Raw genomic sequence first — 72,089 nt, 5'->3', positions numbered from 1 at the left:
TAATATGGTGCAGGTAGGAAGGAGTGTAATATAATAATAGTAAGGGGAGCTATCTGAAAAAGAGAATCATAGAAAAATGTGAGTCTGAGGTAGTGTAGGTACAGATATGGTACAATTTACAAACCATCATCAGCAAAACGCCAAATTTAACTCATAATAACAACTGTAAAGTATCCACCCCCCAAATTAAATGGCATTGTTCGTATTTTCATGTTCGGCTAAGCCCATTCTACTACTACTATTATTCTGAAAAAACTGTTTTGACCAGTTAAATTTTAAGAATATCTTGTTTACTTTGGTGATATCCTTTGGTAAGGAGTTATTTTTAGGGTAAAGTTAAAAGTTTGAGCGATATTATAGGTTTTAACTAGTCAAATTTCTAATAGTCGTGTTTGGTGAATAGAAATTTGAAAAAACTTATTGGATCTAAAAAACTAATTTTGAAAAAAACGGGTTTTAGAAGTTTTTTTAATTAGCTTATTGTTCCATCACTTTTAAATGATATAGTAAGAAAAGTATTAGGTTACAGAAAAACACTTATTGGAAATTGAGCTGTGTCGTGGCAGGAGCCACTGCCTCGAAAGCGATTTCGACAGACGGAAGTGCAACCTCAAATCCATTCGCTCCCCAAAGTTAACGCAAAACTTTCAAACTTGTGTATTCAAAGTTGAAAGTAGTGGAACAACCAAAATATTTTAATTGCCCAGAAATATTATGAACAGAAGAGATGAAAAACTGTATCTTCACAAAGCTCAAAAAAAAAAACGAATATATAATTGTTGTGAAAAGGTGAACGTTAGAAATAGTCCAGTCGGGACGGACGGACGTTGCGCGCGTGTTGTATATTTGTCAAAACTCATTAAACACAATTTAAAGGCTTATAAAACCCAAACATTTATATATCATTGGAAACTTTGGTAAGTTTCTCACGCGGGATAGAAAAAAAGCTCATAAGAGCAAAGTGTCACTTTACAAATATACCTACATCAAGTCTTAGTCTTAAAGCCATTTCTCACATATATTTTTACCCTTTAACCTCAAATAAAGGTTTTACCATATCCTTATTTGTCATTTTATACAAACAGCTGTTAGCAATCACCTAAGTTTTACTAAAAAAATTACACAATCAGCTAACCAAAAAAGTAATCAACAAGTATTTTCCAAATTGGGCTGATATGTAACAAATTAAGATGTGATTTCAAGAGTTGAAACAAGTATGGTTCTTGTAAGAGTTTGTGTAATTGTTATTGATGTGTGAAACCAATATATACAGAATACAATTCACATTATAGTGAAAGTACAATCCTATAAGTTAGGCTAAGAATAGGGAATTGAGTATTTTGAATATACAGATAAGATATGCTATATGTAAATAATATAATCTCTAATACACCCCCGTAGTTGAAAGGTTCGGAGGGCGAACATTGAGACTATTTCTGAAGTCATCGAATAGCGGTGAGGGAAGTCCTTTGGTGAACATGTCAGCCAATTGGTACAGAGATGGGACATGTAGTACTCGGACTTCGCCTTTTGCAACCCTCTCCCGAACAAAGTGAATATCCATCTCTACATGTTTTGTGCAGTGATGTTGAACTGGATTTCCTGTAAGATAGACGGCACTGATATTGTCACAATACACGACAGTGGATTTTTCAATTGGGCATCGAAGTTCAAGTAAGAGATTGCGGATCCAACATGTTTCTGACACAACATTTGCCACTCCACGGTACTCTGCTTTAACACTGGAGCGAGACAGGGTAGCTGTCGTTTTGCCGACTAGGAAAGAAGATTATCTCCAAGAAAAACGCAGTAGACGGACGTCAATCGATGGGTGTCAGGACAGCCAGACCAGTCGGCGTCAGTGTAAAAAACCAATTGACCGAGAGACGATGCATTTATATGAAGACCGAAATCAAGGGTGCCTTGAATGTACCTGAGGACTCGTTTTAGAGCAGTCGTGTAGGAGGTTTTGGGATCGTGCATAAACAAGCATACCTGTTGAACTGCATAGGATATGTCAGGCCTGGTAAGAGTCAAATATTAAAGAGCACCAGCCAGTCGTATGTATTCTATCGGATCATGATAAGAAGAACCAGAAGATATGCTAAGTTCTGCTTTGTATCGACAGGCGTTGCTGCGGCACTACATGAGCTAAGGCCAACCTTTTCTATAATTTCAGAAGCATATTTTTGTTGAGACAGAAACAGTGAGCTTGGTGACTGAGTGACAAAGATCTCCAAGAAGTAATGTAACGGACCCAAATCCTTCATTGCGAATTCGGAGCCCAATTTGGAAAGTATATAAGCTTGAAGTGTTTCAGATGATGTAACAAGAACTATATCATCAACATAGAGCAGAAGATAAGCTGTGTCTGTTCCTTTTTTATAGACAAACAGAGAGTGGTCACAGACACTGTTAGTGAATCCCACTGTGGTGACAAATGTTGCAAATCGCTGGTACCAGGCCCGCGGGGCTTGCTTGAGCCCATAAAGGGATTTCTTAAGCAGACATACATGATCTGGATGCTTTGGATCACGGAAGCCAAATGGTTGATGTATATAGACAGTTTCATCCAAATCTCCATGTAGAAAAGTATTTTTAACATCCAACTAGCGAAGATTCCAATTTTCAAATAATGCAATACTAAGAACATCCCTGATGGTAGCAGGTTTAACCATAGGACTGAACGTGTCCCCACAATCAACACCAGCCAATTGTCATGAACCATTGCCAACGAACTGAGCTTTGTATCGTTCAAATGGCCCATCCGACTTTGTTTTGTGCCTGAAAATCCACCAACTACGAATAACATTAACATTTTTTGGGACGGGGTACAAGGACCCACGTCTTATTTTGAATAAGAGCCTCAAATTCATCAGTCATGGCCTGTGTCCAATTTGGATCATATAATGCAAGAATTGGTGTTTTAGGGATAGGAGAAGGGTCTGGTTGTGTTAAGGTGGACAGATTTAACATACGACGAGGTTTGTATATACCGTGTTGTGCTCGAGTGACCATTGGATGAGCATTGGAAGTTGAAAGTTGATATGTCGTGTCTAGGGAAGACGCGACAACAGGGGTTGGGCGAGACGTGTTGGGGTTTAGTGTCCTATAGACAATTGTTCTAGGATATAAACCAGATGTAAATGAATTGTTCTTTATGTCATTTGTTTTAATAAGATATGGTTTCATAACTATATAAAGGCAGCCTCCTTTAAAGAACTAAATAAGTCTAATAAAAGGAAATCCCTAAGTTTATTTAAAGTGATTATAAAGTGTTCATACAAGCATGAAGTGAGACGAAACATTATAATAAACTAATAAACTTAAAACCACCCCAAGTCAAGTGATACGTTTTGAACAGGGATTGACATAACACTGTTGAGACTTGCATGTAACAATGTTTTCTGTCGAGACAGAGAGCTGATCTCACAAGCTTCAGATATGCAGATATCTAGACAGTTACATGGATCCAATGAAAGGAGTTCATTAGGATTGGGGACCCGACTTGAGATAACAGGATGGGTAGATTTATCCTTGTCACTTGTTCGTCTCATTGGTATTAATAGATATAAGTAATCCTAAGACTCAAAGGAATGTTAATTAGTGATTCTGGATTATGGAATGTGATGCTTTGATCCTGTTGTAACAATGTCCATAACAGGGATGACTCTGGGGTGTGTACGGCAGACGTTGGGTATCACATGAAGTAATTGCAAGATAGTTATACATTGGATTGAGCATTTGTCACTCCTGATAAATGGGAGATACGTCCAATGATCGCTTGTGGAAGACTTAACTCTAAATCCTTGCAAGGTGATAACTTAAGACTTGAAATGCAGATTTCACTTAACCTATCTAATTGGAGTTAACTCGGCCTGTATAAGTAAAACGAACGTCTCGCTATATATGACTTGACATTGCCCATAGTCATAAGATTCAGTTCAAGGATGTAGTTGACAAAAGATCGAATTATACTGTAACTAATACGGAAAGGTCAACGACAGAATCAACCTATCTTCTTATAGCTTTGAGGGAATGTTTCGGATCTGCCAATCACAGTTCGCGTACTCATTCCGTTATACAAAGATTAAATATAATTCTGAAAAAATTAATTTAATAGTTGTATACGGCTAGAAGCAATAAGAACCTAATGGGTCACACATAAGACTTGAAACCCAAAAGAGAAAGAGATGTTAATTAATTGACGGAAATCCAACTGAGTCCACTAAGGCCCAGTAGTATAGGGGGCGAATTTAATGTATTAAATACAGAAAAGAATTGATTTAATTCAAACAATTATAATTAGATTATGATTATGAATTAAATTAATTATAGGATAAATAAGTTCGGAGGTTTAATGAGATTAAATTGCTTCTATTATTATCCTATCAATAAGTTATTATTATCTTTATATTTAATATAATTATAGATAATAACAATAAGAATTTTATTCCGAATTAAATTCTTATTCAGTAACCTAATTCTATCTAACTAGGGTTTAGATGGAAGAGGCTATATATACCCCCTTAACTGTGAATTTCGGCTAACCCAAGTCTCTCCTGCAGACTGAGAATTTTGACATCTACAGTAGAGGACGGAATTCCACCGATTGCTTCCGAATCAATTGATTTCATCTCTTTCTTTTTCTCCTTGATCTTGTGTTGATTAATTAGAGGCAATCTATCTTGGTTGCTATTACTTAGTTGAGTTCTAATCGTTTACTTATATGTTTTTGTTATGTTCATGAATGTAGAAAAGACATACAAAAGGAGAAATTCGTTTTGCTTCTCCTACATTAGGTCAGTTCACGATTTCGTGGATTCCCGGAGATTGAACCGTCGGATCGTCGCGATTTTTGGACAGGAGCTTCTAAACATATTCTTCCACGTTTCCACCGTTGGGATTGTCGTTCGGAAGTCTTGAAGGTCTGTTCGAGTAGGGGCAGATTGGTAGACAGTTTCCATCTCTTTTGAAGTTGTGGGCACTTCGTTTGCAGCGGTAGATTGATCGTCATAAAGGTATTTATGTTCAATCCCTCCTTATATGAAATAACGATTAACGGGTCTTAGGAAAAGGAAATAGGTAAAAATTTTATATTTCCGCTGCCAAACGTTTACCTATTTCCCTTCAAGACGCTGAGGATGAAGTGGAATTACGAGGAGAAGACGAACAGGGGGATGACATACGGGTTGACGGAGAAACGGTTTGGGATGGCAGAGAGGGACGCGACGCTGGTGAATTGACGTGAGGGGCAGACGCGACTTGGGATGGCGGAGAAGAACATAGGGACGACATATAGATTGAAGGAGACGAACAAGTGGGATTCACACGAGGGGCAGACGCGGGTGTACTCGAGGGGATGGAAGGAACGATTACAGTAGGGGACGGTGTCGGCAGAAGGCCGTCGGCGTGATCAGAAACAGTGGAGATAGACTGACGTTTGGACAGTGTCGAGGAGAAAGGAAAAGTTGATTCATAAAAAACGACGTGACGACAGACAATTATTCTTTGTTTAGACAGATCATAACATTTGTATCCTCAATGATTCGATGGATATCCCAAAAACACACAAGGATGTGAGCGAGCCTCTAGTTTATGATGAGACGGAGATGGAACTAGAGGAAAGCAAAGACAACCGAAGACACGTAAATGACTGTAGGTGGGTTCACGTTAATATAGTATTTTAGTGGGAGAATGATAACCTAAGATTTTGTGAGGATAAATGTTGAGCAGATAAGTGGCAAGTTCTAATGCATGGTGCCAAAAACTGAATGGAATAGAAGCATGATTCATGACAGTGCGAATGACATTATTTATTGTTCGAATAGTGCGTTCAGATTTGCCATTTTGGGGAGATGTGTATGGACATGAAAACCCCAATTGCATTCCATTGTTATGACAGAACTGACGGAATGATGCATTATTGAATTCGCCCCCACTGTCACATTGAAAGGTTTTAATGTCATGTTCAAATTGTGTGCGAATAAAGGAACGAAAAGTGAGAAACACAGAATAGACTTGTGATTTATGAGCTAACAAAAAAGTCCATAAAAAATTCGTGTAATTGTCAAGAAAAAGCACATAATAATGATGACCAGTGTAGGTGAGGTCCAGATATCATTGTGTATTAAATCAAAAGGCATGCAAGCAAAATTATAAGAGGAGTGAAACGATTTAACTTGTTTTCCATTAACACATGAAGAGCAAACATAATTATTCTTAATCCTATTATAAGAAATCAAATTTTTATTCAGAAGATTGTTCAAAATGGGAGGCCCTGGATGACCCAAACGATCATGCCAAATATCAAACGACAGTGCAGTAAGAGCAGAAGGAGACAAAAAAGAGGTGGAGGAACGAGACACGACTGGATAGAGATCCCCCGTACTATTACATCTCATGATAGGTGTCCCCGTTTGTAAATCCTTCACAGAGAAACCCAACGGATCAAATTCCACAGAAACTCTATTATCAACAGTAAATTGACGAACATAAATAAGGTTTTTAATGAGCCTAGGGGCATGCAAAATGTTATTCAATTTTAACAAATGGTGTTTAGTGGCTAAAGATGCATTACCAGAACTGCAAATAGGTATACACTGACCATTACCGACAATAATATTTCCATTGAGGCTCGTATTAAAATAAGAAGTGAGTATACCTTTATGAGCTGTCATGTGGGAGGTTGCTCCTGTGTCCATATGCCATTGTTCAGAAGGTGGTGTGATTTACATGGTGTGCATAGCCTCTGCAATGTCAGTATGCGCATAGGCTGGATTTGCTACTGTGAGATTTGCTTATTGCACGGCGGGACGGGGTCCAAGTATTCCGGAATGAGAAGGTTATCGACCGGACTGATTCTGATTTGGCCATTGGTTCGTGGGAAACGGACATGGTGGGGTGGTCCATGGCTGCTGCGGTGCCCAAGGATATGGAAAAGCCCAAAGCGGGAAGGTGGATTGTCGAAAATGGGATCCCGTCGATGATCGTGGACTGTAGCGACCCCCTCTCCCACGGCTGTAGCATCCGCTGTGTTTGCCACCACGGTGAAATTGAGTTGCATGATGAAGGTGATTGGCGGCGACGGGAAATGGGATGATACTGAGTCGGTGGATGCAACGATGAGAGAAAGTGAGTATGCTTTCGGGCACAAGCTGTCTCTTCAAGAATTAGCATAGACCTGGCCTTTTAAAAGGTAGGGAGGGGATCCCCATGTCGAATCTGAGTGCCAACAGTGTCATATGCATCGGTGAGGCCGAATATAAGTTGCAGGACCATCTGATCATTGGTGATAGGACAGTCGACATTTGCTAACTGATCGAAGAGGGATTTGAGATGTTGACAGTAAGAGGAGATGTCAGAAAAATCAGCCAGCTTGATTTTTGAGAACTCTTGTTGAAGAAATAGAGCACGAGAGTGCTTGTTATTTGAAAATATATCTTGTAAGCGGCTCCAGGCTGTAGTTGCGGTAGAATCAGCTTCAATAATGGTGTGAAGTAAATCCAGGGAAATAATGCTATATATCCATTGAAGGACAACAACATCAATACGAGACCATAGGTCAGGATTCTTTTGTTGCATAGAGTTGGCGGAATTGTCAGTGGTGGGATTTGGAATGATGTGGTCAAGGACCTGAAAAGCTTCGCATGAAGTTTGAATAGGGCAGCCCAGGTTGGGTAGTGTCCTTTTTCCATGTCTAGGGTTATTTTGATGAATGTAGAGATGTTGGAGACAGTGAGGGACGGGTGAGTGGGAGAAGGTGTTTCGGTGTTGGCTGTTACGGTGGCAGCGATTTCGGTATTAGTGGGGCCAGTATTGGAGGTGGCGGACGTTGTCATTGCGGCGACGATGGGAGGGAAGGAGGTCGGCGGCGCAAATAGATGAGGAAGAAAATGGAAGAATACGGTGGAGAGAGTGGAAAGGGATTAGAGTTTGGTCTCTGATACCATGTAAGAGTTTGTGTAATTGCGTAATTGTTATTGATGTGTGAAACCAATATATACAGAATACAATTCACATTACAGTGAAAGTCTAATCCTATAAGTTAGGCTAAGAATAGGGAACAGGATATTTTGAATATACAGATAAGTTATGCTATATGTAAATAATATAATCTCTAATAGTTCTAAGTTCGTTCTTGATGACATACTTTTAAATAAGTTGAAATATGCTTAAAATTTACAAGTATTTTCAGGACAGATTTGTTTCGTGTAAAAGTAACAGAACTGAATCCAAAAAGATGCATAAGGATAAAGGAATGAATGATCCTGGTTTTTTTGTTGTTGTATTTGTTTTAGTTGCAGAAAAAGAATAATACACTATTAATGTTTTTAGTGGTTGTTTGGTTGAAATTAAATAATAAAAAAACATTGTGAAATATTTTTAACAATAACTTTTATATAATGTGTTGTATTAATAAATTAATTACATGTGATATCTTACGGTCACCGGAATCATCCATATTATAGATGGTTTTCGATCCCCCGACCGTTAGAACTACCTCTATTATCGATGGTTTTGGTCCCATATTTCCGACAAATTAAGGTTTGAAGTGGCTAATTAACTAATTGAGTTTGTATTTAATCACAAACTCCAACTTGATTAATATACGCGAGACGATAAATTTCTCTAAATTTGTTCAAAACGACTAAATCTTACTTTTTATTGTCCAAATCTAGCTTAATTTTGAAAAGTTTTATACTGGTACCAAAAAATTAGTTATGAACAACTTAGATCAAGTTAGATTTAGAAAAAAAAAATTATGCACGCACGTGTAAATTTAGCTTTCGAGGTCGGGAATGCCTAACTGGCCCCAACAAATCAATAAGAGATATATAACACTTTAACGGGGGATGATTAACATTGAAGATAAATATATATATAAGTGGTAGCAATGAATTGGTGAGTGGAATCGGGACCGTCTTAAATATTTTTGGGGTCATGTACAAAATGAAAAAAAATTAGACCCTATTCATTAAGAAAATTAATATTCATATAATAATAATTCTATAAAATGAAACACGAAAATGCTTTTAACTTGATTTTTAACATAATAAATATAATAAATTAAATTAAATTAGCCCTTCAAAAAAAATTAATTTAGATATTGTATAATAATAAAAAAGAATTGGGCCCCTATGATTCTTATAGCGTTAATTTTCTGGATAAGTTGATATTCACTTAATTTTTTACATAATAATTAATAACAATAATTTATTTGGATTTGTATAATAAAAAAATTGGACCATCTTAAATTTGAATCTTGTGTGGGAGAGCTCCTTGTACACCCTTATCCTATCGCCTGGGTTGAATCAGTAGCATTGTAGAATTTGTACTGACATTATAAATATATCTTGTCCGTCAGTTTAAACTGAATCACATCTCTCTTCTTCTAGGCTCCAGATTTATGAGTCTGCAGGCTATCCTCTTTTCTTCTGAACCCTAAAAAAAAGGTCACCATTTATTCTGTTATTTTATTTTAATGATTTTGTTAGTTATTTGGTAATTGCCCATATTTCAGAGGAGTCATGTCATATTGGCTGTCAAATGCTTAATAATTATTGTTCATGTGCCCAAATATAATTCAATTTTAGGGTTATTTTGTTGTTTATATTTACCCTTGTCTGCTATTTGTTCAACTCCTAGGCCTCTGGTTTGGGACAGAACTCTCTCGCTGCTGTGCTATTCCAGCAGCCCCTGCTGCTTGCTTGGTTGTCAACTCACAAAACTTTGGGTGGAACATATTACATACAAGCATCGTTATGTATCCAACATTTATACTGTGAAAAAGAAAGTTTATAATTGTAAGAGCATCTCCAACAGCCTTTTAAATTGGCTCTTAAGTTAAAATTTAAGGAGAGAGAATGAAAAATCAGCTCCAACAGCTTCTTAATGGCTCCTCAAATTACCTCTCTATTAATAGAGAGCCTCTCTCCACCTCTTAGTGCCTCTTAATTCATTTTTTATTTATTAATAATTTAGTATTGGGGACTCTCTCTCCTCACACTATTGGTAAATATAACAATAATTAATAATTTTAATGATAAAATAATAAATAAGGAGTGAATATAAGGAGTATTGTTGGAGATAATATGTCTTAGTCACACTTAAATCACTAAGAGTTAATTATTTATATTATTTTTAAAGAGTATACTAAAAGTCTCTTGGAGATGCTCTCAGAGAATAGATTGTTTTCTCAGAAATTATCACAAAATGTTTTTTTTTTTTAAATTGAACCCATGATGGTGACTTCCCCCACGCCTCCTTGGCTCAGTTATTGTTGGATGATAACTTGGGTGTTTCTTTTCCTCAATGATTCCGGGTTGAGTCTTTTCTTGGTTCCTATTTTTATTTTTATTTTAAAAAAATATATAAAAATATCTCTAACGTTTATAGTTATTAACAATTTTATTCCGAACGTTTAAAATTGTGCAATTTTACTCTAACGTTGACGGTTAAGAGCAATTTACCCCTGTCAAGTTTGATCAATTTCAGACATTATTATAAAACATAGATATTTTATTTCTTATTCTGCACGAATTACATATCAGTTTGTTTTAAAAAAAAATCATATTTTCTATAATTTAATAATAGAATTGGAGATTAATATTTATAAATTCAGTAAAATACTTTGAAATTTATTTGTTCACTCGTAGAAAATTCAATATATTTTTTATTTTTTTTTATTTTTTTTTTCAACGTCTAATCATATGTTTATGACTTGTTACTAATGAGTGATAAAAATGACTCACATGTGAAGTGTAGATGATTTTGGATTCTCCTCCATTGATCCACGTAGCTTGACGGTTTGCACATTTTTACTCAACTTGATTTAGAGGTTTTTTCGTAACACGTGTTTCCACCTTTTTTAATGGAAACATGTATCTAACTCTTTATGTTTGTTCGTGATTAATATAAAAATTATCATTAAATTTTAATTATCGGCTTAAATTTTTAGTTGAATTGATTTTAGGCAAAAAACATTATTAGGCTCCCGATCTTTCATTTTTTGGTTCATTAAGCTGTTAGAGATAATGTTCCTATTATCTCTGTAAATAGATTCTTATCTAGTTAGAGTTTCAATTTGTCTATAACCCTAGCTAGGTAGAGTTCTAATACCATTATACTTGTGTATTGTATTCCTATACAAACTACTATTGGCTCACTATAAATACAAGGCCTCTGAGCCATAATCACTAAGGTGATTAAAACCATTATTGTGTTATCAACTATCTCTCTCTATCTCCATAATATTCCCGTATATCAAACTATACATTCAACATGGTATCAGTAGTATCAACTTCCGCATCCTCCGAATCCTCTGATCATCCTCAATCACCCACCTATTCACAATTCAAAGCCGCTGTCGCCGCAACAGCCGCCGCCGTCGACGGTGTCGCCGCCGTACACATCGCATCCACCGGCGCCTCTAACTCCGCGGCTGCCCAAAACACGAACGACGCCTTCGGTGGATCGTTCGCATCGTCGGGATGGAGGTTCACCTCGTCGTTTATCACCGGCGAATCTGAATTCCTTATCGCACCAATAGCCGCGGCAGCCGCACCTCCATAGTGCACAGTGGGCGATACCTTCCCGCCGGAGGTTCGCGCGGCTCTCGAAGCCTACCAGGCGGCCAGCGTAAGGGCGGCCAATGCCCAGGCGCATCCTGCGCCAACTTCCTCCGCGTTGGTTGCCCCGGCGCAATTTGCATCTGCAGCACATGTGCCCCCCGCACCTTCTGCCGCGGCTGCCACTGCCCAGGCGCCTCCTATGTCTGCCGTCCTTACGCAACCCGCACCCATTCCATCCGCGACAGCAGCGCATGATCAGCGGTTTGTGCAAACCGCGATACCGACAATGTCCGCCGCCGACGTTGAGGTACTAGCCGCCATTGCGGCATATCAGGCGGCTGTTCCGCCTCCTCGGAATCAACAACTTTCGGTTCAGCAGCCATCTATTCAATTGTAACAATCCGCGACACCTCCAACTCTATTTTCTCCATCAGTTCTTGCTGCCCTAGCAGCGTATCAGGCAGCTGAAGCCAGTAACAAACATCAGGTTATTTCTGAATCTAATACTTCACCTTTTTGTTAAAATACTCAATTAACTCGTGATCCCTCACCATCTTTCTTCTCAAATTCGTTTCACAATACTGTTGATGCACCGTCTAATAATGTTAGACACAATTTTATTTCCTCCTCCATCCCTCCTACTACAAACAATCCTGTCCATCCAGAACCTGTTTCCACTCATGTTGAACAACCAAGACAACCACCCACAAATATCAACATTAACATCAAATTAACCCCTCACAACTACAAAGCGTGAAGAATGTCCATGGAATCTACCCTTCAAACCTATCATCTTCTTTCTCACATTCTTAGTTCAACACCTCCTCCACCCAAATTTATTTGTAGAACAGGTTTTGTGACATCTGCTGCGGATTTAATCATAAATCCATCTTTTTCTCAATGGGATGATGTAGAAAATGTGGTTAGGACTTTGCTCCTAAATTCAATCACCGAAGAGGTGTTTCTTGATATTGCTTATCTCAAATACTCACATGACATTTGGCTAGCATTGGAAGAAGCCTACAGGCTCATTACAAGAAGCAAGCAGTTTCAGATGGGAGTCGAACTGCATGAACTTGAGCAAGGGGGGATGTCGGTTACTGCGTACATGCAAAAAGTGAAGTCCATTCTTGATGATCTGGCTGCCTCGGGGAACCCTTACCCTCGGCACTTACTACCGTCAGTTCTTTACAAGGGTTTGGGAGAAGAGTATCGCTCCACTGTCCAGAATATTGTCACTCAGCGCGGTACTAACATCAATTATCAGGAGATCTTGCACAGCCTGAAAACAGTTGAAGGCATGATCCAATCAACCAGAAAGACTACTCTGCTTCAATCCGACGGTATATCAGCGCACCGGGAGGCTAATGTATCCACCATGGAAACAAATCAATCAAAGAAGCAAAATCCAAAGAAGAGAAGAAGTGGCAAGTGCTACAACTGTGGTGATCCAAGTCACTAGGCTGATAAGTGCAAAAGACCAAAGAACAATTCAAGATCAAACTACAATCCTGGACCACAAGCACACATGGCATGGCAACAACCACCAAATCCATTCATGGGTCCTAATCAGCTGTGGTATCCTGACACAGGAGCAACTAATCACATGACGACAAATCCGACTCAACTTCATCAAATGCAGCCATATCCAGGATATGATACGGTTCAGTTTGGCAATGGTCAAGGTTTGCAAATTTCTCACTTTGGAAACTCAAATATCAATAATTTGAAAATTAATGATGCCCTACTTGTTCCTAAGCTTACCAAATCTTTACTATCTATTCAAAAATTTACCCGTGACAACTCATGTTTCTTTGAATTTTGGCCTAACCATTTTCTTGTGAAGGACCAAACAATTGGGGAAATCCTGTTACGGGGTCCGAGTAAAGATGGGCTTTATGTGCTTACACCCACCCTGAAGGAGGCGCTAGTCGGAGAGAAGGTGTCTTTTGAAAGGTGGCATGCACGGCTTGGACATTGTCAGAATCAAACAGTCAGCACAGTTCTCAAAGGAAACAATCTATCCTCTTCAAAATCAGTTAGCAATTGTTCTTTTTGTCCATTAGGCAAACTTGCTAGAAGCCTTTTACCCTCTATTAGTCGCTCTAGCACATTTATTTTTGAGAACTTACATCTGGATGTTTGGGGACCAGCTCCAGTTGTTTCTTGTCTTGGTCACCGTTATTTTTTAATAATCATTGATGAATTCACTAGATTTGGATGGGTTTTCTGTTTAAAGAATAAGAGTGATGTTTTCTCAACCTTTTGTGATTTTTATGCCATGATCTCTAATCAGTATAGTGCAAGGGTTAAGAATATTTACTCAGATCTTGGGGGAGAGTTCCAAAAACTACAACCTTTTTTCAAACGACATGGCATTATACACAAAATTGCATGCCCTCACACTCATGCACAAAATGGTATAGCTGAGAGAAAAATTAGACATGTCATTGACACATGCCTTACTTTGTTAGCCAATGCATCTTTACCTCTAAAATTCTAGAACTATGCCATGATACACAGCATTAGGCTAATCAACTACTTACCCACCAAAATACTGAACAACAATTCACCCTATTTCTTGTTCTACAAGAAACAACCTGTCTATAAAGCATTACGCATCTTTGGCAGTGGTATCTATCCTCTTCTTCGTCCATACAACCAGCACAAATTTGATTTTCGCTCCAAGCTATGTGTCTACCTTGGTCCATCAGAAAATCATTCTGGGGATATTTGTCTTGAGTATGCCACTGGACGCATATACATCTGCAAATTTGTGCAGCACAATGAAAAAGTATTTCCTGCATCAGCAGTCACTGCATCATCACCTTCATCTAGCAACTCAGGGGTAAGCACATCGTGTCAACTACCATCTTTACTCGGCCCGTATCCAGGTAATTTCTCTAATCCCGATCCTATATTATCTACTTCTAACTCAATTCCATGCTCCCAACCCATCACACCTGTCCACTCTGGACCTCATCCTGGTACTCCAATTACTCCCCCTGACTCTGAAGCCACAAACACTGCTCCATTAGCTCCACGTCAATGTTTGTCACCAGTGGTCACTACTGCATCAACACCTGTTCCTCAGAATGATCCTAGCACACCAGTTGATGCTGTGAACATCACCACACCGGAAATACAAAATGCAGTACCTCATGAAGAGAACATCATGCCACAAACAGAGTCTCCTCCTCCTGAAACTGCACCACCTGCTCCTATTCCAACTGAAAGGCCCAGACCTTGCAATGCACTGCTGATTGGTCCAAGACAACATTATATGCAACTTCGACAGTCGTCTCTTCACTCAAGAGGACGGTTTGAGGGATTTTTAGCTACACATCCAAATGGCACAGTGGATCCTACATGCTTCAGTAAAGCCAACAAACAACCTGAATGGCGTACAACAATGTCTGAAGAGATTCAAGCTCTTCTGAACAATGGCACATGGCAACTTGTACCGAGACCACATGATCAGCATGTCATCACCTCCAGGTGGCTCTTTCATACAAAGAAGAAGTCTGATGGAACCATTGATCGTCACAAAGCCCGTTTGGTAGCACGGGGATTCACTCAAAAAGCTGGAATTGACTACAAAGAAACATTCAGTCCAGTAATCAAAGCTACAACCATTAGGTCTGTCTTTGCCATTGCAGCAGCAAACAACTGGTTCATCAATCAGCTGGATGTCTCTAATGCATTTCTTCATGGAAACTTGTCAGAGACAATATATATGGAACAACCGCAGGGTTTTTGGGATAGTGACCGACCATATCATGTCTGTCTTCTCAAAAAGAGTCTTTATAGATTAAAGCAAGCACCACGAGAATGGTTCACACGCCTTCGAACATTCCTCCTCTCCCTTGGGTACAAAATGTCACAGGCTGACAACTCTTTGTTCATCAGACGCACCGACACTGAAAAGACCTACATTCTGTGCTATGTTGATGATATACTCATAACAGGTAACCACCCTGCACACATCACCAACACTATTGCATCCATCGAACATGAGTTTCCCATTCTCAATCTTGGCAAGGCAGAATACTTTCTCGGAATTGAGATCAGGTATGAGAAGGATGGCATTCACATGTGTCAGGCCAAGTATGTGGCTGACATCCTAGACAGAGTGAAGATAAACTCCAAGCCCACACTAACGCCCATGGCCACCACGCCAACACTTTCAAAGGAGCTAGGCACCAGCTTAACATCTGGAGATGAATATCGAAGCATTCTGGGAGCACTTCAATACTTAACATTCACTCGTCCTGACATTGCATTTACAGTTAACAAATTATGTCAGTTTCTGCACTGTCCGACTGATGAGCACTGGAAAGGAGTTAAGAGGGTCTTACGCTATATTCAGGGCACATCAGACTTTGGCATAGTCATGTCCATCAAACCAATACAGCACATCCATTGTTACTCAGATAGTGATTGGGGAGGGTGTCCTGATGATCGACGATCCACGGGTGCCTTCTGTGTTTACCTTGGATCCAGCATTGTATCGTGGCAGACCCGCAAGCAACCCACAATAGCCAGATCCTCAACAGAAAGTGAATACAAGGCAGTGGCAAATGCCACAACAGAACTCCTATGGTTCAAATCTCTTATCTCGGATCTTGGATTTCCCTTACCCACCCCGGTTCAGCTATGGTGTGACAATGTTGGAGCAATTTATCTCACCTCAAATCCAGTTTTCCATGCTCGTACGAAGCACATTGAGCTAGATTATCATTTTGTTCGTGAACAAGTTCACAGAGGTTTTCTCAGTGTCAGATTTATTCCCACCGATGATCAGGTTGCAGACATACTCACCAAGCCGCTAGCTCCGGCTCGCTTCACGATGCTACGCTCTCGCCTCTTTGTTCGTGCCCGCCATCGGCTTGAGGGGGGTGTTAGAGATAATGTTCCTATTATCTCTGTAAATAGATTCTTATCTACTTAGAGTTTCAATTTGTCTATAACCCTAGCTAGGTAGAGTTCTAATACGATTATACTTGTGTATTGTATTCCTATACAAACTACTATTGACTCACTATAAATACAAGGCCTCTGAGCCATAATCACTAAGGTGATTAAAACCATTATTGTGTTATCAACTATCTCTCTCTATCTCCATAATATTCCCGTATATCAAACTATACATTCAACATAAGCTCTTAATCTTTTATTTCGGTACATTAAGCCCTTGATCATTTATTTTTTGTCTCATTAAACCCTTGATGACCAAATCAGTAAGCTGTGAACATCTAATTCTGTTAAAAATACATTATTAACTTCATTTGTATTTGAAATTATTAAAAAAATATTTTTTACAGTTTGAATTAAGGTTTATACAGCTTTTTCTATAGACACATTACACATCCAAAACTGTTTTCAAACAGTTAAAAAAATACAAATTTCGAATGCAAGTACAATAAATAACAGTCTGTTAACCGAATTTTATGTTCAAAATTACTTCTTTTTTTTTGTTATAAATGGGTTAATGAGACCAAAAATAAATAATTAGAGCTTAATTCCTACCAAAAAATAATAATTAGAGCTTGATGTATCCAAATAAAATATTAAAGGCTTAATGAACCCAAGAATGAAAGATCAGGGACCTTATAATTGTTTTTGCCTTGATTTTATTACACGAAGAAAAATGTCATTATCTTGAGTTTTGCTAGGACGAGAATATCATGACGTTATCTCCTTATCTTATAAACTTTGTTTTAGAGAGAAGTACTGATTGGGTACTTTAGTTTCTTCTTTTCAAAATTACTGCAAAATGTCAAATTCAATATCTCCTACCTTAATTTCATAAATTTGTTTTAATAAAGTAATATTTTTTACTTTAAAAAATAAATAAAAAAATAATATTTTTGACTTATTATGAGCTCAATAAAATTTTAATTCTTGGACTCTGAATTTTGATTTTATGAAATTCAACCCATTAATTTGATTTTTAAAAAATATATAATGTCATGGATGAAATCATCTTATTTGGCGTTTATGAAAATATACACTTTTTTTATAGAAAAATTATACACTTTTTAATTGATAAAATTTTGATTTATTATCATTATTATTATTATTTTGTGATTAGTTGTTTTTAACAAGTACGTAAAAAAAACAGTAAGGAATACAACCCACAAATATATAGTAAAACTGTTTACTATATACAAGATTCATGGAGAGATAAAAACGATTATAATAAAAATTAAATTTCATGGTATTAAAAATAAAGGATAGAAAATCAAAATTAAGTGGAAACAAATTCCAAAAGTCAGAGTTTTGGTTTGCAATTCCTAAAAGCTTAAAATTGAGTGAAAGGGCACAATACTTTTTTTAATGACCTTTTGGATTGTAATGGAATCCATATGATATCACTTTCTAATGGTAGGTCCTATTGTATTTGGCCTTTTTAACAAATTGAACCTAAACATTCAAGGAATAAAATTGGTTAGTTAAAAGATTTGTGGTGATTTATTTAAAAAAAAATTGGTTGGGTAAAAAATTATAGGGTGAGAGAGGCTCGAACTCTCGACCTCAGGATTACTCAGAAAGCTATGAGACCTACGCGCTAGCCAACTGCGCCACCACCCCTTATTGATTTGTTTTGTGCATCATATTATAAGAGATATATGAGTTCGTCGGTAATGTCAAACAAGAAACAACACAAGTGTCGACCGTGTAGTACTCACGGAAAACATAAGAAATAGAAAAAGAAAGGTCAATGCTTAATAAGTGTAATGGAGTTTTTTTCATTTTTACATATATGAAAATAAGGTTTGTCTTGTCCTCTGACAGTTTTTTTTTGTTTAATTCTTGTATCAAAAGTTCTTTTTTTTATTAATATATGGCATCATCAAGTAATCTTGAATCGTTGTACGCCAATCTCTCGTTGGAAGATGAGGAGAATGGTGGATTAATTGCGCCATATGAAGATCTTAGTGTTAATCGTCTTGATCTCCATTGGTCCTTTATTGGAATGATTTCCGAAACTGGACGGAAACATATTAATAACATCAAAGAGAGAAAATGAAACTAAATCTTGAATTCATCTTATTGAATGATAGACACAAACCTACTTTATATAGAGAATATAATGAGGTGATGTGGAATGTTCTAGACCACTAGATAATAACAAACAATAACGAACTTTTCCCTCCAAATACACCTACTCTCCTTTATTCTGTTTTTATTCCTTTTTTATTTTGTTTTAATTCCTTTTTTGACAGTTAATAGTTTTAATTTTCTTTAACAGACACCTCTAGAGCTTAACCACTTCTTCTACTTTTCAATATCCTCCCCTCAAGATGAAGCACACTGAACAATCTTCATCTTGTTTAAGAATCCCACCATCTGTGGTCCTGTTAGAGCTTTAGTAAGCATATCTACAACTTGATTTGCAGAAGTCACATAAGGAGTCTTGATAAACCCATGTTCCAGGTGTTCTCTCATTATGTGGTAGTCAATGTCCACATGTTTCATCTTTTCATGAAACACAGGATTAGCTGCAATGCGAATTGCTGCCTGATTGTCACATTTTAATGAAATAGGAAGTTCTGGCTCTATGTTGAATTCCTTCAATAGAAAATATAGTCATTTGAGCTCACAAGATGATGTTGCCATTGCTTGATATTCAGCTTCTACTGAGCTTCTACTAACAATCCCTTGCTTCTTCGACTTCCAAAAGACTAAGCAATTTCCTATAAAAACATAGTATCATGTGACAGACTTCCTTGCAATCTTGCATCTCCCCCAATCAGAATCACAAAAACCTTCCATGACACTTAAGTTTGATTGGGATTCATAATAGATCCCCACTAAACTAGTGCCTTTTAAGTATCTTACTACATGTAGAGCAGCCTCCATCTGCAACACTATTGGCTTACTCATATACTGACTCAATTGTTGAGTCACAAAAGCAATATCAGACCTGGTGAAGCCAAGATAGAGTAATTTGCCAACAAGTTTCATGTATCTTTCTGGTTTACCATAATTTGTCCCTGCTACATCCAGTTTGAGTCCAGCAGGGAAGGGACTTGTAGTGATTGTAGCTTGATCTAAACCTGCCTAATTCACTAAATCTTTGATGTACTTGGACCGTGTTATCATTAAACCCCTACTTGATCTGGCCAGTTCTATTCCCAAGAAGTATTTAGCTTCTCCCAAGTTCTTGATTGTGAAACTTTTGTCAAGTGTGACTTAACTTCCTCAATCATAGCCATAAAGGTGCATGTGATGAGTACATCATCAACATAAACTATTAGCGCCAAAAACTCACCTCCTGCTTTCTTAGTGAAAAGGTAATAATCATGTATAGACTTAGTAAAGCCTAGTTGCAGCAGCTGTTCGGTGAAGGCCTTGTTCCACTTTCTTTCTGCTTATTTTAGTCCATATAAGGACTTCTTCAATCTGCAAACCATCCCTTATTGATCCTTTGAATATCCTGCAGGTGGGTCCATATAGAGTTCTTCTTCAATGGTGCCATGCAAATAAGCATTGTTGATGTCTATTTGCTGGATTAGCCATTGATTAGTGATAGCAACTGCTAAAAAACTCTAACAGTAGTAACCTTAGTTACATGTGAGAAACTATCATGATAATCTACCCCATACTCTTGGTCATATCCTCTTGCTACCAAGCGTGCCTTATACTTAGTTGCAGTGCCATCTGCGGCTCTTTTAATTTTAAACAACCACTTTAAAGTGATTGACTTCTTGCCAACAGGTAGAGGTGCCAAATCCCAGGTTTGGTTTGTCTCCAAAGCTGTAATCTCGTGCTGCATAGCTTCTTCCTATTCTGGGACCCCTTTAGCTTCATTGTAACTTCTAGGTTCCTTTTACTTAACTAACTCATCTAGAAATGTTGTGCGAGCTAGTGCATATTAAAAAACTGCCTCATTTGTTGGGGTTTAGTGTCATATAGACAATTGTTCCAGGATATAAACCTAATGTAAATGAATTGTTCTTTATGTCATTTAATTTAATGAGATATGGTTTCATAACTGTATAAAGGCAACCTCTTTTAAAGAACTAAATAAGTCTGATAAAAGGAAATCCCTAAGTTTATTTAAAGTGATTATAAAGTGTTCATACAAGCATGAAGTGAGACGAAACATTATAATAAACTAATAAACTTAAAACCACCCCAAGTCAAGTGATATATTTTGAATAGGGATTGACATAACACTATTGAGACTTGCATGTAACAATGTTTTCTGTCGAGACAGAGAGCTGGTCTCACAAGCTTCAGATATGCAGATATCTGGACAGTTACATGGATCCAATGAAAGGGGTTCATTAGGATTGGGGACCCGACTTGAGATAACATGATGGGTAGATTTATCCTTGTCACCTGTTCATCTCATTGGTATTTATAGGTATAAGTAATCCTAAGACTCTAAGGAATGTTAATTAGTGATTCTGGATTCTGGAATGTGATGCTTTGATCCTGTTGTAACACGATCCGTAACAGGGATGACCCTGGGGTGTGTACGGCAGACGTTGGGTATCACAGGAAGTAATTGTAGGATAATTATACATTGGATTGAGCATTTGTCAATCTTGATAAATGGGAGATACGTCCAAGGATCGCTTGTGGAAGACTTAACTCTAAATACTTGCAAGGTGATAACTTAAGACTTGAAATGCAGATTTCACTTAACCTATCTAATTGGAGTTAACTCGGTCTGTACAAGTAAAACGAACGTCTCGCTATATATGACTTGACATTATCCATAGTCGTAAGATTCTGTTCAAGGATGTAGTTGATGAAGGATCAAATTATACTGTAACTAATACGGAAAGGTCAACGACAGAATCAACCTGTCTTCTTATAGCTCTGGGGGAATGTTTCGGATCTGCCAATCACAGTTCACGTACTCATTCCGTTATACAAAGATTAAATATAATTTTGAGAAAATTAATTTAATAGTTGTATACGGCTAGAAGCAATAAGAACCTAATGGGTCACACATAAGACTTGGAACCCAAAAGAGAAACAGATGTTAATTAATTGACGGAAGCCCAACTGAGTCCACTAAGGCCCAGTAGCATAGGGAGGCGATTTATATATTATATATACATAAAGGAATTAATTTATTTTTGAAACAATTATAATCAGATTATGATTGTGAATTAAATTAATTATAGGATAAATAAGTTAGGAGGTTTAATGAGATTAAATTGCTTCTATTATTATCCTATCAATAAGTTATTATTATCTTTATATTTAAATATAATTATAGATAATAACAATAAGAGTTTTATTCTGAATTAAATTCTTATCCAGTAACCTTATTCTATCTGACTAGGGTTTAGATGGAATAGGCTATATATATCCCCCCTTATTGTAAATTTCGGCAAGCCCCAGCTATCCCGGAGAGAGTGAATTTCGACCCCCTACTGTAGTGGATCATCGTTCACCGCTTGCTTTCGATCAATTGATTTTCATCTCTTTCCTTTACTCCTTGATCTTGTGTTGATTAATTAGAGGCAATCTACTTTGATTGCTATAATACGGTTGAGTTCTAACTTCGTTTGAATTGTGTTTTTGTTTTGTGCTCGTGAACTCGGAGTAAGAGTTGAGGGCACTTCGCTTGCAACAGTAGATAGATCATCGAAAGGTATTTCCTTCTATCCCTCCTTATATGAAATAATGATTAGCGGATCTTGGTTAAAGGAAATAGGTTAAAAATTTTATATTTCCGCTGCCAAACGTTTGCCTATTTTCCTTCATCATTTACTGAGGCTTGGTTGGCTGTAAAATCCTCCATCCAACCAGGCTTCTTAACAGGCCTAGTATGTCTACTATCACCCCTAGTCACAGTGATATCCAAGTGTTATGAATCAACTGGGACATGTGTTATTGAAATTTCAGAAGTTCTTGGTTCAGGTGAGTGAGACACAGGTTCTTGAGTTTCAATATCGGCAATTGATGGTGCAGACGTTGATAGTGGAGTTTGCAGTGTAGTATGAGATGGAGATGTATCTAGGAGAGATAAATCTTCAATTTGATCAGGTAGCTCCTCACTTGATAGTGGTATTACACCTTTTTTAGAATTTCATGCATCACAAGAACTAGTTAGAGTATTATGAACATAAGGAAAAATGTGCTCTTGGAATTGTACATCTCTTGATACACATAGTTTATGTGTATCTAGTCTATACACCTTCCATCCTTTTTTACTTGTTGAGCTTCCTAGATAAATGGTTCTTATTACTCTATGTGCAAATTTGCTCTTTTGTGGATCAATGTTCATCACATAACTTTGGCAACCAAAGGTTCTAAGATCTCCGTATGCAGGTTGTCTGTTAAACAGTTTTTAATAAGTCAATTTCCATTTCAAGACCTTAGTGGGATAGATATTAAGCAACATAGTTGCATGTAGCATGGCTTCTCCCTAAAATTTAGTAGGAAGGTTTCTTTGTTTTAGAAAAGCTCTAGCAACATTAACCAAACTCCTATGTCTTCTTTCCATAACCTCATTCTGTTGAGGGGTATAAACACATAATCTTTCATGCAATATGCCAAAAGTTTTGAGCACTTGCTGTGTACTGTGACTTAGCAATTCGGTACCATGATCTGTTCTTATAGATTTTATGGTAGCTTGAAATTGTGTATGTACTAGTCTAATAAAATCCTATAGTAGCTGTGTCACTTAATGCTTATCTTTAAATAGTACAATCCATATTACTAGAGTGAAATCATCTACAATTGTGAGCATATATATATCCCCCTATCATAGAGCGCTGTCTATATGGCCCCCAACAGTCCATGTGAACTAATTCAAAGGTTTGCTTTGTTTTAATTTCACTATGTTGAAATGGTTTCCTGTTGTATTTAGCTTGATACAAACATCACATTCATTGAAAATCTCAGAGTACACATTTGGTAATTGAAACAAATGTTTAAACTTTTCCTTGGCCTAGTCTCTTGTGCCATAATTCTATACTCTTACTGTCTTTCTCAGTTACAACACACACTACATCATTAGAATTAAACTCTCCTATTACATTTTTATCAAAAGAACCTTGACTGAGATAGTATAGTCCTTCATGCATCCTGCCCACAACTAAAGCCTTAGAACATGCCTGGTCCTGCAAAATGCAGTACTTAGACCAAAATTTCACTTACATTTATTGATCTTGAAGCAATTTGCTCACAGATAATAAATGGTACTTGAAATTAGGGATATAAAATACATTCATCAAATTAAGACGCTCTTTAAATGACATAGTGCCTTGATATGCTACCAATTGTGCTTCTCCAATTGGCAAGAATACTCTTTTTGGAATCTGCAACTTTGTTACATTCTTTAGTAATCTCAAATTATATGTCATATGTGTAGTGGCCCCAGAGTCAATTATCCATGCATTGTTAACATTAAGATCATCATGAGTATGGGATAGACTCATACCTGAACATGCATCAGCAAATGCAGAAAATTCTTGATGCGGATTATCTTGTGGAGCTTTGCCTTGCATGATCCTTTGAAATTCTTACTGTATCATCACTTCACTGCATCGGGCTTGTACCCTTCAATTTTCGAGTTTGAGTCCTTTTCAATTGGATTTTGCTACTCATTCATCATATGTGGTTGGTGTTTGGTTGGTCCTTCATAAATAATTATTATCATGTATCTGAAATTTATAGTAATCATATATAAAATACAAAAATTTCCCTACTAAAATGGAATCGAAATTCTACAATAATAACACACATTATGATGAGGGCATCCCTCATAAAGCAACGACCCCACAGCCAAGAGATGAGGATCGTGGAGAGCCACCCAATGAGGAAGAGGACCGCAACAACCAGCAGAACACGCGGAGCGTGTCTTCCAGCACGCGAGGTATGAAGGGGTCGAAATCTGGAGGAAAGTCTAGGAGGTCACCTACATGGGGCGTGCTGTCTTGTGCGCGTGGACGCTCGAAACAAACGAGTTCTAGGAGGTCAAGGACGCGGGGCGTGCCATACAGAACGCGGGGCGTGAAGATCTCCAACCAGCGTCTTCAAGATCAGAAGCTCACCCACGCGGGGCGTGAGAAAGGCCACGCAGAGCGTGCCTAGGCCGAGGAATACTTCCTCCCCTAGTTCTTTGCTGCTAGGAACAACTTCTGGCACCCCTTATTTACTGTTTTGCCACCTACCCTGATTTACTGAACTGCCACTCATTTGTTATCCCCTATTTTACCGCTACTAGTTAAGTCATGTTGGAAACCCTAGTTAGGGGCTTTTAGTCTTTTTCCTTTCAATTAGAAGCAGTATATAAGCTCCTTATTTTGTAATGTTTGCTAACTTTTGATAAATTAAAACTATAGCCTCCATTGGAGCTTGGATTCTATCCTTGGGTTTACTCAACCTTCTAGTTTAGCTAGAGAAGATTTGTATTCTTTGTAAGTTTAAGATTAAAACTCTCAACCCGACTTCAATCTACATCACATTGTCTTATTTTTTTTAATCACCGCCTCTCAACAATAATAGCACAATATGTGGGTTGGGTTCTAAAATTTATTTCATAACTTCTCTCTTAACAATATTAATAAGGATATTTTACAAATTTAAGCATATTGTTATTAAGCAATAATGAATTTAGCCTGAACGTATAAAATAATACAATTTTAAGCCTAATATTGATGAAATTCCAAACTTCATTAACAGAAGATAACCTCATTAAGAGAAGATGAGTTTTTTCATTGATAGAAGATGTCCAATTTCAAGCTTTATTTGGTGGTCAGAACGTTAGAAGTTGGAGGGCAACTAGTGTCAAAGATAATTTATATTATCTTTTTATTTATTGTATTTACCTTTCTCTAAGAGATAATACTCTCTATTTTTTTAGGCTTTATAAACTCTAAACCAACTAGGATTCTACTCTCCTTCACCATCTATATCTACGAGTCTCCTCTTTCTCACCCCCTCTATATTCCAGGGGTTTAAAGTTGTTTATATTATTTTGAGACGAGGTCAACCTTGACCATTACCTAAATGGAAACCTGGCGGCAACATTGAACGAGACAAAGCCAGATTAGTTGCCCATAATTTTTCTCAACAATCCAAAATTGACTACAAAGTAAGATTTAGCCTAGTGGTTAAGGCAACCACGACCCGTCTAATTTTTGCTCTTGCTGCTGCTCACAAATGGTTCATTGAATGTCTCTAATACTTTTCTTCATGGAAATCTCACTAAAACTATTTATATGGAGCAACGACAAGGTTTTTGTAATAAAAACAATTATGATCATGTCTATTTTCTAAACAGATTGCTCTATGGTCTAAAAGAGGGTAAATTTCATGAATGGTGTACAACCTTTACCTCATTTCACATTTTGGTGTATAACTTTCAATTTGTCTCACTAATATGTACGAACTTATAGGTGACCTCCCACTATAGTGTATGGCCGGTAAAACTGACGGGTCAACCCAAGGTCAACGCGCCAACTCATCAATTTTTACTTTATTCATTTATAAGATAAGACCCACGTATAATGCAATTACAAAAATACCCTTTTCCTAAATAAAAAACTCTATGTCTCCATCTTTTCATTTCTTTCTCAATCTTTCATATTTTTTCTGCAAATGCTTCTTCCTTCTCCATTTCCTTCTCTTTCTAACTTCTCTCTCTACCTTATTTCTTCATTTAATTTTGCTAAATCCCAAATCTAAAAGAGCTACAATCAAACTTCAAGAAATAAGGAAGAAGCACGAGTTTTCACAGAAAACAAAAACACAAAAAGCAGAGAAAGGGAGAGAAGTCGAGGAATGATAGACAGATCTCCAAAACGATTTCGTTTTCCTTTACCGAACCGGCGCCACAAATAAAGATCGTTAGTTAATCGTGGAATCTTCACTTTTTTTTATTAAAATTGAAGATTTTTTTGTTGACCATAAGATCTTTGTGGACTGGAGAAGATGTCGTCGCACGGGGATCTTGACCGTCAGATCGCCCATCTCATGGACTGCAAGACTTTACCGGAAGCCGAGGTCAGGACGATTTGTGATCAGGCTACCGCAATTCTCGTCCAGGAATGGAACGTTCAGCCCGTCAAGTGTCCGGTCACCGTATGCGGCGATATTCATGGCCAGTTCTACGATCTTCTCGAACTCTTTAGGATAGGAGGGAAATCCCAAATCTAACAAAGTGTTTTAAATTGTGATTTGATTGTAGCTCTTTTAGATTTGGGATTTAGCAAAATTAAATGAAGAAATAAGGTAGAGAGAGAAGTTAGAGAGAGAAGGAAATGGAGAAGGAAGAAGCATTTGCAGAAAAAATATGAAAGATTGAGAAAGAAATGAAAAGATGGAGACATAGTGTTTTTTATTTAGGAAAAGGGTGTTTTTGTAATTGTATTATATGTGGGTTTTATCTTATAAATGAATAAAGTAAAAATTGATGAGTTGGCGCATTGACTTTGGGTTGACCGGTCATTTTTACCGGCTATACACCATAGTGGGAGGTCACCTATAAGTTCGTACATATTAGTGAGACAAATTGAAGGTTATACACCAAAGTGTGAAATGAGGTAAAGGTTGTACACCATTCATGAAATTTACCCGTCTAAAAGAGGCCCCATGGAGTGGTTTACTCATTTAAAAGTGTTTTTAGGCAAACTTGAGTTTGACATGTCTAGAGCTGATAATTATATTTCCATTCAAATTGAAGGTGCAGTGAAAACCTCCATTCTATGTTATGTGGATGGAATTCTTATCACTGGTGTGAGTATGAAAATTTTTTGGCCCACTCGCTCACAACTGGAACCAACCCTTAGCTAATCCAGCCTACCATTTTAGCCATTGAACTAGAATTTCCAATTCTCAATCTCGTCCGGGCTTCCTACTTTTTAGGGTTTGAAATTCATTACACTTTGGATGGCATTCATCTCTATCAAGTCAAGTATGTTGGTGACATTCTTAAGCGTCTTAAAATGACTGAGTTGAAACCTTGTTCTACTCCAATAGCAACTACTCTCAATCTTTCGTAGGATTTGGATACCAAGCTTACATATGGAGATGAATATCGTAGAATTGTCGGGGCTCTAAAATATCTTACCTTAACTCGCTCTGACATAGCCTTCTCTGTCAATAAACTGTGTTAGTTTATGCACTATCCCACTTGAACTCAAGGGAATAGAAGAATTCCTTCATGTATCGAGCTATGGTGGGGAAGTAAATTCGATTGTAACAAGTTTCGACCATAAGTTCCTCTGTTGATGGAAGGATCCTTACCCTCATTGGAGACACTCGTCCAAAAAATTTACAGGGATGGGGAGGTTTTGGGCATTTCATAGACAATAAACTAAAGAGGCGTCTTTTAAAGAATGGGAAAAGCAAGATATAGAAACTCACACAAAAGGCAAAGCAAGAATGAAAAAAGAAGAAGCGAAGAAGACTAATTTAAATGACAAGCGATGCCTTTTTGTTTATGAGGAAAATGAGGAGCTTAGATGTGTTTTCCACTTTATACTCGAGTTTAGTCAAAGATGAAGTGGTTATGTGACTCGGTATGAACTTATATACTTTCTCGCTACCAGCTAACCCCCACTCTCACCAAATGATATGCTCTAACATCTTAAATGATGACAATAGTTCTACGCAGATGCAAAATACTACGACAGTACGTCTCCTCACATTGAATGCTTCAGACAAAGTATTGAGAGAAGTGGGGGGAGGAGGGGTGTGGGGGGATTCAGAGGGGAAACCGTACTTCTATAAGCTACTCCCGTCTATTTAAAAGGGGTAACTCTTTCTCCCTCTATACATTACGAACTAATCATTTATTTTGCTTTTAAATTATTTATACTATTGATTTTGACATTATAGTTTATACTGACTGCCCACCCCAGCGCAGATACACCTTTCTAATCAATCTCGAAAAGTTGAACCAAATCTAATATATAATATAATTAATTATTTTCATAAACACATTATAATAATATTATTAATATCGTTAACTATATGTAATTAATATGAATACTGTTAAATTATGTTGCTATCAATAACTACTTTCAACAATATGTTTGTATAAATATTATAATATATATTCAGTGGCGGATCCAGGAATCGACGTCTGGGAGGGCTAATTTTAGTCCGATTTTTAATTTTTCAAAATCCAGCCTATTAGGAATGGACAAATTTTTTTAACCTTCTTCTAGCACACTTAAACTCTATGGTTTTTGTATGTTAGCTAAAAAATTGTAACATTTTCACACTTTTTTATTATTATTTTTAGCTATAATTTTTTTATAATTTTTATAAAATTTAATTTAGAAATTAAGTTAATTGAATTTCAGAAGTAAGAAATTGATTTTTTGTTTATAAAAAATTGATTTATTTTATAGAAAATAGATAATAAATTCTTAAAAAAAACAGATAATAAAAATAACTTCATATAAAACAAAAAAGTATGGTTTGAACCCATGACCTCTTATCTTAAAACAAGATTCTTGACCAACTCAACTACTTTAGACTTTTGTGATAATACTACATAGGTTAAATATATACTAATATTGGGGGGGCTACACGAGACAAAAATAACGGTACTCAAGGGCGGAGCTGATGGATGGGGGGGCTTCGGCCCCCCAGGCTCTAGGCTGGATCCGCCTCTGTGTATATTGATATGTAAAATTTATTTGATGTATTTTTATTTATTATATTTTTAAATAACAACTTCATGCTTTTTGAAAGAAAAAAATTGATGTGTTGAGTTTGGTGGGCTTGGGAATAAGCATTAAAAACTCTTTGTAGTTATATCTGAACCTACATTTATATAGGATAGTTAAGTTGGGTTTGGAGAATGCGATTTATATTGGGTTAAGGTGCAAAAATACCCCTAACGTTTTGGTCCAGGAGCAATTTTACCCCCTAACGTTGGAAGCCAAGAGCAATTTTACCCCTAACGTTGATAAATTGGGTCAATTTCAGACACTATTATAAAACACAGATATTTTTGTTCATTATTCTGCACCAATCGCATAATAATTCGTTCTAAAAAAGGATTTAATGTTTTTTATAATTTAATAATAGAATTTGAGATTAATATTTATAAATTCGGTGGATTTTTTGAACTTTTTTTTATCTAATCCGTACAAAAAGACGGTATATTTTTTTATTTTTTTCACATCCCAACAAATGTTTGTGATTTGTTATTAATAAAATGACACACGTATGAAGTGTAGATAACAAGATTCATGACGAGAAGACAGTTTGATGAATTATTTCTTAAATTGACCCAATTTATTAACGTTAGGGTTTAAATTGCTCTTGACTTCCAACGTTAGGGGTAAAATTGCACCATTTTAAACTTTAGGGGTAAAATTGCTCCTGACCCAAAACGTTAGGGGTATTTTTGCACCTTAACCCATTTATATTTGTCTAAATTTTTCTAACAAAGTGTTATGCTAATAATATTTTAATTTAATTAGTCTTTTGTATTTTTAATTACTAGGTAACTTAGTTTATAATTGATATCATCCGAAAAATATTTCGTCCTAAACTATATATGATGTGATATTGGTTATGAAAGAGAAATAATAACAAAATCAACAAGTTTTTCCTGATCTATCTTAAGGAATTAACACAATCAAATAACAAGCATAAATTGGTGATAACAAACCAATCCTAAAGAATTAAAGACAATGAAATGAGATCTAACCTTACACATTCGAATAATTAAATTGGAACCTGAGTGTTTGGCGATTCACAAATACCTTACCAAAATACTTGTTCACGATCAATATAATATTACAAGAATGATGACCCGGTCTCTCAAGCTCACAATAAAAAATTCAATCCCGGATTGAAAATAACTCCCAAAGGAAGAAGAAGAACTTTTGTTCATAAAAATATTGATATTCGATTGATGAAAAATAATAAAGAATACAAGCCTCTATATAGGCTACAAAAGAAACCTAAACCTAAACTAAAAAGGAAGTTGAATCATAGTGTACCAAGCTAAAAGAAATCCTAATTAGACAAGGAAAAACATGAAATTCATTTTTGTCTTTTAGAGCCCAATTTCAGCTCACTAATTAACATTATTTGGACTTTTTAATTAGCTAGAAATAAGCTCAATCAAACCTATAAGGTTATAGCATTAATTTTAATGAGTCTTAATGAGTTTTGCACATGTCAAACTTCTCTTAAAACGTGATCAACCTTTTTACATATCACTATTATGGGCTTGGGTTTGGATACAATACAAAAACACATCTATAATGACTTTGCTAGAATCCATTCCTTGCTTAAAGAAGCTCAAGATGAGCCCATTAAGCATTTGTTGGTCTTTTTTTGCACGATTCTTCGTCATATGTCCAATTAACAGCTCCAATGGACCCCTCATGCTTCTATTGGGCTCCTTAACTCGAAGCTCCTTTGTTCCATGTTCTTGTGCTTTTGATATCACATCAATATATATATCCGATCAAACTAAATAAGAATATACATTTCTCAAGACACATGGATCAAAGGGATACTTCCCGAATCCTCCATATACTAGAACCATTCAATCGCAGTTAAAATTAAAAAAATTCAGGTATATTACTAAGTACCTAAAATACCACCATTATTCAAGAGCTGACATATTGTCCATAAAAACTAGGCAAAAAGCATCTTGGGGCCCCTGATCTTTCATTGTTTGGTGTATTAAGCCCTCGATCTTTTATTTAGACACATTGATCCCCTAATCTTTCATTGTTTGGTGCATTAAGCCTTCGATCTTTCATTTAGACACATTGAGCCCTTGATCTTTCATATATGAGTGTATTAGGCCCTTTCATAATCAATTCATATATGAGTGTATTAAGGACCTGTTTGGTTAGGTTTATATAACCGCAATGTTTAGCTTTTTCTTTGGAAACTGTAGCATTTTAGAGTTTTTCACAAAAAAAAAACTCCTTTTTAGAGCTTTTCATGAACAGTTGTTTGTAGTTACTTGTTATTGACAAAATTATCCTTTTTATTTGCACAAAATGTGTTTCCTTTTTAACATTATTTTTATTTTTAGAATATAATTATCGAAAAACATGTCCATATTAGACATTTTTTAGTTAAATTATTTTTATTAATTTATATAATACATTTTTTATTTTATAATTAATTGTTGATTAATTTAAAACATGTCCATATTAGACATTTTAAAACTAGCAGCAACAGTTCAGTATAATTTTATATTTTGATGAATCAAACAGACTCTTAATACACTCATATATGAATTGATTTACGAAATGGCCTAATACACTATATATGAAAGATCAAGAGCTCAATGTGTCTAAATAAAAGATTGAGGGCTTAATGCACCAAACAATGAAAGATCAGGGGGGTCAATGTGTCTAAATGAAAGATCGAGGACTTAATGCACCAAATAATGAAAGATCAGGGACCTCATGATGCTTTTTGCCTAAAAACTAATAAAAGGTTTTAAAACCAGTTGACAATTTTACTCTTGATCTCTCTATAAATATAAATAGAATACGATTTCACAAATTAAAGTACGTATACACGGATCTGTTGTAATTACTCTCAGTCATCTTAATATTATGTTCTATACTATGCTAATTTAGGTATTGAAATAAGATCGTTTGTCAACAATCTCATATCAATCATCTTTCTATCTTACTAGCGAGATCTTTTACACAAATTCAATTGTATTAGATTATGTGTATTAAGTTAGTTAAAGGTTAGTTAGTATTCAGTTAGGATTGGATTAAGTTAGTTAAAACTGGCACACGTTAGTCACAGTGCTAGTTTACGGTTATAAATGCACAATCGTATGTTTGTGTAAAGTACTTAAAATTATACTCATACGTTTAACTTTTCTCTCTTTTCTGTTTCTGTTATGGTATAAGAGAATTATTCATAGTTCCGCATTACAGAGAAAAATCATTCTTTGGTTTTTTTTTTTTTGAGATCGATTATTTTCTTTTAGTTTTCAGTCAATCTTTCATTCCGATTGTGGAATTCTTCATTCTTCTTCCAGATTTCTGGAATTTTTTCTTCCAAATCAATTTGGAATCAAATTTTTCTTTTCTTTTCTTGACGATTAGGTCAATTTTTCTTCTTTGCGATTAGATCATGCCAACATCTCAAAATCCTCCAGTTCCAAATCAGAGTTCATCTACAACTCCAAGTGCTTTTACCGATGTAATGAGTCCCTATTACATTCATCCTGGAGAAAATCCAGGCTTGTGCTTGGTTTCTCCTGTTCTCAATGCTCGGAATTATCATTCTTGGTCCCATTCTATAAAGATAGTTTTGGTGGTTAAGAATAAGTTTTCTTTTGTGGATGCAACTCTTCCATACTCACAGGCAGTATCTTCTTGCCTGGAAGCGCTGTAATGAAATGGTACTTTCTTGGATATCTCAGTCTATTTCACCTTCTATTGCTCATAGTATTTTATGGTTTGAGAATGCATCAGAAGTGTGGAAAAACTTGAAGGACCGTTTTTCTCAAGGAGATACATTAAAAATTGGAGAGTTACAAGATGAAATTGTAGCAACTGTTCAAGGTGATTTGTCAATTACAGATTATTTCACCAAATTACAAGTTCTTTGGGAAGAATTTATAAATTTCAGGGTCATCCCTATATGTAAATGTAATCTTGATCAAAACAGCAATGAGAATTGTCTAGCTGTAAAGCAAATGAAGAAGTATCAAGATTAAGACTACATTATCAAGTTCTTGAGAGTACATTATCAAGTTCTTGAGAGGTTTGAATGGAAATTATTCAGGGATAAAGTCACAAATTCTTATGATGGATCTGTTACCCTTTATAACTAAGGTTTTTACTATTGTGTTACATCATGAAAGACAATTGCAAGGAGAGCATGCTATTGGGTTTAATAGTGTCTCTTTAGAGTCAAATGTTAATCTGGCTAGAACTTCAACAGGAGGAGGGTCTAAGAGAACATATAACAACAAATCTAAGAAGGTTTGCAGTTTTTGTAACAAAGAAAACCATACTATAAATGAGTGTTATAGAAAACATGGTTTTCCTCAAAATTTCAGGTTTACAAAGAAGAAGATGGCAGCAAATGTTCAATTAGAAGGTTATCTTGAAGAGTCTTTTCCTGAGGAAGAAAATACAGTGCCAACTTCTGCACAAATTGCTCCTAATATGACTTTTACAACAGAACAATACAACAAATTGGTTAGGCTATTAGACCATTTTGATATTACTAACAATAGTACTAACCACATGTCTTCAATTAATGCTATTTATGCAGCACGTCCTAATCAGGGGCGGAGCTAGGGGGTAGGGGAGGGTCTCCCGACCCTCCGACCCTCCGAAACACCCTTGACGAACAGTGGTTCAGTTCCGAGCAGCCCCCCCAAAATAGTTAAAATTAGTACTTATAATGTAGAATGTGATTATATGACATAAAACTAAGTTTGCATAGTTGATTGTAGTGATAAATGAAGGGATCTCTACATCCAATTGGTCCTATGTTCGAATCTCCCTCTCTTCACTTTTTATCTCATTTTAAATTTTTCCCTTAAACCTCATTCTCCTTTAAAAATATCAATATTAAGTATCATTTTTAATCATTATTAACTCATTCTCCTTTATTATTTTTAATTGTATTTTTTTAGTTACAAAATTCATGACCGAAAAGACAATTTGACGAATAATTTCTCCAATTGACCAAACTTGTCAACGTTAGGGATAAAATTGCTCTTGGCTGCCAACATTAAGGGTAAAATTGTACCATTTTAGACGTTAGGGGTAAAATTATTCTTAGGTATAAACATTAGAGTATTTTTGCACCTTATCCTTACTTTATATTGAATTTCAGTTGTTTTGTACCTTAATGTTTCCAATTATGATCAAATTTATTCTTATATTATCAAAAATTTGAAAATTTTGATTTGACTACTATGAATCAAAGCGTTAAGTCGTTATTAAGAAAAAAAACCTCCATGCAATGGAGCCCCTCCGGACTTTGAGCTCTGGCTCCGCCACTGGTCCTAATGCTAAAGGAATGCAGGATCAACAAACTCTTCATAGTAACTTTGATGGTAAATCTTTCATTCTCTCAACTTCTTATTTTTCTGCAAATTCTAGTTCTTATTCTTGGATTGTTGATTCTGGAGCTACAGATCATGTAGCTTACTCATTTGCTGTTTTTAGTTCTATTAAGAAAATTAGACCTATTACTGTGTTTTTACCCAATGGAACTACTATTTTAGTTTCACAGTTAGGAGAAGTACATTTGACAGATAGGCTAGTGCTTAAAAATGTCTTATATATGCCTAGTTTTCATCATAATCTCATATTTGTAAGCAAATTAATAGCATGTTCTTTACTTTTTGCTGGAAATGTGTGCATTTTTCAGGAACCTATCACTCAGAAGATGATTGGTACAGTTAAAATGAAAGAAGGATTATATCAGTTTGATACAAGATTTCCTAGAAGCAAATCTCATGTATTAGTTTCAAATGTATCCACAGAATTTCCTCTTTGGCATTTTAGACTTAGGTCATTTGTCACATATGTAAGACTGCAATTAATGTCTAAAGATAATGCTGCTATAGATAAACTTCCAGAATTTCAATGTTCTATCTGTCCTTTAGCTAAACAAAAGAGGAACAGATTTCCTATTAGTGTTTCTAAAACATCACATTCTTTTGAATTGATTCATATTGATGTATGGGAGCCAGTTTCGGCTGCTTCAATTTCTGGTTTTAAGTATTATGCAACAATTGTGGATGATTATACTAGGTATACTTGGGTGTATATGTTGAAAAATAAATCTCAAATGAAAGATGTCATTGTGCAATTTTATAATTATGTTGAGGTTCAGTTTAGTTCTAAGATTAAGAAATTAAGGACTGATAATGCACCCGAGTTAAAGTTAGTAGATTTCTATAGGGAAAAGGGTATAGTACACCAAACTTCATGTCTTTATACACCACAACAGAACAGTAAAGTTGAGCGGAAGCATCAACATATATTGAATGTTGCTAGATCTTTGAAGCATCAAGCAAAATTACCTATGCATTTATGACCTGAGTGTATTATGCATGCAGTTTATCTTATAAATTTGCATCCTACACCATTGTTAGATAATCAAAATCCTTACCAAATGTTATATGAACAACAACCAGATCTATCTAGGTTGAGAATTTTTGGTTGTCTTGCTTTTGCAGCTAAGCTAGGACCTATAGAGTAAGTTTGACAACAAAGCTGATGTGTGTATTTTTGTTGGATTTTCAACAAGCACAAAAGGGTACAAATTATTTCATTTAAAGCATAGGAAATTCATAATAAGTAGAGATGTTATTTTTCATGAGTTAACTTTTCCATATGCTAGTCAGACAGATAATGAAAATAATTACTCCATGACTTTACCTACTATAGATTTCCATGCTTCAATTTAAAGGGAAATTGCAAACAATGATCATAGTCTAAGTAGCTTGTACGAAGCACCTCAGCTAGAGATAGAACAAAATAATGTTCTTCAGGGGATAGAAACTGTACCTAGAAATATTATTTCAGATTCCTCACAAGTTGTGCAAGATAATCTTGTTATTCAGGATACTCAAGTAAGGCCTTTAGAATCACCAGGTCAGTCTCAAAACCAAAGACAGTCAGAAACTGTTCCGATTAGAAAATCTGATAGGGTTAAGAAAACTCCATCTTATCTAAAAGAATTTCATTGTAATAATCTTATAACTCAGCCTACTGAGGTTAAAGATTATATAGAAAAGTATCCTTTAGATTTTGTAGTAACATATAAGAATTTTTCTCAAAAGCAAAAAGCTTATATTTTAGCTATAGAAATAATGGAAGAGCCTAAGTCCTATGAAGAAGCTAAACAATATGAATATTGGAGAATAGCTATGGAGGCAGAAATTAAAGCCTTACAGGATAATGGGATATGGGAGTTAGTCGATCTACCCGAAGGAAAGGTAAAAGTAGGTTCTAGATGGATCTTCAAAACAAAATTAAAAGCAGATGGTACCTTAGAAAGGTACAAAGCCAGGCTTGTAGCCAAAGGCTATACACAAACAGAAGGTCTAGACTATTTGGAAACCTTTAGCCCTGTAGTTAAGATGACTACTGTAAAATTGTTACTAGTTATATCATCTATGAAAAATTCAAATATTAGTCAATTAGATGTAAATAATGATTTTTTAGATAAAGACTTGTATGAAGATGTATATATGGAATTGCCTAAAGGTTTTGAATCTAGTTCACCAAATATGGACTGTAAATTAAAAAAATCTTTGTAAATCTGTTGTCACTCCAATGGATAGTACAGTAAGAATGTCTAAAGAACAAGGGAAGCCTTTAGAAGATAAACAGGCTTATAGAAGACTCATAGGCAGATTGTTATACTTAACAACAACTAGACCAGACATTTCCTATGCAGTAAATAATCTCAGTCAGTTTCTAGCACAGCCCGCTGATATTCATATGCAAGCAGCAACAAGGATTGTTAGATATGTAAAAGGAGCTCCAGCAAAGGGGCTATTCTTTCCATCCAATTTACAGTTAAAGTTGACAATCTATAGTGATTCAGATTGGGCCAGTTGTCCAGATTCAAGAAGATCGGTCACTGGAATGACAATTTATTTGGGCAAATCTCTTGTCTCTTGGAAAAGCAAGAAACAACATACTGTTTCAAGGAGTTCTAGTGAAGCTGAATATAGAGCTTTAGCAAATGTTTCTACTAAAGTTCAATGGTTTCGTTTCTTGTTAGAATACCTGGGTTTTATACAAAAGAGTCCAACAACAATTTTTTGTGATAACAAGTCAGCAATCTACATAGCACAAAATCCCATCTATCGTGAAAGGACAAAACAGATAGAGTTGGATTGTCATTTCATTCGAGAAAGATTACAAAAAGGGATGATACATCTTCTTTCCGTTCATACTTCACAGCAACCTGCAGATATTTTTACAAAACCTCAAACCACTTCAGTTTTCAATTATATTATACAAAGATTAGGTCTTATTGATTTATGTTCTACAATGCAAGTTGGCTGACATTTGTATTAAGTTAGTTAAAGGTTAGTCATTCCAGCTTGAGAGGTAAAAAACATTATAAAGCACTTGATTTTACGTTCAAAATTTATACTTCTGATGTGTTACAACCAAATTTTAAAAAATATAATTTCTTTTTGTAATAAGATGAGGGTTAAAAACCTCGCAACACAATAAGAAAAATAGAAAAACAAGAGAAAACAATAAAAAAACAAAGTGCTAAAAAAAAGAACTACACATCCATAATTCTGCTGAGAACTTGTCACTCCATTCTTCGCAAAGAATGTCCTGAATGTATATTTATATATACACTCTTTTAACTCAATTGGACGTTTATAACTAATTAATTAAATAAATTACATCCATAACTCTTGAACTTTGTTCTTACTTTTATTATAGTCATTAAACTTCAACAGGAAATTATAGCCCTTGAAGTTTGCACTTTACTAATATTACCACATTTTTTTACTTTTGAACAAGATGACCACTCCTAATAAGGGCCGTCTTAAATATCTCTGAGGTCCTGTGCCAAATGAAAAAAAATTGGGCCCTATGCATTAAAAAATTTATTACTTTAATATAATAATAATAATGTTTCTACAAAATAAAACACCAAAATATTTTTAACTTTATTTTTAATATAATAAATATAATAAACATAATTAAATTAGATATTGTATAATAATAATAATAAAAGAATTGGCCCCTTAAGACTCTTAGAGCGTTAATTTTCTGGATAAGTTGACATTCACTTAATTTTTCACATAATAATTAACAACAATAATTTATTTAGATTTGTATAATAAAAAAAATTGGGCCCTCTTAAATTTGGGGCCCTGTGCGGGAGAGCTCATTGCACACCCTTCTCCTACTCCCCTGCTAATAGTAGGTAATTTTACATTATAAAGCTCATAGAAATAATATTCTATTAATTCTTGAACATTTTTTAAGTCATTTGGGTATTATTTGGTTAGGAGAGAAAACTTTGCAATGGTGATTAAAAATCGAAGACCGTTGTTTCATTGGAAATGTTGTTGCTAACAACTTTAATCCTTTCGACTTTTTCATTTTGAGATTGTCAGTAATTATTTTAATTTGGTCAACAGTAAAAATGATCATTATATTAGTAAAGTGTAAAATTTAGAAATTCAGTGTTCGATTTTGAAGTTCATGATCATAACGAAAGTTAGAGTAAAATTCACGAGCCATAAGTGTAATTTACCCTAACTAATTTGATAAGTAGGGGTTTAATGTAATAAAAAGTAAAAAATTGGTTCCTTTAATGTGTTGAAGTAAAAAAAAAAAAAAATATGTTCACGATTAATGGCTTAAGTACGCGTTTTGCTTAATTATTTTTCATAAAAAATTAAAGTATTTACTAATTGAAAGTACATAAATTATTTAACCTAGTAGAATAATTTTTTTTACGGATAGGTTGATATATATTTTACCTAATTGAGAGTGCAGGGTCAGGTTAGGAATAGGACCGATGTAGGTGATAAAAACCAATTTATTTAAAAAATAATTTTAGACAACTATCATGACGTGTAACAAATACAGAGTTTCGTTGTTTCTCTTAAAACCATAAGAGACGGTAAATGACAAAAAAGACCCCGAAGGACAAAATCGTCCATTGCCAACAAAAAAAAGAGGAAAGAAATCGAAACATATGAAGGGCCGAGAAAGCAACAGAAAGTTAAGAAAAAAAAAAAACCCCTCTGATTATCGAGTTGTGTGAGATCTGCAAAACAATACAACAAAGGAGGCCCTCTTCTTCTTCTTCCCTGCCACCGAGACAGAGACTCAACCCCTAATATACAATCTCTAAACGGCGAACAACTTCTCCGGTCACCGATCTTTCAATTCCTTCCTCCTCTTAATTATTCCCTTTTCTATTTATTTATCTATTTCCTTTTTATCCTAATATGAGGATTCGGAAGAACGCAAACCTCTCCTCCCTCATGTTCTCGCACGCTTCTGGAACGGAGCCGTTGCAGTCGCACGTGTGCCAGCTGAACCAGTCGCCGTGGGATGTGATTCCTTTCTCTCAAGAGACTTATCCGTCTTCGCTTCACCAGGTTAGCTCACTTCATCTCTCTCTTTATTATTTTAATTTCTCTTCTTTTCGCTTTTATTTCATCACAGATCTGCCAAAACTCTCTTCGTTAGTACCTGCATTTTTATCCCTAGGGTTTTTCGAATGTGCAACTTTAGGGTTTCATTTAAACCCTAAATTTTCAAGGTTTGGTCGTGTATTTAGCTAATTAGGTTAATCGGTGTTCCGTCGAGTTCTTTACTCTTTCCCTATTTATTTTCTATATCAGTTGGAAGGAGAAGATAGCGGTAATGGAAATGGTAGCTTAGGAGATTCTATTGGTGCTGCTGAGAGGTAATTTTAATGTCTATTACCAATTATCGTATTTATTAGGGTTTTTCAAATAGCGGGATAATTGTTCAAAATTTCTGATTGAGATCAAGCGTAAACAATTACTTAGTTGATACATAGTGTATTGAAATTTAAAACACACGCAGTAACAGCTTCCCGTCGTTAATGGAGGACCGGGAAGAAGAGAAGGTGGATAAAATGGTGATCGACGATAATTCCGAAATGGAAGAACAAGAGGAGCAAGAAGAAGAAATGAAAATTGAATGCGATGGAAAAGGATGGATTTGTAGGAATGAACCGAAACAAGGTCGTCATTGGATGTGCGAGCATCATTTGAAATCGTATTCGAATAATCTAACTAGTTCCTCTACAGCAAAGAAAAGTGTAGCTGCCGCTGCCGCCTCCTCCGGCCGCCGTGGAAGGGCAAAGGCAGCAAAGAAAGGAAAATCGAATTCCGCTTCAAATCCATATGAATTCTACTATTATTCCGGGTTTGGACCGCTCTGGGGAAAGAGAAGAGGAGGTGAAATTATGACCAAAGCTCCTGAAATTGATGGAATCACTCGAAATACGACGTCGTCCTCAGTTGATCATTTTGAAGACCTTGATTTTCTCGATGAAGATGATGATGATGAAGATAGCGATAATGGCGAAAGCGGGAAGAAAAGGATGCGCAAACCAGTCAAAGCTAGATCCTTGAAATCTCTTATGTAATAAGGGTTTCCTAATTCGGAATGAGTATGTTTGATTTTTCCATTATGTGTTTCGATTTTTATTTCTATAATTTATTAGGGTTTAGACGATGATGATGATGATGAAGAAGAAGAAGAAGGAGAGGGGTATGGTTCAGTGATAATTTTGTTGTTGCGACATTCATCTTTCGTTTTCAAAGTCCCCGGTGAGATTAGATTTTTCTCTGCAACATGACAGTAGGAGAAAGTTTAGGGTGTAACTCAAGCAGACCTAAATACCGTACAAGTCAACTCTGTCGATCGCTAAGGCTATTTCGGTAATTTTATTGTTTGCCGTTTTTCGTTTCATTTTTTTTCCCTCTGTTGCGTAGATCCTTTAGGTCCGTAATCGGCTGTGACGTGGGGGGCATTATAATATTAATGATAGAGAATTAAACAAAACAGGAATTAATTAAGCGTAATTAGTAATTACTACAAGAATGATAGAATCTTACCATGAAAAAAAGATAAAAAAGTGTAGTAATATTTACTACTACCTAGCTAAGCACGCTGAATCTGAAATTTAGTGTCGATTTGTATTAAATACTACTATATGGAGAGAAGTGAAGAACTTAAACTATAATTATCATTGAACCCTAATAATATCGAATAAGATTGTTGTGACTATCACAATGAGGTTATTATTAATAGTTGGGATGAGGTACCAAAATATGTTTAAGATTGGGGAAGTATCAATTTAGGTTTCACATTTAAAATAGTACCAATATAGGCTTAACGTTTACAACATAACATTAATTTAGGCTTAACGTTTACAACATAGCATCAATTTAGAAATTACTAACAGAACGTAGGGCTGTAATCGAGCCGAGTCGAGCCGAGCTTTGGCCTGTTCAAGCTCGGCTCGCTATAAAATTAACAAGATCGAGCCCGAGCCGAGCTTGCTATAAAATTAACGAGCCGAGCCCGAGCCGAGCTTTTGCTTGCTCAACGAGCTTGAGCCGAGCTTCGAGCTTGTTTCGAGCCTAAAATCCTCTTTTGGACTTAATTAATTAAGAAAATTATCTAACCATGAATTGTTTGTGAGTAAATTGTTAATTATATTTGTGAAGTTTGCTCGCAAATAACTCTTTAATTATATACATAAACAAGCTCACAAGTAAAGTTCGTGAATAAATAAACAAGATGCTTACAAATAGTTCGTCTATTACTCATTTATTATGTTTGTGAACGAACTCATCTAATAGCAAATGAAATAATATTAAGTTTAGATATTTGTGAACTAATACAAAATTATATAGTTTTCTACAAAACTAAAATTTGTTCATAAATGTTCTAATCGAGCCTGCTCGCGAGCTTTCGAGCCAAGCTTTGGCCTGTTCAAGCTTGGCTCATTTACGAATCGAGCCAGTAAATCGTGTTCACGAGCGGCTCGTTTACAAATCGAGCCGAGTCGAGCCGGCTCTGTTCATTTACAGCCCTAACAGAACGTGACACATCATCCGTTAAGTCTGCCAACTCAGTGTCATGTCATATAAGGTACCAAAATAGGCCTAAGGTTTGTAGAAAGTATCAATTTAGGCCTCACGTACAAAATAACACCAATATAGGTTTAACGTTTACAAAATAATACGAATTTAAGCTTAACGTTTACAAAAATATATTCAATTTAAGCTGTGTCAAAAAAAAGATAATTTTATTTTTCCAGCATGGTACAAATTAAGAAACTGATATTAGATATTTTGGATTTTGTGTGGCTGTATGGTAACATTTTGGATGAGTTTTCAGTTGACAATTGATATTTTGTGTGCAATATGCTCATATATCAATATGATTTTAACTAGTGTTAATTTTGTGGATATTCAATTACTTTTAGTTTGCATATATTACATAAGCCCGTGGAATTTAGGAGTCATGGAATCATTGATGAAAAACAAATATAATGCCTTAATAGGCAAGAATAATAATTAATTGTATTATAATAAATAAGAAAATAGAACTAAATAAAAAAGATAACATATAAAGTTAATAGGGAAAGAATATAATATGATTAATTGTGACGTTTAGTTTAAATTTGATATATTTTGTGAACGTTAAGCTTAAATTTATATTATTTTGTAAACGTTAAGCCTATATTGGTGTTATTTTGTACGTGAGACCTAAATTGATACTTTCTACAAACTTTAGGCCTATTTTGGTACCTTATGTAACGTGGCGCTGAGTTGACAGACGTAACGGATGACGTATCACGTTCTGTTAGTAATTCCTAAATTGATGCTATGTTGTAAACATTAAACCTAAATTGATGTTATGTTGTAAACATTAAGATTATATTAGTACTATTTTGAACGTAGAACCTAAATTGGTACTGTACTTTCTCAAAAACATCAGACCTATTTTAGTATCTTATCTCTTTATAGTTTAGATGAATCAAAATTTTGAATTATAAGCTTGAGATTATAAAGTTAATGTTCATATTATGTTGTCATTTCACATAATTTTGGATTCAAATGTGCTATAATATTAGGTCCAGTGTCATTTTGGTTATTATTGTATCTTGTTTTGGGATAAAGTACAAGTTTAGTTTTATGATTGTCGCAAGAGAGTGGATCTAGTTTCTATGTTTAAAATACTGTAAATTTAATATTTATCCGGCGGTATAATTCTAAACATCATTATTAGAATATGAGTTTTTTTTTAATATGTACAATTTTAAATTTTATTAGGTGGCCAAAACTTTAGACATTGAAAGGTGATTAGAACATGAAATTGTATGTGAAAAAAATTCTTTCGTTAATTGCATTTGAAATTACATAGTTTGATAAATCTTAAGTTTAAGATTTGTACTTACATCTCACTTTCCCTCAATAATCATCCTAGAGCTACATTTATACCTTATCCCTCTTCTTTTTGAAGTGTTTTACTTCAAAAAGTAAATATAAATTCTACAGTTAAAATTGAAAAACTATGGGATTTTTTTTTTTTAAATCAGCTTAATAACAATAGAGGTAAAACAACAGGGAAGTATTAAATACAGTCATTAAAAATACTAGAGTGCTATATTGTAAAGGCGTCTCTGCCTTGTGTCATTCACATTTCAAATTTTACATTATTAACAATGTCGAATAAAAAAGTATTAGTCTCTCTATCTATATATATGTGGTAATTTTGATATACTTTGTCAGCCAAATTGATTAATATAGTTAAATCCAGAATAAGAGGAGCTTCATTTTTTTTAATATGATTAAATTTGTTAGCCGGAAAAAAAAAAAAAAAACTATGTTTGTTGATACCGATTAGAAATAATGTTGAAGATTTTGATTGTGACTAGAACGAGAAGGAAATAATGTTAAAGTAATGAACCTTAACTTTCAATGGAGAAAGTGTGTAACCCCCTCACTAGGATCACATGATATCTCACACAACGTTAGTTACATACATGCTTTCAAGTCTCAATCATATAAACTTCAATCTCATATAAACTTTTCATATTATATATAAGAGAAAGCATTTACAATTTACAATACACGTTAAAGTCATTATCCTACATAGAGGATTTAGAAAAGAAAAGTACATCACAATACTCCAAAATGCCTAGACGAGAATGGACTGACACTGCCGGTGCGACCTTAAGTAAGAAGAGCTCCACCTAACCTGTAAAATCTGTTGGCAAGGGGTGAGCTGCCTACTCAATAAACATATTACGCATATATGTATACAAAAGTAATGTAAAGAACACAGATTGAAATATATCATCAGTACTGAGTTAGAATTTTCAATAGAAAGAAATTCACTTGTTTCACTTATTATAGTAATACTTATTTTAGTAAGTAAGGCGTTGTTGTACTTAGACAATATATATATAATGGTCCTTGGGCCCAATCTGTATCCCGGCTCACTAAATTCGGAATACAATCATCTGTGCTACGGAGAAGTTAAACTCAACTCACGTACTCATATATCTCAACACATGTGCTTCCGGCTCACAATATTCGGATAGCACTCTCAACTAGGACCATTTCACATATTCATCTAAGCAATCTCATATTCATTTCTAATCCAACCATTATCCAGTTCAAATATGTGCACAAGACTCAACATGCCACATTTACTCATAACACTGCAACGTACTCAATCATATCACTTTCTTATCTATCACAATATATCACAAACACTCAAACATTATTCACATCAGATTCAACCACATCTCACACTCAACAAGTCACAAGTCACAAGCCACAATACATTCATACACATATATAAGCAATATGTTTACCGTCGCACTCGGTTCGATTTATTCTACACGATCGGGTGTGCGTTCAATTGCACATTGTCCTCCTAATGTTACATAACATTTATAAAATTAGTCTTAACATAGACTTATGAAGATGTAAACTAATGCATGCTACATGATTTACAAGACACTAACTCCACAAAGTTCATGCAATCTAGTCCTTTTGTCTTAGATCATCACATGACCTACTTGCACACATTCTGCCATAACTTTCTCTATATGAATTCAAATTCCATGTTTCTTGAACCTAATAAAATTAGACATATATAAGTATAACATATCTAAAATTCACATTATATCACTTCTACACAATATATGGATGCAAAATGATTTTGTCTTGTTTCCAGCCAAGAAACAGACTACCCAGCTTTGCATCTACCATAATTCACTCAACCTAGCTCACAATAAACACAATGGATTTTTCAAATCCTTTTACAGACATATATTTCAAGTAGTTAGGAACACTTTTGTATATAGAAACATTCCCAAATTATGACTCAAAGGTCCTCAAAATGCTACATCAACTTGGCTGCCTCACATGACATTCAATTCCGAGGCAGTCATGATCCATTTACGTTTTCTTCCTCTATATATTGAATTAAAGTCCCATATTTTACAGAGAGTTGCTTAACATATATATGAACATAGTTTATTCTTTATGTCTCTCCAAATTCGAACAATATCAAGATGAAAAACATGCTCCAAGATGACTGAAAACAGTACCTTATATTTCTATTTAGGGCACTTGATACATATCTTTCATTTAGACAGCCTATAACCACTTTAAACAAAACCAAAACTCCACAAACTCAATCATAGCTCATCCACAACAAATCCTATCATCATACCTAGGTATTTCAGAATCGCAAACTCATAGAAAATAAGCTAAAACAACATACTAACCTTCAATCATGAAAACATATATGAATGTGGGAAGACTCATATGTTAGGGTTTTGGGGATGTTACAAAGTGTTAGATTTAATTTGATAAAAAGTTATTTTCCTTATAAAATGTTAGACTTTTATACCATCTTAACCTTAAGATAGAAAAGACCTAATGATAAAATAGTAATACGCTATGTCCTTTAGCGGTTTGACATACATAACACCTCTCCACTATAAGTACAAAATAACCTTCTTTCGGATGGAGGTACATGGTAGGCACAACTGATTCCCCTTCATGAGGTAATCATCTAGAAAATGGCAGTCGCCCTCTCCGACTTGACTCATACATTTCTTCGATATAGTCCCGAATTTCGAGTCAACTTTGTAATCCATATTCACATGGTCAAACAAATCCACTTCAAGAGTTATATTCTTGAGTAGTGTTAACCTCCGACTCGAGGCATCCACCACTCGATTATGTTGTGCAACCTTATGGATAAGTTTGTAAGGGAACTTATCCACAAATATAGACCATCTCACATGTATGGAACTCCTTAGTTGCTTTTGGCTCCCCAGGTATTTCAAGGCTTGGTGGTCATTGTATAGAACAAACTCCTTTCTCACGAGAAATGTTTCCAAGTCTTCAACGCCCTTACTATAGCATAGAATTCTTTATCATATGTGGCCCATTTTTATCTCGAATCATATAGCTTCTTGTTGAGGTAGGCAACCAACCTCTTCTCTTACATTAGGACTCCCCCAACACCAACACCGCTAGCATCACATTCTACCTCAAAAAGCTTCTCAAAGTCCGGAAAGGCAAGCACTGAAGCCATGCTCAATTTCTTTTTAATAAGAGCAAAGCTTCCTTCTTGTTCCTCTTCCCATTTGAACCCATTTCCTTTCTTCAAGCACTCGGTAAGGGGTGCCACAATGGAGCCAAAGTTCCGAATAAACCTCTGATAGAACATTGTCAACCCATGAAAACTTCGGATGTCCTCCACATTTCGAGGTGTCGACCATTCCTGGATAGCTTGAACTTTCTCTTCATCTACTCGTATGCTTTCTCCACTCACTAAATACATTAGGAATACTAAGCTCTCCATGACGAAGTCACACTCTTGGTGTTTTCTCAACAAGTCGAACACAATCCTCAAATGCTCAATGTGCTCCTCAAGTGTTCGACTATGAATGAGGATGTCATCAAAGTAAACCACTACAAACTTTTCTATTACCAAACGTAATACTTGGTTCATCAACTGCATGAAGGTACTTGGACCATTTGTCATCCCAAATGGCATCACTAATGACTCATATAACCCATTTGTTGTTTTGAAGGTCGTCTTCCCTTCATCCTTGGATCTAATATGAATTTGATGGTAGCCGCTTTGTAAGTCAATCTTGGAGAATACTTTGGAACCACTTAGTTGGTCAAACATGACATCAAGTCGGGAGATGATGAACTTATAACAGATGGTGATTTTGTTTATAGCTCAACTATCAATACACATCCTCTATGAGCCGTCTTTCTTAGATGTGAGTAGAGCCGAAACCGCACATGGGCTCATGCTTTCTTTAACATAACCCATCTCCACAAGCTCCTCCACCTTCTTTTCATGATCTCACTCTCTTTTGGACTCATCCGATAATGCGGGAGACTCGGTAGACTAGCTCCGGGAACCAAGTCTATATAATATTGGATGTCCCTCAAAGACGGCAACCTATGTGGAAGCTCATCATGAAACAAGTCTTGATACTCCTCAGGCATAACACTAAGTTCTTTCGGTACTTCCCGCTTTTCTACTTCCTTCATTTTCCCACTCCCATTCACCATCATAACATAAACAAGTTGGCTCTCTTCACGCTTATCAATGAACGACTTGTGAGTCGGACACACGGTTAGAGTCACCTTTTTCTTCGTGTTAGGCTCCCTTGTCATATGAATGAGAATGTACTTCATCCCATCTTTCACAAAATTGTATGTGTTCCTCCTTCCGACATGAATATCATCTCTATCGTATTGCCAAGGTCTTCCTAAGATCATGTACGCATCCATGTCTAATACATCTAATAGGCCTCAGCTTCGTAATCTCCAATAACAATCGGCACCTTGCGTTGTTGATTTACTCTTAGCTCCCCCACATTCTTTATCCACCCCATATTGTATGGGCTAGGATGGGCCTTCACAATCAATATGAAATTCTGTACGGCAACATTGCTAATGATGTTTGCTTGGCTACAACTATCAATGATCACATTACATCACTCCCCTTACAATAAACAACGAATTTGGAACAATTGGTGCCTTTACTCCTCCCCAACCCGATTAGATACAAGCAATGTCATCACTATATGTATGACACGAGCTTCGTCCAACTCCCCATCCTCCTCCTCATCAAGTCGTTCACAATATACGTCATCATCATCCTCGTACCACTCTACCATATTGGCACTCCTCCTTTTAGGGCACTCATTAGAGCAATGCCCTGGCTCATTACATCCAGGGGCCGATCCTGAGATTTTAGGGGCCTAGGGACGCATTACCTAATAAGGGCCCTAATAAATAAAGTACAAGCAAAACATAAATTGTGAAAGTCAATGGTGCTAAAAAAAATCTTCAAGATGATACTTTTTTTATTACACTTAACAAACGATCTAATAAAAAAACATTTCATATGAAAAAAAATATTTTATATCACTTTAATTACCTAGTTTCTCATATAAAACAATGTCTATGACCATTTTTAGATGCAAAATCAATAATAATATTATCTACATCAATATGTTCTAACATACTTCTCTCAATACATAAAAAAAAGCTAGATCATTTAACCTTTCTTGTGACATTAACGATCTCAAATAACTTTTCAATAATTTTAACTTCAAAAAACATCTTTCAGCAAATGCAACGGTCACTAGCATAGTTAAGAGGATTCGAAAGACAATTGAAATATTTGGATGACAATCTACTACTTTGACAAACTCAAGAATTTCAAATGTTGACATTAATATATTTGGCAAAGTCATTGTAGCACTTCCATTTTTGGAAAAAAAAATCATCAGCATCAACATGTGAAAAATTATTATAAGAAGATTTATTCATAATTGAAGATAAAAAGTTAAAGAAAATATTACTGTTTAATTGTTGGGATCGATGGTGTTGAAGAAATGAGAGATAAATTAAGGATTTTATTTAGATTCATGGGTGATCGAAGAAGAGAAGACTTTGAGAATTTTAAAAGACTCAAATTAGAAATTGGTACGTTGCACACCATTTATGCCTTAATAATTATGCATTTTTTTAAAATCTAAGTAAAATTAAAAGTCTCCTACTATGTTTGGGCCCTCCCTCATCCATGGGCCCTGGACAGACGCCCCTCCTGCCCAGGCTCGGGGACGGGCCTGATTACATCTAAAGCACTTGAAGAGTGCCTACTTAGCATAAGGGTTATTGTTCCCTTAGGGGGTGGTGGTGCTCCCCTAAATGCCCTCACATCCTCGGTCGGTGCTTTACTCACATTTAGAGCCTTCACCCCACTTGAGCTTGCTACTTCTTCCCTTTATCTAGACGCCTCTGTAGTTCATGACTCATTATCGAACTCTCTCCCTTTTGGAGATGGTAATTTTCCCGACTCCTCACACTTATCTCAGACTCCACTTTCAAAGCTAAATTCTTTGCATCTTGGACCCTAATAACCATCTGAGTCCCTATCTTATCATGGATGTTGTACCTGAGCACTTCTAAGTACCTCGATGTCTTTTGGCTTTTGGTTTCCGTTAAGTTAGCCCTTGTCGTGCGAATTAAGTTTGGAGAAGCAGAAACTCAATAAAAAATCTCACACGCCGTGTGAACTTCCTCTTTCTGTTTTCTGGATGCCAAGCTTGCTCGCACAACGTCTAGCTGATCTCACACGCCGTGTGAGCCCTGTATCAAGGGTTCTTCCACTTGCTTTATATTGATGTCGTCATCATTTGTATTAATGAAGTATGCAATATAACTCTGTGGTAGAAGTTTCAAACTGTAATTCCTTAGTTTATTAGAAATACTAGCTGCCTTAACTCGCCAATATGAGAAAGTTACAAAAACAATTCGATGTCATTTTAATTATTTATATGAAAGTCATAACCAATCAACTATGATGTAATGGGAAAATAAAAAAAATGTATTTACTTCAAAATTCTACCAAGATGAATGCCTTTGTCTAAAAATAGTGTTTTATAAAATATTGAGTAAGGAAAAATTGTTTTAGAAAATAAAATATTTTTCGATATTTGGCTACAACATCGAAAACGGAAAAACGTGATAGGTGCTGTTGTTTTTAAAAGAGTAAAAATGAATGAAGTAGGGTTGTAAAAGTTTGGGAAATTTTTTTACTCTTTCCAATACAGTTTCTTCATAAATCTTCTTGTTGATTAACCTGAAATTTTCCATTTATTTATTTTCATAAGCAAACAAACACTAGAAAATCAAGAAAATAGCTTTCTGCACAATATTTTCCGACAAACAAACAGAATTTATGAATTGTGTATCATTTGTCCATTAAAGATTTTTTTTTCATGCTCTTCGTCTCCATTGAGAAAACTATTCTCTGTTTTGGTCGTGCGTTCTCTGGTTGGTGGACACTCTCCAATACCTAGATCATTATTCTCTGCAGTTGCAAGAGCAAGAAGGCTATATTAAAGTTTTGTAACGTATCTTAAGTTTCAATTTTCATGAGTTTCCTTTATATAATCAGTTCATAATCCTAACTAGTGTAGTAATCTACTTTCTACCTTCTTTTTTTTTAGGAACTAATGTCCTTAATAAAATAGAAATCTACAAAACAAATGGGAAGAAAGTCACTCTCAAAATCCTTTACTAAGTGGGATTCCAAAGTGTATGATTTAAAGCAAGCTACCAATTTGCTAAATCCGAACCCTCAAAATCTGGTTCAGCCCATTACTCCCAAACCTACACATTCAGTATGTTATCATCGGTGGTGTATACACCAAATCTCTCTTCTATCGGTTTTTTCACCATCATCCACATAAATAAAACACCAAATAATAAGGCTTAATACATCATTTTGTTCCGAACTTGTCTAAAAAATTTATTTGGTCTCTAAACTTTTAAAGTGTGTGGATAGACTTTTGAACTTTCATAAAATGTTCAGTTAGTCCCCTGAACTTGCGTAAAATGTAATCAATTAATCATTCGGTTGCAAAAGAAAGTAAGTTAAATGCGGGATATGTATTGCACATGTTTTAGATTGTTATAAAATTTGTCTTCTCTAATATTAGTGAATACTCCAACTTGATCGTTTTACTTTTTTTTAAAACATATTCAATACATTTTCCGCATTCAACTTACATTTTTGCAACCGAGTATTTAATTTATTATATTTTACGTAAGTTTAGAGGGCTAACTGAATATTTTATACGAGTTCAAGGAGCTATCAAAACATTTCAAAAGTTTAAAAAGTCAATCAAATTTTTTTTTTGGACAAGTTCGGAAAATGATGGGAAATGATGTATTAAGCCAAATAATAATAGGGTATTGCTAAATACCGCCCTTAATTTCCGTTTCACCGCACTGTTTTGACCATTTTACCCTTGCCACTTTTTTTCCCCCTAAAACCTTAAAAACTCTCTCTAGTTTTCTCTCCCGAGCACAAATCCCGGATTTGAAAAAAATGGATCAAAACATTCCCTAAGACAATGAGTTCGAACACGAGGTAATATTACGAGAATTAAAAACGTTATTAATCATTTTTTTATTTTTTTTTATTCGAATTTTGCCTGGGTGGGTGGCGATTACCACCCGTTCCTTAGGCCGATCGGATGAACTACCCGATCGGCCTAAGGAACGGGTGGTAATCGCCACCCGCTCCACCCATGGAACGGGTGGTACGCGCCACCCGTTCCACCTTTGGAACGGGCAGTACGCGCTGCCCGTTTCCACCTATGGTGGAACGGGTAGCCTGCCCGTTCAGGCAAAAGTGGGCAGAAATTGCCCCGAACTAATTTCGAACGGGAGAAATAGGCCCAAAATATTTTTTTGTAATTTTAATGTAAATTTTTTGTATATTCAGGTACCGATAGAAGATTGGAACCCCGATAACATTGATTATAGTTCGCGTTTTATAACGGATACCGTTTTCCCCTCCAGTCAGGATGCTATTGATTGGGCAAAAAAGATAGCTATTCAGAATGGGTTTGAGCTTGTAATATCTTCGCACAAAAATGGGGGTAAACAGAAGTTGTTGCGCTGTTCACGGGGTGAACGATATAGAGGTGTTGTGAAAAATGATGAAGATCCTGCAATTAGGAAAAGTAAAACTAAAGCGTGCCGATGTAAATTTCAGATTAAAGCCTATCAACATGCAGACCTTTCGGGATGGGGGATAAAGGCTAAGGCTGGGTTAACTGGAATGCATAACCATACAATGCGTATGTATCCAGAGGGAAGTCGGCAAATGAGCGGACTCAGTATCGCATCTAAACAAATTGTGCGTGATATGTCTTCAGCTCAAGCAAAGCCTTGTGCTATAGATGGCCACAACGAAGCCCTAGGAAGATCCGGGTCAACTGTAACTGCCTCTCGATGTGGCCTGAAGCAAGGAAAATACTCGTAAATCCAGGACTGGAGCAATGTCATACAACCCGTCATCTGCCCGCAATCTCCTCTGGTAGCAATACCAAGATGACGGTATAGATATGCTAGTGCAGCTGATCCCCAAGAAAGTCCAACGGCTCCAGCCGCTGAGTCCTGCACCTTTAACAGACAAGAAGGTCGGATGCAGTCACCACTCTTGTCTACGAACAAGGTGGAACCGAGCATCAGCCACGTCCAAGCTATAGCCTGGGTCTCAGGAATCCGATCACCTCCACAGCGCTCCATGACGGAAGCGGCTCGTATACCACCAGAAGCATAATGACGGGCATCTAACTCAACCCGAGTCACCCCAAACAAATCCATCACGCACTCCTTAAGCTCATCAACAGTCGCATCAGCAGTCACCATGGCACCATCTACGGGGATGCGCAATATCTCCCACACATCATGCATCAAAATGGTCATCTCGCCAAATGGCATGTGAAATGATGACGTGTCTGGCTGCCACTGCTCAACAAATGCCGTGATCAGTGCATCATCTATGTGACTGTGCATAATACCAGGTAAATGAAACAAGCCAGATGACTCGATACGCGACTGAATCGTCCGGGAAGAACCACTGTACCATAATCTCAGCTTCGTGCAATACCCTGATCTGGTATGACACCTAAGGACGCCCCTGTCCTGACCGGCCCATATAGCACATGCAATATGTCCCAAAAAGCTCGGGATCACAGCACCATCAAATGGACCCCTGGGGACGGGGTCCTTCACAACCCAGTCATCCTCTACACTCCTCGATCGCTTGCTGCTACCTGAAATTACAGCAAACGGTAGACATTAATTTTTTAGTATATTTTTCAATAATCACGATTAACACAAATACAAATAAACACATTTTTTAATTTCTCTTACCAGAAAAAGATGCTGCGGTAGAAGAAAATCGTCCGTCTCGACCCCTCGTCACAACGCCACGATCTATGGGGATAGTATCAGCACTAGGACGATGCATAGAAGCATCCCCGTCAATGTCTATACCAGCCGCCTCATCCCGTCCCTCAGCACGCTCCGCCTGTGCAGCATGTGCCCTCCGGGCGTCCGCCATAAACCGCTGCTGCTCCTCCCGGTCCCGCCGAGCAGATGCAGTAACAGGACGTGAAGACGTGCGTCTAGGGTCAGCTCCCTCCTTATCCTGTAATATTATTTATTTATAAGGTATATTCAATTTAACATAATTTTTTTTTTCTATACGTTGGGGTTTGCCTACGCCCGGTCCGTGCAATTTTTTTAAAAAAAAATTCAAAATTTGCCCCTTTTTGGCCTGGGCGGGTGGTTTACACCACCTGCCCTAAGGGCCAAACGGGTGCGGCGCACCAGTCGGCCTTAGGGCCGACCAGTGCACCGCAAATGTTTGGCCCTTAGGCCAAACGGGTGGCGCATGCGTCCCACCATAAGGTGGAGCGCATGCGTTGTACGCGTTCCACCTTAAGTGGAACGCGTACGTCGAGCGATCCACCCTAAGGTGGATCGCATGCGCCGCGCGCTCCGCCTTACGGTGGAGCGCGTGCGCCGTGCGATCCACCTTAGGGTGGATCGCTCGACACGCCGCATCTCCACCTACGGTGGAACGCATAGTTCATGCGTTCCACCGTAGGTGGAGATGGATTCCGGCGCCCGTCTAGGCGAAATTCTGAGATTTTAATCCCGAATTTCGGCCCGATTACTCACGATTTTGATAATTTTTTTTATGGAAATACTTACCGTAATACCCATGTATCCTTTGCCGATGCCTCCTCTTCGTACCATCTCGTTTTTGGTCGGTTTTTTTTAGAATGGAAAAGATGTTGAGAGGATTTGGAATTTCAAAACTTATGTTTGAAATAATGAGAAGGGCAAAAAGGTCAATATAGGGCGGTGAACTGGAATTTTAGTGCGGTATATAGTCGCCCACTAATAATATACAACTCTTTACTGTTGTATTGTATGCGCGTGTACCTCAAACCCAACGTCTTGTATTGGTTTGCAATCCCACCACTCTCTTTGTTAGACCACGTGTCACATTGAATGCGGCGGACTCACACATGTCCCATGGATCACCAAGAAATAAGGAATAACAGCACAAATGCACTTATTTTATTTTAAGGAATTTTTCCTATTATCCTCTTTATAGACACCAATATATCACTGAAGTTTTATATTATTACACCAATGATTATTAAAGTAAATTAATCTAAAATTCTACTTGTCATGTAAATTTATTCATCAATATTTCTTCAAATAAAATTAAAGGAAAATAAGACAATAAAAGAAAAAATGAATGAGCTTTGCTTTATTTGTAAACAGAGATATATGTAGTAGTATGTTTTTTTTTATAAATATATATATATATATATATATATATATATATATATATATATATATAGTTGAACATTGATTATAACCCAAGATAATCTTTATCTAAAAAAAAAAAAAAAGTATATTTACATACCGATAAAATAAAGTCTCTTTAAAATACATCCTCCCTAAATCATAACCATAAATCATACGGTGTTTGACCATTTATGAATAAAATTGATGTTTAAGTTTATTTTACGTAACTATAATTTGATTTGAGCGCTTTTATTTTATCAATATTACATATTTTGTTTCGTAAAAAAAAACTTACACAAATCTCTATCTGCAACATTTTATACAGGCTTGTGTTTATAAATAAGACTAACCACATGCAACTTTCTTTTTACTTTGCCCTAAAATCAAATCAAATGCATAGATGGTTCATATCTTTTATTAATATCCCTAAAGTCAGTAAAATATTTTTTTTCATTTTATATTGCCACCTAATCAAAATGTTGATAAATAATTTTATGTGACAATAAGTTGGTAAGAGGGCGTGCAGAAAATACGACATAAACCTCTAAATAGGAGAGGAACTATAAAGATTTTTGTGATATTAATATTCAAAATTTTCTTTAAAAAAAAAAGTTAAGATTTGTTTCAAATGCTAAAAAATACAATTTGATTATTTCCAAATAATATTGATTGCTTATAGAAAATTATTGACTATACCATTCCTTGTTTCATCTACAGAAAAAAAAATCAAAACTAAAATTACTTAAATCATATTTATGATAATCATGAATATATATATAACTATTATACTTCAAATATATAACTACTTTATTAACTGGGCACTTTTCTTCTCAAAATCAGCCTCTGTAAATAAAACTTTGGATTGACTAACCACATCAGTTGTCAGTTTTTTCCTTAAATCAGGCCACAGAGCCTTTATTAACACCGAAGTTAAACTTAAATATTTTATTAACACAATTAACTTTAGTGACTACCGAAACACAAATGCAACACTTGAACGGCCATGGGTGTACTTTAGTGATGTTTTATTCCATTGCCATTGCTTTTTTGGTCCAAGTGGGTGGTGAAATAGTAAAGAACATATAATGAACTAGTTTTTAACCCGTGCGATGCACGGATTCATCTTAACATGCAATTAATTATATAAAGGTGCTATATAAATTAAATATTATTATTTTATTTTCACATTTACTTTAAATAATCTTTTTATAGATAAATATAATAATATAATTAAAATTAATATATTATATTATATCTTTTTATCAGTAAAAAATGAGGAAGTGACATCTCAGCTCCATCATTACTGTTTTATATTATATATAGATTATATATAGATATGCAGAGAATTAAAGAGATTTTAGGAATTAATTTAAATTTTGTAGAACTTTTAAATATAGCTATGCAGAGAATTAGATAGATTTTATGGATTAATTTAAGTTCTATAGAACTCTTAGATATAGTACGGATAAAATAATCTTTTTATAGATAAATATAATAATATAATTAACATTAATATATTATATTTTATATTTTATATTTTATCAGTAAAAAAGGAGGAAGTGACACCTCAGCTCCATCGTTACTGTTTTATATTATATATAGATATGCAGAGAATTAGAGAGATTTTAAGGATTAATTTAAATTTTGTAGAGTTTTTAGATATAGATATGCAGAGAATTAGAGAGATTTTAGGGATTAATTTAAGTTCTGTAGAACTCTTAGATATAGTACGGATAAAATAATCTTTTTATAGATAAATATAATAATATAATTAAAATTAATATATTATATTTTATATTTTATATTTTATCAGTAAAAAAAGAGGAAGTGACACCTCAGCTCTATCGTTACTGTTTGATATTATATATAGATATGCAGAGAATTAGAGCGATTTTAGGGATTAACTTATATTTTGTAGAACTTTTTGATATAGATATGCAGAGAATTGGAGAGATTTTAGGGATTAATTTAAGTTATGTAGAACTCTTAGATATATTAAGGATAAAATAATCTTTTTATAGATAAATATAATAATATAATTAAAATTAATATATTATATATTATATTATATATTTTATCAATAAAAAATGAGGAAGTGACACCTCAGCTCCATCGTTACTGTTTTATATTATATATAGATATGCAGAGAATTAGAGAGATTTTAAAGATTAATTTAAATTTTGTAGAACTTTTAGATATAGATATGCAGAGAATTAGATAGATTTTATGAATTAATTTAAGTTCTATAGAACTCTTAGATATAGTACGGATAAAATAATCTTTTTATAGATAAATATAATAATATAATTAAAATTAATATATTATATTTTATATTTTATATTTTATCAGTAAAAAAAGAGGAAGTGACACCTCAGCTCCATCGTTACTGTTTTATATTATATATAGATATAGATTAAAATTAATATATTATATATTATATTATATATTTTATCAGTAAAAAATGAGAAAGTGACACTTCACCTCCATCGTTACTGTTTTATATTATATATAGATATGCAGAGAATTAGAGAGATTTTAGGGATTAATTTAAATTTTGTAGAACTTTTAGATATAGATATGCAAAGAATTAGAGAGATTTTAGAGATTAATTTAAGTTCTGTAGAACTCTTAGATATAGTACGGATAAAATAATCTTTTTATAGATAAATATAATAATATAATTAAAATTAATATATTATATTTTATATTTTATATTTTATCAGTAAAAAAGGAGGAAGTGACACATCAGCTCCATCGTTACTGTTTTATATTATATATAGATATGCAGAGAATTAAAGAGATTTTAGGGATTAATCTATATTTTGTAGAACTTTTAGATATAGATATGCAGAGAATTGGAGAGATTTTAGGGATTAATTTAAGTTCTGTAGAACTCTTAGACATAGTAAGGATAAAATAATCTTTTATAGATAAATATAATAATATAATTAAAATTAATATATTATATATTATATAATATATTTTATCAGTAAAAAATAAGAAAGTGATACCTCACCTCCATGGGTGTACTTTAGTGATGTTTTATTCCATTGCCATTGCTTTTTTTGGTCCAAGTGGGTGGTGAAATAGTAAAGAACATATAATGAATTCCACATGAACACAGAAAAAGCTCGAGAATGGTCCGGGTCCACAAGTCCAATATTGACCCGACCAAAGAGAAATTGTCTGTCACATCATATGTTTCCAAAAAACAAAATGATAGCACAAGTGGTGAACAGGAGAAACAACATTAGAATGAATGAAGCAATAACTCAATTAAAGGAATGATGTGAAAATATACACAGTAGATAGTTCCAATTTACCCGGCAGACACTCGGGTGTAACTCTCGTAGCCAGATAACAGACATAAAGATTCACAATCAATTACATGGTAAAAAAAAATTCATCCAAAGAAAACTCTGCAATTGCCAAAAGCCTGTCCATACAGAGAAAATTAGCATTGTGGAAGAGACTGATCGTGGAAATGCTTCACTTCAACACGCTGAAAGAGACAAGCAAAGATCTCAAATTGCCAAAAGTTTACTTACGAGTTTCATGGTGTGCAATGATTTTGTTTTCCCAATTGAAGGAAAAGGATTCATGTAAAGAGAATTTAGTAGTTATATATAAAAACATAGACAAACACATAAGACTTCTGCAACTTACAGAACTTGGACAGTACCAAATCAGGTAATTGAAAGCAAACTATTTACAGCTTCGCAACGTCATGGCCTCCTAAACTATAGTGTTACTAACATTATAGCGCCTCATTTTCATTTCTTGACATAAAAATCTCGAACTTTACATTTTGATGTAACATTAAAGTCCAAATCAACAAAAATCCATAAAAAAAAATTGACAAAATGATGACCTAGACAAGTTTGACTACATTATTGACTTTTTATCCATGTCACTAAAAATTACAGTAAAATAACTGTTTTACCCTCATCATTCGTTAATTTTCGAAAGGATTTCTGTTGATTTGTTTGGACTTCAATGTAATAGAATGTAAAGTTCAATGCTTTTTATGTCAATAAATGAAGTTTAGGGGCTATAATTTTGTTGATTTGGACTTCAATGTTATAGAATGTAAAGTTCAATGCTTTTTATGTCAATAAATGAAGTTTAGGGGCCATAATTTTGTTGATTTGTACATTAATGTAAGTAGCACTATAGTCCAGGGACCATGAACATGAATGTATTTACCCTAACTTCATGCAAACACAAACAGATAACTATCTTAAATTCACACACCATGTAAGAGTAGTCACCTTATGGAAAACTTACTGATGTTTCAGCCAGTATCACAGCAAAAGTAAAAATTAGTTACTTGTATACTTATCTATGCAAACAAGGGTTAAGAAAATAATGATTGGATTTCTAACTTAACACTGTATGTTTGCAGATAATCAACACTAAGTTTTAGTTTCCACCATTTTGCAACTAGATTATCTGAGTGCTATCCAGAGAACTGAGACAATCCTACTCAATCAAGCAATTACTTTGCGGTGTTCCAAACCAATTCTGCAATATAAGATACTTACTTGTATAAATAAGCTGCGATGCCTAAAATTATAATCAGGAGGATGATGTCAATGCAAAAGTTGCGACTGGACCTCAGCTGAAAGAAGAACCAAAGCATAAGCATATGGAGACTGATGAAAAACATGAATCCATGGAAAATTGTGCCAATATTGAAACTACATATTATATAACATGTATTTTACCTGGTTGACAGTATCCTTAAGTCTGACATTCGTACTTTTGAGGTCTGAGGTTGCTTTGTCGACCTGCAAGCATGTACATGAAATCAAAAGAGACAAACATACAAAAAGAATGCAATTCCAAACTAACTCTCATGTCTTTGCATCGTGGAAGCTATTCTCCCATATCATTTTCTCACAAAATATTCATGGTAATAGCAATATCTTTTTTCTTATCTGACACACTCTCTCCTTCGAATAACTAACACTTAGCTTGTTTATCAACTGCCCACCTCGTATTGCTAAATTTATACGATGTTTGAGTGAAGGATTAAGCTAAAAACAAGGAAGAAACATTGAATTACCTTGTCATCTATTTCATCTATTAATGGCTCTTGTCTGTCCATTTCCTGAAGACAAATTTAACAACCAGCTAACAAACAAGAACTAGAACATTTAATAATTGTTAGAACTCCAACCATCAAGATACACTGTCAAACCTCATTCATGTCACTGGCCATGTTTTTCAGAGTGTCCAACCCTTCTGCTATGACATCTAAGCCTTGATCCTGCATGAAGTCAGAGATATATTACATGGATGAACAACTAACGCCAAGTCGCCACCAAGAAAAGAAGTTCACACTAATTTCACTGATATGCTCCAACTGAAACTATGGCAGATTGTTGCATTTTAACATATGACAGCAGAACATAGTCTACAGCATATTTCAAAGATAAACAAATGCACAAGCTTGCCTGTTTCACTCTACGCGTCTCATAATCCTGCCTAAATCGGTCCGACTCTTCAGATGGCTGGAAATATTCATTATCAAATTTACCATCTAATAAAAGTAAGAAAACAATTGGAGAATCATCGTGAGTATCATATTCATGAGGATATACTTATAATCAACAATCAACTTTCAAGACAGATTGATAAATTACCATAAGTGGAGTCAAATTTGATTCCAGCATGAGAAGTGGAAGGTGCCCAATCACTAGTTTTTTTAACTGGCCCCGTACTTCCATCTGGTATTGCTTCAATCCTGTCTTTTAATGCAGAAACTAAATCGCTACGTGCCTCTTGTTCTTCTCTTGAAAGCCCTTTGACCTAGAATACAGAATTGAATGGAGAAATTTAAACTAATTAGCTGCTTCCTTTTCTTCTTCTCCGGGGGATTTAAAAATTTGCGTGGAGAAATCCAAATTAGGACCATATCCGTACAGAAAATGTCCGAAAATTGGGGGAAAAACAGAAAAGAAAGCCATAAGGCAGACCTTTTTGAAGGCAAGTCTCTGCAATTTGGGAATTTCCTCAAACAATCGAGCCTTCGTTCTTCGTATCTCAGCATTTATAGCAATAACGGTAGCCCTATTTTTCTCCGCTGTAGCCGACTCCGATTTCTACAATAATTTCCAATTTCAGAATTGAGAACAAGTACTTTTCTACTCCTCTCAAATCTAACAGCAACACACAAAAAAAAAAGGATGAAGAAGAGGGGGATAATTACTTCAATAGTAGCATCAAGGTCGGCCTCAACGACGCCGTAGAGCCGAGCAAAAGCATCATCTCCGGCGAGGTTAAGATCTTTTTGCTTATCAACGTCGTACTTATCGTACTTCTTACAAATCGAGTCGACTCTGGTTATCAAATCGATCACGGTCATCTTCTTCCCGATTATCTGAAACTCCAATCAGCTGTTGACAGTTCCTTTTTGGGGTTTTATTTTTTTCAAAAGTAACAGAAGAACCGTTGTACAGACAGATAGACAGAGAGGACAAAGACGACTACACCAAAGAGGAGTTGGGAAGGTAGAAAGTGGGGGCTGGAGATATTATCGAGTGTGTCTATTTGTACATTTACTTTTGCAGCTGCTACTTGGATTGCTGCCACGTTTTCTATTAAAAGAATTTAGTTGACTAATCCTACGGCTGTATAGATACAAACATTCTCTTTTTCTCGTTTATAGCAGCGGTGTATTGTATGAGAATGTAGACTAAAACAAACGTTAGAAAAAATTAAATTAATGAAAATATTTAAGACAAAGTTTATCAATTCAATAGTAAAAGCATGCCTATAAAGAATAGTAAAAGCATGGGTCTATTTTTAAGCATCATTGGATGTATATTTTTGTAGTATCTGATTAATTGGTTTCCGAGAGGTTTTTCGAAGGGTTAGACTATACTTACTTTGTTTTTAATAAAGTAAGTATTACTTTGTGTGTTTTCACCATTAGATGAATTTAACACCCCATCATCCAATGGTGAAAAACACAAAGTAAATGTTACTTTGTTATAGAAGACACATTTTTCGAATATATGTTTTAAATTATTTATTTTTATTAAAGTTTTATACATACGTTTTTTAAAATTGAATTTCAAATTTAAATAAGGGATCAGAAATATGTTTCATTTGTTATTTGTTTTATTTATGTATTTAATAGTTTATTTTGGTTTTTTGTAATTCTTTTTCTAGGTGCTTTCTACTCTAGCGGGGCGTTTGGTATTCTATTGGGATAGGGATAAAGGTTGGGATAGAGATAAGGATAAATAGTTGGGATAATGATAAAAATATGATAGTCGAGAATTATTATTCAATGTTTGGTGCGTGGGATATGGATAGGGATAGGGATAAAATAATACATTTTACTATTTTAACCCTATTTAAGCTATATAACATTAGTTTGAGGGATAAGATAGACTTTTCCATCCTATTAAAATCGCAAGAGCTTATCCCACCTTCTTATACCACCCCTCTCCTGGGTATAGGATTTGAGGGATAAGAAGTTTATTCCTCATCCGTCTCACTCTTCTATCTCCCAAATAAACATTGGATAACTTATCTCGTGTTTTTTATCCCTATCTCACCTTCTATATCCCTTCTAACAAACACCGCGTAGGTACTTATATAGTTATTCCTTACTTTTTTTTATTACTTTTTGTTTTCTTATTTATGAAATGAAATATGTACACATTGAACATAATTAGAAATATGTTTTTTCATTAAAAAATATGTTTCATTACAATCTTATATAGAGAGACGGACAATCAATTATATAGGAAGAAAAACTACAATTATATATAAAAATAGAAATAATAAAAATTACAAATAAAGAAAAAAAACTAGTAGATTTATGGATTTTATCCCTATTTGGGGTCTTTATGAGAATTTATCCTCATAAGAGTCTTAGTTTAGGGGGCGTTTGGTTTGGGGGTTTCAGAAAAGGGTAAGGGAAATGGGACGCTTCATTCCTTTTGTTGGTGTTTGTTTTGCTAATTCAATGATTCCCTTTGTGCTTTTTTAGTTTTGGGTTTATCCCTAACTCCTCTAACTCATTCCCCACTTCCCCTGAGGTTTTCTATTCCCGTTCCCCTTTCTTTCTAATTTAAACTTCTACACTCCTTAGAGCATCTCCAAGAGACTCTAATACACTCTCTACAAATAATATAAATAATTAACTCTTAGTGATTTAAGAGTGACTAAGACATTTCATCTCCAACAATACTTTTTATATTCACTTCTTATTTATTATTTTATCATTAAAATTATTAATTGTAGTTATATTCACCAATAGTACAAGGAGAGAGACTTTTCAATAATAAATTATTAATAAAATATAAATTAAGAGGCACTAAGAGGTGGGGAGATGATCTCTATTAATAGAGAGAATGAGAAGGCTCTTAGTGATTTGAGGAGACACTGAGAGGTTGTTGGAGCTGATTTTTCATTCTCCCTCCTTAAATTTTAATTTAAGAGCCAACTTAAGAGCCTCTTGGAGATGCTCTTATAAAATTCTACTTTACTCTCTATTTATTTTTTATTTTGGTCTCTGTATTTTTTTACTTTTACATTTCTTTATCTTTGGATTAATTTCATTTTCGTTATATATTTTTAATTTTTTTACTTAAAAAATATTTTTGACTAAATTTTACTTTTTTTATTTTTGTTTAATCCTTATATTTATTTATTTTTACTTTTTTACCCTGAAAAATAATTTTGACCAAATTTTTTTCTTTTATCATATTATTCAATTTTAATATTTATTTTTAATTATTTTAAAATAATTATTTTCTTTTTAAATATAATGTTTATGCATTTTCTTTGATTAATTTTATTTCAGTTTCCTCTATTTCATTATCTTTTGATTTTAATTCTTATATTTTATTAATTCTTATATTTTATTAATAGAGGCACATGTATGTATAAAAAATTATTGTCAAAGATTTTTTTGGTGAAAAGGACAATGAAGGTGCTTAAACTCTTTCCGGTGATGAAGTAGTATGCTTAGAAGACTATTGGCTTTTGTTTTTGTTTTTTTTAATTTATATGAACTTTGTTAAGTTTAAATTTTAACATTTATGAAATTTATATTATTATCAATAAGGGTAGCAAGTGAGTGACGTTTTGGATTGTTTGGGATTATATATGAAATTATTTCACGTTTTATGAAAACTATAGTAAAAGAGTTGAATTTTTTATTATTATTATATATGAAGTTAAAAAAATAGTTTTGATTCCCTATTTGAACCAAACATCCACAAGGGGAATGCGGTGGAATTGTATTTCATTTCCTAAACATATCCAAACACATAAATGTATGAATGTTTATTCCTTTCCTTTCCTTTAGTTTTCCTTTCTTGATTCCTTTTCCCTTACCCATTGTGAATCAAACGCCCATTGTAGATCTCTGCTAACTAATGGGTGAAATCGGTAATTTTTCCATCGATTTTATTTTGTACAAAAACCGATAAATAAACTATCGGTTTCATAAATAAATAAATAAATTCAACCGAAACCGGTAGGTAGAGTACCGGTTTCAGTTTTATATATTAAATTAAAGCTCTCAAAGGTGCAGCTTCCGTGGGTTTTCAAATTTTAAAGAAAAATATTAAAATTGGTCATTTATGTTTTATAAAATTTTAACATTTCAACCCTTACCTATTTATTTTTAGATTCATTAATTAAACATTTCCTTCAAATTAGTTAGTAGTGAACATCTAATTCGATTAAAAATATTTTATTCTTTAAAATATGTGTTTGAAATTATATTGTTTACATTTTAAATTATGATTTTTACAGTTTCTTTATAGTCGCATTACAGTTTGAATTAACGTTTTCAAGTAAGATCAATTTTAGCCTTACATTTCTAAAAATTGAAAAAACTGATTTGACTGTTATTTAACTGCTACATCGAACCTTCAAAACAAGTTTTATTTATTTATTTTGACTGTTATTTAACTGTCAAATCGAACCTTCCAGACGAGTTTGACTGAAAATTAATTTTTCTTAGAAACATTAGGTTTAAGTTTGTACTAATTTGTAAGTTATGGCTAAATAACCACATTAGATTAATTTTAGACTGAAATTTAGCTTTAGAACGTGGTTATCTAGCCCTATTCGTAGTACAAATTAAAACCTAACGTTTCTAAAAACATTCATTTTCAGTCAAACTCGTTTGGAAAGTTGGGTATGACAGTTAACTAACAGTCAAAATAAATAAATAAAACTCGTTTGCAAGGTTCAATTTGACAAACCAATTTTTTCCATTTTTAGAAACGTAAAGCTAAAATTGATCTTATTTGAAAAAGTTAATTCAAACTGTAATATAACTACAAAAAAAACTGTAAAAACTCTAATTTAAACTGTAAAAAATATAATTTCAAACTTATATTTAAAAGAATAAATATTTTTAATCGAATTAGATGTTCATTATTAACTAAGTTGACAAAGAAATGTTTAATTAGCGAGTCTAAAAATAAATAATTAAAAATTGAAGTTAAATTAAAATTTTATAAAACATAATGGGATCAATTTTGATATTTTCTATAAAAAATTTAAAACTCACATAAGTTCCACAAATTGAGAGCTTTAATTTAATATATAAAACTGAACACCGGCACTCTACCTATCGGTTCAGTGAATTTTTTAAAAAAAATTATTTTATGAAACCGATAGTTTATTTATTGGGTTCTTTACAGAATGAAATCGGTAGAAAAACTACTGGTTTCGTCCTTTAGTTAGAAGGGACTCATAATGGATAATATGTTAAATTAGGATCTTTATATTGTAAAATTCCAAATCTATCATATCATAGTATATCAATCAAAACTTTATCTAATAAAAAATAAAATAAAGTAAAAAATGACTTATTTTGGAAGAGAAAAAGCTAAATAAAGAAAAGAAAGTTTTCTGGCTGTTAGATTTAAATCTCAATCCAGTTGATCCATATTTTTTAATTAAGTTTCAGTTTAATTTTTCACCTCTTGTTAATTATAATTGTTTTTACTCTAAACTAGTTTTTGGCCCGTGTGATTGACATAAAAGTGTAATCTAAATAAAATTTTATTATTTTTTTTATATTTATTTTTTTAGAAACAGGAAAGGAAAAAACAAACAAAGAACAATTAACCTGGGATATCTTGTCAGGTTAAACTCGCCATTCGCATGGGTGTTAAAAAGCTCTCGGTGGAATCTGATAATCTGGAGGCTATTAACAGGATTTCAGATAGCCAGGCTGTTTGTCTGAAGAGCCAGAATCTCATCAAAGCTATTTTGAGGCTTCGTCCTGCCTTTGAGTATCTTAATTTCTCCCATATTTTTAGGGAGCAAAACCGCGTGGCGGATCGCTTAGCAGCTGCTGGGCATGGGAGAATGTTAGGGTTTCTACCCTATCTGTTCCTCCTTCTTTTCTTTTGCCTTCTCTCCTAGAGGATAGGATTGGAGTCAGCCTTCCTAGACTGATCCCGGTGTAGGTTTTTTGTTGGTTTTGTTTTTTTCCTTTCCTTTCTTACCAAAAAAAATTAACCTGGGATTAACCTAGGAAAGCTAACCCCAATCCTATCCTCTAAAAGAAGAGAAGAGAGAAAGATAGGGGGATCAGAAAAGGTAGTAACACCTAACATCTCCTCATGGCCTGCCGCAGCCAAGCGATCCGCAACTCGGTTCTGCTCTCTGAAAATGTGACTGAACTTTAAGATCTCAAAGGAAGAGCAAAACCTTTTAATAGCTTTAATAAGATTACGGCTATTAAGACCAATAGCATGATTATCAGAAATCATTTTGATGGCCTCCATGTTATCAGACTCCACAGATAGCCTCTTAACGCCCAGGCTTTTAGCAAACTTGATACCAGAGAGAATACCCTAGAGCTCCGCAGAGAAGGAAGAGCCCAACCCCAGATTCTGGGTGAACCCAGAAAGTCAGGCGCCCCCTGCATCTCTAAGAACACCTCCGGCAGCAATCTTACCATTGATAAGGCAGGAGCCATCCGTATTCAATTTTACAACCCCCTCTCTCGGCCTGCTCCATCCCACGAGATGGACATCACTTTCCTGGGTAGACCTGGCAAGGGAATCCCCTTTGAAACTCTCAATAATAGTAGAGAGTTTTTTCAAGAAGAACTCAGCTAAGTTTGGAATAAAAACAGTTTTATTACCAAAAATCTCATCGTTTCACCACTTCCAAATTTGGTGACAAATGATAGCAAAGAAAATGTCCCCATGCTCCATGTAAGCCAGTAATTTCTCACTAATACCATCAGAGAACCAGTCATACTCAGAGTGGGCCAGGAAGGAAGAGAGAATATGGCGTGGGAGAATTTTCTTCCAAACATCTTTACTCTTAGAGCAATCCCTAAGAGCATGACACAAAGTTTCAACATGGCCTCTGCATCTACTGCAAGCTCCTGAGTCCGCCAAATGTCGTCTGTGCCTATCCGAATTAGTAAGCAACATGTCCTTACCTTAAATAATCTTTTTATAAATAAATATAATAATATAATTAAAATTAATATATTATATTATATTTTTTATCAGTAAAAAAAAAGAGAAAGTGACACATCAGCTCCATCATTATTGTATTATGTATAGATATAGATATAAATATGCAGAAATTTAGAGAGATTTTATGTGAGAATTTAGGGATTAATCTAAATTCTGTAGAATTCTTATATAATATAAATAAAATAATCTTTTTATATATAAATATAATAATATAATTAAAATTAATATATTATATATTATATTATATTTGTGTTAGCGATATTTTCGAAATATGCTAATTTCAACCTTGTCACGTGTGGTTAGGGTGCGGGCGTGCCAGAGAAATTATTTCTCAATTATGAAAGACGGTTAAGTTTGTGAAATTGTGCGCCAAAAACATGAATTCTAATCGAAACGATTGGCGAGGGACGCAAGGATTGAAAAAGTCCCTCTTGGGTCTCTAGCGCCGTTATAAAAATTTTGCTAGATTAATTATTTTTATTTAAGCTAAGCGTATAAATCGAAAACATGTAAAATAAAGAAATTAAATGTGCGAAACTGACACGAGATTTGGTGAAAAATTGATATTTTATTGATTTGATCAAGGTTTGAATACATACATTCAAAAAGCTTGAAATTGAAAATGAATTACAATTGAAAAATTTCTATACTAAATATATAGACAATCCATTGAATTGGAAAAAAACAAATCAATACAAAGAATTGAAATGCAACTAAAATAAAATTGAAATTCAACGACAAACTCGGAGCCACAATAGCTATCTCGGCTAGACGTTGAACTTTGATGTCGGCTTGAATTTCTCGGAGGGTTGCGATCGGTTGGGCCCGTATGGCATATGATATTGGCAATGTCAAAACGTGTGGTAGGCAAATGGGGCAGATTTAACATTTGACTTCGGTGGTCTCTTTTGAGTGCTTAAGAACACGGAATTGGACGAGTAAATAGGCTAAATTTAACTTCAGGAGGTCAGGAACAAACTTTTATGAGGGATCGAAGGCTAAAACGGATTCTAAATGGACGAAATTGAGTTTTGAAAACAAGTGGACGAATCTGGAAAATTCTGGGAACAGACTAGCTAAAAGAATTTGGGCTGTAAATATTTGCTTGTAACTATAGTTTCTGAGCACGGAATTGGGAAAATAAATATACTAGATTGAAATTCAAGACGTCAGAAACAACTTTGTTGAAGGAATTGAAAGCAAAAAATGAATTTAAATAGAAGAAATCGGGCTTTGAAAATACTTGGACGAATCTGGAAAATTAATTTGGAAACAGAATTCTAGCTAAGGATTGAGCAAATTAAAGGCTTAGGAATGCTAAATTGAATTGAAAAACTTGGAAAGAGGCTATTGAAACTTGGGTTAAAGCTAAAGGAAGCTAAAAGAATGAATTAAAACTAAGAACTTGAAGAACAAAAACAAAGAACTTAAGAACTAGGAACTTAAAAGGAGAGCATTGGAAAGAACCTTTAGGAAGGGGTTTTTGTTGTGTTGAGTGAGTGATCTTTTATGAGAGTGAGAAGGTCTATTTATAGTTTTTTGGAAGGACAATTAGTGTCATTTTTTCACCCCACTTCCCTTATATTTCTCTCAGAATTTCACCATAAAATGACACCTCATCAACCAATTAACCTTCCATCAACCAATTCCTAACTTTCCTCAACCTCTTCCAACTTCCACCAACTAACATGCCACATTATTTAGCTAAATCAAGGTTAGGGAGAGATTTAAGGGTAGTCATAGGTGTGAGGAAGGGTTAAGTTTCGTAGGTCAACTTTGGGAGTGGTTCGGTGCGCGTCGGGAAAACCGGATGAGACGAACGAAGACTCGGAAATTAATTCCAGGGTAGGTCTCGCCGAGACCTCTATAGGTCTCGCCGAGACCTACCAAAACTTTATTTTTTTTTATTTGTTTTTATTATTTTCTTATATAATTTTATTTCAATAAACTTTCATTCAAATTGACTATATACTCTTATTTACATATTTTTACATATATATTTATATAAATAAATAAAATTTATTTATTGGGCCAACAAATACCTCCTTCTATAAATTGACTAGAATTGAAAATTTGTATACAAAATGGAAACTATACATTAAAATTAAACACAAGCTTTCTATACATATGAAAATAAAATTTATTTATTTTGAGCCAACAATTTATTATCTTTAAAAAATGAAAAAGTAACACTTCAATTCAATCGTTACTGTTTTATATTATACATGTACATAATATATCATTAAGATAATTCCATTTGAGATGTAATTAAAGTTATAGTTTTTTACTTTTTCCATGTTTTTAATAGGAATCAAATCTGAAATCTATTTCCACAAACTTAATATGAGGTGTCAATTGAGCAAAAGAACAAAATAAACACATTATCCCATATGTAGTGTTTTTATGTGACATTTTTGTTTGGTTAACAACGATAGAAATAAGTTGATATTCTCTTTTTCAATTTTCTGTTTTTGTAGGGACCAAAGATGAAAAATAACTTCACAATCATAAATTGCTTTTCCCCCTTTAAATTCGCAATTATAAATTTAAGAACAGATGATTCTTAATGAAAATGGGTGGACACATCCCGCCAAAAGAGTAGATACAAATTATTAAGTGAACATTATTGATGCTATATATGTATTTGTCATTAAGTGCATATTTTTTTTCATTATATTATCATAAAAGATCAACATTTTCCAAATTCATTAAAGATTATTGTATTTGTTATTAAATCAATTGATAATTGTTTTCAATTGATGATAAGATTGACAATATTTTGGGAGTAGGCTTTTGATGTGATTTGTAGTAGAAGAAAAATAGATGACTATGATATTACTAGTCACGTTTCGACAACTTTGAGGTTAATTGGAAAAGGAAATATTAGATCCACGAATTAAGAGCGATTGCACGTAAGAGAGAGTGTGAGCGCGTGTATCGAGGGAGAGAGTGAGGTAGACTTAGCTCTCTTAACTTGCTCGAGTGATTAGACTAAAATAAATAATAGAGTAAAGTTTTAAAAAAAAAAGTGCTTTCACGTTTTGTCAAATAGGTACCTATGAAATTTTTTTTGTCCAAACGATGAATGAGGTTTTCGTTTTGCTATAAACAAGAATATTTTAGTTTGACACTATACAAATGACCGTTAACGGTCTCAAAATGGAAATTTTCAAGAATTATAGTTGTTTAGTACCACATTAATTATGAGACTAGATTTTTTATTTTCTAAAATCATCATTTTCAGAGCTTTCTCTTTCCTCACCAAACACCTCAAAATTAAAAAGTTTAAAAATTAAAGTTGCTTAAAATTCATAGTCTTTGAATTTTCAAATTTTGAAGTCGTTAATAGTAATTTTAATTTTGAGGTCATTGTTTTAGCAAAGTGAAAAACCTCGGTCATCTCCTAGTCATAAAAAAAATTCTCACTCCCGTTTGGACAAAAAAATTCACAAGTACCTGTTTGACAAAACGTGAAATGTCATGGATTTTTTTAGATTTTACCCTAAAGTATAAGTTGCCTATTTATAAGGAGTGGTTAGGGCAAAACCTAGCTTCATTCCCTCTAGATAGATCTGGCCCATTCCATTCACGACCGAACTTAATCATATCCCACTCGCATGTTCTATTTATATGGAGTGGTTAAGGCAAAATCTAATTCTATTTATAAGGAGTGGTTAAGGCAAAACTTAATCCAAATATTTCCAATATCTCCCTCTCGCACATAATGGAACTTAATCATATCTTTTTCTCAATCTCATTCATACTCGTAAATAGTTCGTGCAACCGACATACACTCGAAAGCTCTAGTGATATAGCTCATTGAAGATATATAGCGTCTCGATGAGTATATTCCAAAGGCAACAATCACTACACCATTGATTGCCTACAACAACCAATTTTGAAAAATTGTTGTCATTAATCGTTGCATTTTCTTGCATGATCTAACTTTTTTCTTTTACTCATGTTTATGTAAGTGAAATGCAACCATTATGTATGAATCGTTGCCTCAGATTGATCTTTAATTGTTCAATTTGAACTAAGGCAACCATAATATGATATTTACGATATGTCATTATCTTATTTAACCTGTATCTTACTTACTCTTTGTAATCTTGCACCTCAATTTATTCAATAATACATATATTTCTGATGCCTTATATTCTACTTCAGACAACATCCCTAATTTTGACTTCCCACTTAATCTTGCATTATATGTGAATATGGATAGATTATTTGGTATAGCTTCCATGTTTTCCCCTTCATCATTCCGAGGAACTTGACGAAAGCGTGAGTAAACATGAGGTTCAAAGTAATGTGAACAAAACGTTGATGCTTCCTCCACCAAATATGCATTACAAATAGACCCTTCGACTCGATCTTTATTTTTCACATTCTTCTTCAAATGTTGCAAGAATCTACATGAATGAATAAGTAAAAATAAGGCAAGTGAACAGGCAAATGTTCCATCGAGTCAAAGAAAGCCGGTGGAAAAAGTTTCTCTAATTTTCAAATTATAATGGGAATTTGAGCTTCCAATCTTTCCATATCTTCAACTTTAATCTCAGCAGATGCCAATTCTTTAGAGAATATACTTAACTATGTCAAAGCCTCCCAAACATTTTTAGGAAGCAATTCACGAAAAGCTATTGGCAGCAAACATTGCATGAAAACATGACAATCATGGCTTTTCATCCCAAAAAGTTTTAGTTTTTTCATATCAACACATCTTCCCAAGTTTGACACATAACCATCCAGAAACTTAAGTTCCTTCACCCATTCACACAAAAGCTTTTTTTGTTTTTTGTCTAATGTGTAAGAAGCTTTGGGGTA

The 72,089-nt window shown here is 34.7% G+C and overlaps 2 protein-coding genes and 1 non-coding gene across 3 annotated transcripts; 1 reads left to right on the top strand and 2 right to left on the bottom strand.

The window, feature by feature from the left end:
- Positions 1-18,081: 18,081 nt before the first annotated feature.
- Positions 18,082-18,167, bottom strand: TRNAM-CAU (transfer RNA methionine (anticodon CAU)). The gene is given in 2 exon segments: positions 18,082-18,117; positions 18,130-18,167. It is a non-coding gene; the product is annotated as a tRNA-Met (tRNA).
- A 21,101-nt stretch (positions 18,168-39,268) lies between these two features.
- On the top strand, positions 39,269-40,933 carry LOC136220331 (uncharacterized). Its single transcript, XM_066008143.1, has 3 exons — positions 39,269-39,633; positions 39,880-39,944; positions 40,088-40,933. The coding sequence occupies exons 1-3, from the start codon at positions 39,481-39,483 to the stop codon at positions 40,653-40,655; spliced, it is 786 nt and encodes a 261-aa protein (XP_065864215.1). The 5' UTR covers positions 39,269-39,480; the 3' UTR covers positions 40,656-40,933.
- Positions 40,934-58,030: 17,097 nt separating this feature from the next.
- On the bottom strand, positions 58,031-61,260 carry LOC136217018 (syntaxin-71-like). Its single transcript, XM_066003586.1, has 9 exons — positions 60,989-61,260; positions 60,756-60,881; positions 60,423-60,588; positions 60,234-60,319; positions 59,978-60,046; positions 59,843-59,887; positions 59,502-59,564; positions 59,319-59,395; positions 58,031-58,276 (listed from the first exon to the last, which is right to left on the bottom strand). The coding sequence occupies exons 1-9, from the start codon at positions 61,142-61,144 to the stop codon at positions 58,264-58,266; spliced, it is 801 nt and encodes a 266-aa protein (XP_065859658.1). The 5' UTR covers positions 61,145-61,260; the 3' UTR covers positions 58,031-58,263.
- Positions 61,261-72,089: the final 10,829 nt, after the last annotated feature.

This window comes from Euphorbia lathyris, chromosome 2 (genome assembly GCF_963576675.1).
Source record: "Euphorbia lathyris chromosome 2, ddEupLath1.1, whole genome shotgun sequence".
Taxonomy (NCBI): Eukaryota; Viridiplantae; Streptophyta; class Magnoliopsida; order Malpighiales; family Euphorbiaceae; genus Euphorbia; species Euphorbia lathyris.
This window is presented reverse-complemented; position numbering and strand designations above follow the sequence as displayed.

Excerpts from the sequence above, each read along its gene's own strand:
- LOC136220331 (XM_066008143.1), top strand. The coding sequence starts at position 39,481 with ATGAGGATTCGGAAGAACGCAAACCTCTCCTCCCTCATGTTCTCGCAC. Across the intron at positions 39,634-39,879 it reads ATCCGTCTTCGCTTCACCAG|TTGGAAGGAGAAGATAGCGG; the intron begins GTTAGCTCACTT and ends TTTCTATATCAG. Across the intron at positions 39,945-40,087 it reads TCTATTGGTGCTGCTGAGAG|TAACAGCTTCCCGTCGTTAA; the intron begins GTAATTTTAATG and ends AAACACACGCAG.
- LOC136217018 (XM_066003586.1), bottom strand. The coding sequence starts at position 61,144 with ATGACCGTGATCGATTTGATAACCAGAGTCGACTCGATTTGTAAGAAG. Across the intron at positions 60,320-60,422 it reads CAAATTTGACTCCACTTATG|ATGGTAAATTTGATAATGAA; the intron begins GTAATTTATCAA and ends TACTTTTATTAG. Across the intron at positions 59,396-59,501 it reads TTAAGGATACTGTCAACCAG|CTGAGGTCCAGTCGCAACTT; the intron begins GTAAAATACATG and ends TTCTTCTTTCAG.